Below are 50,709 nucleotides of genomic sequence, written 5' to 3' on the forward strand. Positions count from 1 at the left end.
TGCATTTCCTGGCCGTGGTATAGCCTGGACAAAGGAGTTTATCTCTCCTCTCTGTATTTTCCCAACTAATTGAAAAGGGAAATCAGTTTGGATTTTTTTATTTTGGTTTTGGTTTTGTTTTTTTTTTTTCTGGAGGCCTTGTATTTTCTGCAGTTTCATGAGCCACTTGTTTCCCCCAGTTTCTACCCATGGCCAAACTGCTGCCAGAAAAGAGGTCTGCTGGAGATGCCACCCACTGCCATAGGAAGCTGTGGCAGATGCTGCTCATGGCACGTGGCAGCTGCTGAGTGGATGTGGGGATGGCCCTGAGTCCTCCAGAAGCTTCTCTCCCATGAGCATCTCTGGAGTATCCCGGAGTGTCCCTGCCTGACTAAGCAGCAAGACCATCAGGAAGCACAAAAAGAGCTTCTTTTTCTCCTGGCACACAAGAGAACAGCCTTGCTGTCCTGTGGAATTTTATAATTAGCCTTTCTTATGTTGTGGCTGCTCCTTGAATAAGGCTGGCTGTGTTTTCTTTTCCTCAGAGCAGCGTAATCCCCCAGCCTGATACTGCCAAGCCACTCAAAGCACACACAGGAATGATGAGACATGGAAAAAGGCTGAGATGCTGCTCCACTGCCCAGAGAAATCCTGGATGGGGTGGAGAGCATCTCATCCCTGCATGTCCACATTATGGTCCTGGTCTGCAAAACCTGGATGTGGATTGATGCTGGAGCTGATGATTCCCAGTCCATGGGCCCTGGCAGACAGCCAGGACAGTGGGGAGTTTGTCAAAGTTTAGGCAAAACAGACTTAAAAGGCACCTTTGAAACTTGTGCTCATGATCTGGTTAATTAGAACTTTGCTGCTACTGGGAAATAAAACTGCCTAATTGCTAATTACTGAATCCCTGCAAGAAAGGAACAGCAGAAGCAGTTGGCAACAGTTGTAGCCAGAGCTGGCTTTGTGCAGAGTTAAAATACAAAACTCAGACTTTTTAGGGCATTTAGATGTCTGGACTTTGCATAGAAGCAAATGAAAAATCCAGCAGCAAGAGCCACAAGGCAAATTCTGCTTCCCATGAGAACAAGGGCAGGAATCCTGTGGCTCATAACATCAACTTGTTCAAAGCCAAAAGCACACCAGGTTCCTAAAATTGCTAGGGAACTTAAGAATTCATAAGGCTGGGAAACCCAATAGGTTTGGAGGTTCCTTTTCTGTGGTCTTCAAGGCTGCTGAGACCCAAGAGTCTCACATTATCTGGCTTTTACTTGCAAGTATGGCTAAAATGGTTTAAAGGCTGTAATGGTTAAAAATTATTAAATATACACAATTCTTTTTGAAATAAAGAGATGCCCTGGTCAGGAGCAGAAGAAGAAAACATGAATGTATAGAGCAGAAAGTGGTGGAGGTGGATGGGGAAGGTTTCCAGCCACAGGACATCCCTCACCACAGGCTGAGAACACAAGGATAGGTCAGGTTCCTCTAATGTCCTCAGCAGAGATGCCTTGAATGGTCAGACAGGAAAAATCCTGTGAAAAGGGACCTCTAAAGGTAATTTCTTGCCTAGGAACAGGCATGGAAGACCATGGTTTGCCCAAGGAACAGGTCTCCAAGGCCCCCAGGCAGGGAAGGAGGTCAGAACCATCCCCTCCTGCTGCATCCCAGTGCTGGCTCAGGCAGCATTTTCAGAGAAGCATTTTCAGCCAGATGGTTATTGCTGACTTCCTCCCCAGGTGGGCACTCAGACAGCTGAGGAGGGAGGTGGGAAGGAGCTGAAAAGCCCAAATCGTCTGAAAAAGCTTTTTCCTTCCCCTCGAGGCGTAACCCCGGGCTCTGCCAGCACCCAATTTAAGGATGTGTCCCTGCCTGCCTCCCTGAAACCCGAGCCATTCCCTGCCCACCATGTCTCCTTAGCGGTCTTCCCTCTCTTCTCCTCTTTCTGCTTCTTCTTCCTCCTCTTCTCCCTTCTCCTGCTCCCTCTCTTTCTCCTTTGCTTTGGGGATGATCTGTCCCAGGATGGGTTGCAGGGCTGCCATCCTGCTGTAACCCAGCAGCAGCAGCCCCAAAACTGGGAAGAGATGACAGGCTGGAGCTGTTCCGTTGATGGATGAGATCCATTTTCTCCCCCCTTTAAAAACTTTTTTTTAATTTACTAAGCAAGGTCTCACCTAAAGAAAAAAAAATCCTGCCTTATCCAATCCCATCTTACCAGGAATATTAATTTCAATCGTTATTTTTGAATGTTTTATAACTAACTAGCCAGCTCCTTTGTTTATTTCAAAAGAGGACGGATATTTCTGGGATTCGATACACCCATCTTTATACTGGAGAGAAAATACCAAACAGGTATGTGGATTTATGATGCTTTTTTTTAGGTCAGGATGGTAATTACAAATAATGATCTGGCAGGGTGGTGGCAGCTGAAAAACTGTGATTTCTCCTGAAGTTGTTTGAATAGTCAAAAAGTGGAAGTAATAATCAGAGAACTGGGATTCACTCCAGCTGTGGCCAAGGGGTACAAAGGGGACCAAAAAGGATGAAAGGACCTGTGGAGTCCTGTGTCCAGGTAGGAGGAGGGAGTTTTCACTGAGGGCAGAGGGCTGGCTGGGCACAGTGTGTCTGCTGTGGTGTGTTATTTGGGGTGAAAGCAGAGATTTTCTGTGCCCCACGTTAAAGCCCTGATCCTCCCCTGTGAGTTTTGTACCATCCCTGGTGGTCAGTGCTTGTGCAGGATGGGGGTGATGGAGGATTTGCTGCTTCTTCCATCGGGTCCATGTGGGGGGTGGCTTCACACAACACCTGTCAGCTTGAAAACCTTGGGATGAAGGCACTTCCATAAACCCACATTGAGCAACACTTTAAATCATAGAATCATCACAAAATCATAGGTTGGTTTGGGTTGGAAGGGACCTTAAACTGATCCCATTCCACCCCCTTGCCATGGGCAGGACATCTTCCACTATCCCAGGTTTCTCCAAACCGTGTCCAACCTGGCCTTGGACACTTCCAGGGATGGGGCAGCCACAGCTTCTCTGAGTGATGTTAAAAGGGATGCTGGGTTTTGCTACAGTGCCGTAATGACTAATTATGGCTTAAAAGCAGATTTTAATCTGTGGGGATTCTGAAAGAGACCAAACACTCCTGGGTTTAAGGAAGGGGGTTCAGTTTTCAGCTGAATCCTGAGCATTGGGGTGAGGACTGAGAAGAAGTTGGAGAAGAACAGACGGAGAAGGAAAGTTGGGTTTTCCCTCTTTGGGGTCAGCCGTGGCACAGCACCGCAGTGGTTAATGCCCGCTGCCACCCTGCGAGGGAGCAGGAACGCGCTGGCTCCGGCACAAAAGTGGCCGGCGATGACAACGTCCCTGCGAGCAGGACGCGATGCCGGGGTTTGGCCGGGACAGGGCGGCGGAGGGGCCATCTGTCAGCCCTGCCCCGCTGGAGAGAGGGGAGGGCCCGTGGGACAAAAGGCGACATTATTCGGTGCTTCAGGAGGGATGAATGGAGTATTGAAAGCCACCACCTCAGCGAGTAGATTGGTTTTCAGCCCCCATCACTGAGCTGTCTGTCCGCTGGTGAGTCTCCTCCAGAGGCTTGGTCAGGAGGAGTCGAGCAGAGACCAGGGAGATGTAACGGGGCTGTGTCCCATCCACACGGGCTCCTTCCCGCACCTCCATCACCTCTTGCTGGTGCACACAAAACCCTTTGGTCCACCCTCACCTTTCCCTAGTGAAGGCAACGGAGTCCAAGCTTTGGTCTGGAGGCTCTGGAGCCGCCCCAGCCCATGGTCTGGAGGGGCCTTGGCTGGTGGATAACAGCACACGGTCCTACCTGGGAGCTCTTCTCCTGCCACGCCTCCACATGGGAAATCCAGGAGCAGCAAAAGGCTGGATGAGGGGTTTCCATGGGAAGGAGGGGTTAGTCGCTGATACACTGGATTTCAATGACCTTTCCCAAGTTTCGGACCACCAGCAGCTGCCTGAAGCGGCAGCAGTTGTTGTGCATCCCTTCAGGAGTGGATGCGCTCCGTGCGGGCTGGAGGGACTAATTTTAGGGCTCCGCTGAGCTAAGCCTCGCAGCCCGGCTTTGCAGCCGGCGTGCGGGAGCATCCTCACGATGGCACTGCTCCCCCAGCGCACGCTGCCGCCAGGCTGGCTGCTGGCACCGCGGGGATGTGGGTCTGGGCTCCCAGAGGGATCCTGGCCAGCAGGACCAGCACCCATCCCCCTCCCAGAGAGCCTGGAAATCCACATCGGGAAATCCACCCCTTCGGCAGTGAGCAGTAAATGAGGGGGAAACATGTATCTATCGATACCTTAAGATATCTAATCTCTTCCTCATTTTCTGCTGACATTCCCTGTTGCTGAGTTTTATCTCGCTGGTAGGATATGGCCCTTCAGCTTCATCTTGCCACTCAAAAAAAATTGCTTGTTCTCAATGAATCCAGCTGGAATTACTTTTCATGTGTCTTCTGGTCACTGCTCCTGGAAATACTGAGGAGGGACATGTTCACAGGTCCTGCATGGCCCTTGGTGACCACAGGCTCTCCTGGCACCACCACTAACACTGCTGTCTGCATGTTTCAGGGAAGTGTCCTTTGGAAATTCACCTGCAGGAGGGCTGACAAGCAGCAATGACACTCAGTCCCTGTCCAGACACCCGGCACGGCACAAGGAGGCCGGACACCGAGGTGCTGCCTCTCTCCTTGATGCCAGCCACACTCCTTATCCTCCTCGTCCTCCTCAGCCCCACTGGTGAGCTCCTGCCTGGGGCAATGGGAGGGGTTTTAGGCACCCGTGATCCCTCTCCATCTCTCAAATTTGTGGGCAGATTTTCTCCAGGCACAGGATTATTGTGGTGTCTCCTACAGCGCTGAGTGTGCACAGGGATGGAGGGAGCAAGTTCAGCTCTTGTGTCCCCCTGTGACCTGGCTGTGATGGCAAGCCCAGCATGCAGGACAGACAGGGGAATGGGGCAGGCAGGGGAATGGGGCAGGCAGCTGCCAGTACTGGTGACAGAGCAGTTCTGGGCTCCCGTGGGAGCAGGCAGCACCCATGGGGAGATGCTGATGGCCAAGGGATGCTCCTGGAGTTGCTCCCCAGGACCTGTGAGACCAGTCCTGCCAAGGAAATGGGTGGAACGAGCACCCATCTCCTGAGAACAACAGTCTCTATGCACTCCTGGCAGGCACCGTTCCCACCAGGATGGGAAGCATTTCAATAGACCTGGGAAAAGCCATTCCCGCTCTGGAACGCGGGTCCACACGAGTGCTGTGGCAGCGTAGTTATCCCAGTGTGACTCTATCCGTGTAATTACAGCCGGGCGGTGGGGAACGCATTCCTGCCTCAACAAACCCGCGCCAAGGCACAGCCAGCCGGAAAACTGGGAATTCAGATGTAGTCAGACATCCTAATTGAGTTAAATCGGGTTTTACCTTCCCACCCCCTCAGCTGGTGCTTCCCTTCCCCCTCAGGATGCTGTGGCAGCATCTGCGCTCACACTCCGGGTGTGGGGACCCTGGGGGGACCCTGGTGGCTCTGTCGCGGTCCCCTGCATCGCCTGGCTCTCCTGGATCTCTTCCTTAATGGGCACAGATTAGTCGCTAACGAAGGGCCATTTGTCCTCTCATTTGGTGGTGTTGTTTAGCGGCGGTGTTCACCCGAGTAGTTTCCCTTTTTCTTTTGGCTTTGTGAAGCTGGATCAGAGAAACATGGAGGGCTCTATCTCTTCTCAAAAAGACAGTTCCTTATTATTGTAGACACACCAGGCATATTCTTTTCAGATCTCTTCTGACTTTGCTGGAGGATGCTCTTAAATGAATATTTCAGAGCTTTGATTTTGACTTAAAGGGAGATGAATATTTATCAATGTCCTTTTTAACCACTGGTTTGTTTTTTTTTTTTTTTGGCACTGGAGTGGACTAGGTGTTAAAAATCAATACAAGCCAGGATGAAACACTCTTCCTAGAAACCCTCGCGCTTCCCCTATTTTTGGTGCAGGGGTGAGCTGAATTACCTCTACCGTGTTGTCCAGCCCACGGGGCTGCTGTATCCTTCCCTGTCCTCTCCTGCAGAGCCTCTCTGCTCCCGTGGTCTCACCTGTTTAATCCCCAATTCTTGCTGGAACCAGAGCATCCCTTTCCATGCCTGGTCCAGCTGAGTAGGGCAGGAGCACTGACCACGGCGGAGCTCCCTGGCTGCTGATGTTCATTCCAGCATCCCTGCTAAGTCATGGATACAGCCACGCAGTTACCTTATTCTCCTTTCTCCTGGGGCTTCTAGGTCTTTCTTTGACAGCCCTGATTTCTGGCTGGCTTAATGGTCTCCCAGGCAACGTCCTAGCAAGGAAAAGGGAGGTGGGTTGATCTGCTCCTCTGTCCCCCCAGGCTCACGCCGCTTCTCACGGCGGTGACATCCGCCTCCGGAGCGGCTGGGATTGACCTTCACGTCACTGCTTGCAGGCTGGGCGTGAAGCAGGACGGGGCTGGTCCGAGGCAGTGGGAGGAAAAGAGGCCACAGAAGCAGCACAGGTGTTGATCAGCCCTTGGGTGCTGTAATTGGCATGGAGGCATCACAGAATCATGGAATGGTTTGGGTTGGAAAGCGACCTTGAAATTTATCTCATTCCAAACCCCCTGCCTTGAGCAGTGACACCTTCCACTAGGTTTGGAAGGATTTTGGAACGTGTCACCCACTGGAGAGGGTTGTGTAGCCAGAGGCTCAAGCCCAGGGGACCTCAGATGCCCAAGGAGATTGTGCTGGGCTCCAGCACTGGACAAGTGCTTGTGGACTGGGATGTCTACGAGGTCCAGGCTCCCATCCCCATCCACCATCCCCCAGGGCATCATGATCATGTTGCTGTCACCTCCTGGACAAGCTGGAGCCCACAGTGACCCGTGTTGGCAGCATTCCAGGGAGGATCCCACATCCCTTAGCAGAGGGATTTTGTGCTCAAATAATGCCCAGCAGTGAGAGGGGGTTTGAGAGATGAGGACATATCCTGCATCCTTCAAGTGTTCACCTCTCTCTGGAGGAGGTTTCCCTCCCTCTGGATGGGGTTCACCCCCTAAGGTGGCTGCACCCCATCAGCGGGTGTGTTGGTACTTGCATGTAATTATGGAGCTTCCAAAAAGTGGATTTTGTTGGGGAAATAAAAGAAAAAATCAATTAAAATGTACACAGGGTGCAGCATCTTCCATCAGGTGATCTCCAGTGGGTTTCTCAAGCTGGGCAGGATTGATTTTCCTGGTTCCCATCTCACCACCCAAGTTTTCCATGGGGGTGATGGTGCAGGAGGATGCAGGGGCTGCCCAGGGCCCACAGCAAGGCAGCAATGGAGCCAGGGATGGACAATAAGGTCCTCAAGACCTGGCCCAAGACAGGATCCACCTGGAGTGGCTTCTGCTAGCCATTGGGGTTATTAGGGTCACACATGTCACCTTGTGCTTCACAGTCCCACCAGAGTCACAGTCGCTCATATGCTGCCTCAGTTTCCCCACCTGTGAAGAAGATGAAGTGATGGCCTGGGGAAGGGTGTTCGTTTTTCCCCATACAAACTCCAGAACTTTGCAGGAAAGGGAAAGATCCAAGGGCTGCTGGGTGCTGCCCACCCCCATCCCATGCCTGCTGCCATCACTCCCCAAGCTGCACCTCCTCCTCTCTCAGGAGAGCTGATCCCTCCTCTTCTCCCTTGCAGGCACCACCTCTGAGCCCGAGATGTTGCCATTCCCAGGTGAGATTCTTCTCTGAAAGTCACTTTTCTCCAGGAAGTTTTCTAGTTGAAAAATGCATTTTTAGGTAAAAGAAAGAATATGGGGAATTTAAAAAAAGGAAAGATATTGGTTTGGAACAAAAAGCAGCAAGAAGAAGCTAAACTTCTTTTACAGAAATAAAATAAAGAGTCTTTATTATCCCTATTCCTCTAATTATTCTGAAAGGAGAATTTTGCCACCTCCTGCTGAGTCCCTGTCTCTGTGCCATGCATCACACACAAATAAATAATTCCCTTGATGTGGTAGACCCCGGGCACTTCCACTCCTGCTCCCCATTGCCAGCAGCCTGAGAGATCATCTCCATCCCACCAGCTCCCACGTGGGACCAGCTCTGGATGCATTCGTTGAGGCTAATAAGAATTTGCTAATTGCATCTTGTCACTTGTCACCTATTGTAAGCCAACATGTGGTGCCACGTGTCTGCTTTTCCCTTCACCCTTGGGTTTTTGCCTGTTAGCAGGTGAGATGATGGGAGCATCACAGAGCCACAGAATGGTTTGGGTTGGAAGGGACCTGAAAAACCATTTAATTCTACCCCTACACTCTACACTTCCACTAGACCAGGCTGTCCAAAGCCCCATCCAGCCTGGCCTTGGTGCTGGTGCATCTCATTCCTGGGTTGAGATGGGCTGTGTCTCCACAGCCACTGCTGCCAGCAGATGACGGGGAGCCGTGTCCCCCCAGCAGGTGGGCAGCACCAAGCCAACAACTGCGCTGTGCTACAGAGAAGGGGCAGGAATTTATCTGAGGAGCAGGAGTTTGACGGAGATTTGCTCCCCACGGCCCGTTGCCTGCTGAGGGACCTCTCTGTTCCCATCCTCCCAGAGATCCGTCTCGCCAACGGGCCCAGCCGGTGCCAGGGGCGAGTGGAGATCCTCTACAACGGCTCCTGGGGGACGGTCTGCGACGACGACTGGGACATCGTGGATGCCAACGTGGTGTGTCGCCAGCTGGGCTGCGGCCGTGCCATCACCCTCCCAGCCGCCATGACCTTCGGCCAAGGGAGTGGGCCCATCTTCCTGGACAACGTGGACTGCAAGGGCTCGGAGGCAGCCCTGAGCGAGTGCTGGAGCCATGGCTGGGGCATCCACAACTGCTACCACTACGAGGACGTGGCTGTTGTGTGCAACGGTAACGAGGTTGGGTTCCCTGGGGGCAAAGAGAGCATGCCACCACTCCTGTGGAGTGCAAGACTTGGGGGTTGCAGGGGCCTTGGTAGAGCCCAGGAGTCTTTTCTCAGAGCCTGGCTCTCTGACCTGGGTCAGCCAAACATCCTCTGCATCCTCCTCTCGCTCCTCTCCTCAATCCAGGTCACCTCCCAGCTCCACGGGCTGGTGCTCCATAAGGTGACCAGCCTGTTTTGTGTTCCTTGTCACTCCCAGATCAGGGACTTTGCGCCCTCTCCAGCATGATCCCTGGGGAAAGAGCACATGCCCACCCACGCTCCTGCCTCTGAGTCAGTTGCTGCCCAACTGATCTTTCCCCTTTTGACTTGTGTTTCTTTAAATTGCTGAGCTTTTCAGTAGGAGATGTTCCTAAAGGTGAGAAAAGCAGTGGAAAGTGTTTGAACTTGGCAAGTGAAAGTGGAACGGCTCTGTGACGGCCCTTATGTACCCCACACACGTTCCTCCCTCGCTGTGCAAGGTTTGCTCATCAGCCAGGCATCAGTGAGCTGTGAAAGTGAGGCTGTGCAGACCTGGAGCAGCTGTTCCATGAATCCCCACGTCCTGCAGAAGCAGGGCTTGGAAAAGGAGGGATGGAAAGGCAGGGATGCTGGGTTGGCTGGTACCAACAGCAACCAGAGAACAGGGGTTGTGGATTGAGCAGGAAACTAAATCTTGGCATTGTTGGAGAGGAGAGGTGGAAGGAGTGAGAAAGGAGGTGGGGAGCTGGGTCTGAGGGCAGAAGAGAAGCTGGAGACATTGGCAGAGAGCTCTGGTGCAGCTGCAAACCCCTCTATTTTCAGCTGGGGCTGGTTTGGTGCAGACCCTCCTGGAGCAGTGGGGAGGGAGGGATCCCTCTGGCTTTGAGGTGGAGCAGCAGCAAGTGCCACCTCTCCCCTTCCTTTTGCAGAGTTCTCACCCACGCAAGTCAGCGAAGGACCGACCACCAGGACCCTCACAGCCTCGGTACAGGATGGGGAAAGTAAGCTGCTCAGCCATCACTGCCTGAGGGCAGTGTCCCCTGCTGTCACCCGCTGTCCCTCTTGAAGCCTCTCAACCCTCCAGTCCTGAGGTGCAGACCCCCAAACCCCATCATTGGCCATGGCCACACCCTATCCCAGAAGTTCCCAGGGTTCCCAAGCCCCATTGCTCTAAAGCTTTAACCCTTCCTGCTCTTTCTCACTCATTTCCTTTGCCATCACGGGCACGGCAGGGTCTGGGCACGGTGGCATCGTTGTGCCACGTGCAGGGACACCACATCCTTCTCACCTCATGCTGCCACCCTCCAGGTGACGGCAGCATCCGCCTGGTGAGCGGCCCCGACACCTGCCAGGGCCGGGTGGAGATCTTCTACCGCGGGAACTGGGGCACCGTCTGCGACGACGACTGGGGCCTGAGCGATGCCAGCGTGGTCTGCAAGCAGCTGGGCTGTGGGCAAGCCCTGGATTACAAGAGCAATGCCTATTTTGGCTATGGAACAGGACGTATCCTCCTGGACAACGTCAACTGCGACGGCAGCGAGCCCTTCCTGTCCGCCTGCTACAGCCTCGGCTGGGGCATCCATAACTGCGGCCACCACGAGGATGCTGGGGTCATCTGCGCAGGTACCGAGCAGGGCACAGCCCTCGGGGTGGGGAAAAACCCAGGGACATCCTGTTCTCCAAGCAGAAATGGCCTCAGAGAGATGCTGAGATGCCCAAGGGCTGGGCTCTGCGCTGTGGGAGCATTCTTGTTCTTTATCCACCCTCATCCTGGTACTCTGGGGTAGCAACCCCACACCAAGAGCCCGGAGCACAGCCAGGGTGGTGATTTGCAGGGGAAATGCATCTGCCATCCTGCCACTTCCCTCTGCCATTTCCCTGCTCTGCTGGCTGGAAAACAAGCTGCCCGTGTCCGGAAGGAGGGAGCAGCTGCCAGGGGCCAGGCACCGTGCCAGGCCCAGCCTGCCTCCCCTTCCCCTCCTGAAATGATGTATTCCTGCCATTCTCCACTGATTACTGTTTATAATCTTAATAATCCCCCTGAATTCCCTCATTATCGTGGCTAATGACGGGAGCAGTAAGTGCCAGTGCTTTCCCTTTCCCACTATTAATGGACAAAGGGGATGATGTAGGACAAAAGGGACAATTTTTTCAGGCTGGTCCTTCCCTTCCTAAACATCCCCATCCCTTCTGGCACCTCCTCTGGGCGCAGAGTTGATGGCACCATCATGTCCAGACCTTGCTCAGAGGGTCAGAGGATAATGGACCATAAATGGTAATGAATCCTGATGATAAAGCTCCCAGGTGTCACCTCTATCCCTCTGTGTCACCACAGGACTGGACACATCCACCATCACATCATTCACCACCTCGGTGGCCCTGGACTCCGAGGAGACGCTCACAGCCACGGCCACAGGTAGGATGTTAGTAGTCACTCATCTTGGGGGGGAAGCTGTGCCCTCTGTGTCCTCTTGTGACCCAGCCTGGGCCACCCTGGGGTTCTGCCATGCGTGGGTGATGCTCGAGGGGTGACACTGCCCATGGCAGGGTCCTGCCAGGGGGCAGCCACGGTGCTGGTGGTCACTGGCACCGACTGGAACAGGGGCAGTGGGTGCTGGATCTGGACCCCTCAATGCCCACATGTCCCCATGCTTGTCCCAGCAGTGACAGACAGCAGGGACCAGCCCTCCCAGGCCACCGAGGTGGTCACCACCACACTCCTGACCATCGAGCAGGAAAGTAAGTGTGCAGCTGCTGCTAGTCCTGCAAGGGGCTCCACGTCCCTGGGGGAGTCACTCCACATCCCCAGTGCTCACCCCATGCCCCCAGGGCTCCTTCCATGTCCCCAAAGGTCACCCCATGTTCCATGTGCTCAATCCATGCCCCAGGAATTACCTCACATCCCCAGGGCTCACATCACATCGCTGGGATTTACTCCATGCTCACAGGGTGTTCACCCCATGACACTCAAGGGTTCATCCCACATCTCCAGGGATTGCTTCATGCTCACAGTGCTCACATCATGCTGTTTGGGAACCATCCCCTGTACCCAGTGTCACCCCACATCGCCAGGACTCACCCTGTGTCCCCAGGGGCTCAGCTGGCATCCCCACGGTCACCCCATGCTCTCCAGATGTTACCCCATAACCCAGAGACTCACCCCATGCCCAAAGGGGTTTGCCCCACATCCCCAGGGAGCTGCACCCATGTCCCCAGGGTTTATCCCAGAAACCGGGGGCTCACCCCACACCCTTGGAGGGAAGCAGGGGCCACCGGACCCCCTGCGCAGCCCTGGTCCCCCCGGCGTCGTGCCACGCAGGTGGCGGCTTGCGGCTGGCGAACGGGAACGGGAGCTGCCGCGGGCGGGTGGAGGTGCGGCACCGCGGCACCTGGGGCACCGTGTGCGACGACGACTGGGACTTCCCCGACGCCCAGGTGGTTTGCCGGCAGCTGGGCTGCGGCACCGCCCTCGCCGCCACCGTGCTCGGCTCCTTCGGCTACGGCAGCGGGCCCGTCCTGCTGGATAACGTGGGCTGCAGCGGCGGCGAGGCGCGCCTGGCCGACTGCTTCCACCTGGGCTGGGGACAGCACAACTGCGGCCACCACGAGGACGCCGGGGTCATCTGCCGAGGTGAGAGTGGGAGCTGCGAGAGGAGGGGTCTGCGGGTGTCCGGTGAAGCCCAGCTCAGTGGGAAAGTCAATCAGAGAACGGATGTAGGGAGGGTTTTGGCCACGCTCAGGCTGGCTGTGGGAAATGGGGTCCCCCAAATGGGGCTGGGGGTGAAGAATGAGCCCCCCACACCCCGGGGTTTTTCCTGCACATGGGGACAGCAGCAGCAGTCGGTGCCGTGGTGTGGGTGATGGCTGAAGCGTGGCACCCCCTGTGGTCCCCATTTGTGCACAGTGGCTGCACATCCCACCCCACATCCCTGCAGCTATCCCCAGCCATCCCACACCACTGCTGGGGGGCTCAGACCCGACTCCCTTGAGTCACTTTTCCCACCTCTCCTCCACTGCACCAGGTGCTGATGACACTGAAGACCATTTCCAAGAGGCCACTGCTACAACCACCACATTGGCCCCAACTCGTCCCAAGGAGGGTACGTACTGGGGTGTCACCTGGGGACACAGTGCCAGCCCTGGGGATGCTCCATGCTGGCACAGGGTGGAAAAAGAAGTGGCTCAAGCAGAGGCACAAGATCTGGCAGTGCCTGGAGCAGCCCACAGGAGGGGGAAAAACTGATGACACCGTTAAGTCACAGCCTCTCCTGGTGCCCCCAAGGCTAGTTCAGGCAGAGGTGATGGACCACTGAGTGATGGACCTCAGGGTGGGGAGAGGAGGTGATGGACCAAAGGTGCAGAGCTGGGAACAGAGGTGATTGTTCCTCCAACATAACATCCACCACGATGCTCTGAGGGTCTCCCCCAGCTCTGGCAGGTGGTCACCCCCCCACTCCTGACTGTGCAAAGGCACTGGGGGAGCTCTGGGCTGACCCCAGGGCAGGCAGGGAGAGTGGGACACAGCCCTGGGGTGGGCACAGGCAGGGGCTGCCTCACCCCCTTCCCTCCGCAGGGTCCCTGCGCCTGGTGAACGGCAGCCACCGGTGCGAGGGGCGCGTGGAGATGTTCTACCTGTCCCAGTGGGGCACGGTGTGCGACGACGCCTGGGACCTGCGGGACGCCAAGGTGGTGTGCAGGCAGCTGGGCTGTGGGCACGCCGTGGCAGCCTGGGGGGAGGCACGCTACGGCCCGGGCACCGGCTACATCTTCCTCGACAACCTCAAGTGCAAGGGCCACGAGCCCTCGCTGCTGCGCTGCTCCCACATCCGCTGGGACGTCCACAACTGCGACCACTCCGAGGATGCCGGTGCTGTCTGTGACATCCTATGACCCTCCCGCAGGTAAGGGGGGACAGGGATGCTGCAGGGAGCTGGTGGCAATGCCACAGAGAGGGGCTGAACCCTTGCTGCTGGTCTGGACACACTCCCTGCACCGCCCCTGTGGATGTTTGTGTTCTGAGGATGGGAGGAGTTGGGTGAGGACTGGGTTCTCCTCAGCTCCTGAAATAGTGGCTGAAGCTTCCCCCCCCCCAACCCCCCACCCCCAGACTGCTCCTTGGAAAAACAAAACTGCTTCTGGTGTGAAATCTGGTTGGTTTCAGCCATTTCTTTTAGGAGATGAGGAAAGAAAAATGGATTTTCTGCTGTGAAAATGATGCTAAATTATACTCAGAAAATGTAAAAAGGGGGTTGAAATCACACCAGGATGCTCCAGTGGCTCTGCAGTGAATTACTGTTGTTCTGCAATTTGCTTTGCAAGCCCTCCAGCAATCCCAATACCAGTTTTTTCTTCCCATTTTGGCATCAGAAATACCAATTCCTCCCACACTCCCATGCAGCAGAAATGCAGGCGTTGGATCTCACGCCATCTGCAATCCTTGTGCCTGTTTCACCTGTTCCTTCTGCAAACACTGTGGGGTTTAGGAGAGCTCAGATGAGATTTCCCTTCCTGGGGGGCTTCAGCACAGCCAGTCCATGCCCAAAAAATCTCCTGGGGAGTGGGAAAGGATGGGGATACCCTGCAGTCCCCCCATGCTTCTCCATCCTGTGCCATACAGACGTGCTGGCTCTGGCTGCTCTGTCCCAAAAGCTCCATGCTCCGAGGTGCCCAGGGCAGGCAGGGAGCTGGCAGACAGGACACAAGCAGATGGAAAACCATAGGGAAGACCCCAAATCCCTTCCCAGAGCAAAGAAAGGGACCCAGCAGCCTGCTCCTTCCCCAGCGCTCTGCCTTTGGGGTATAAAGGCTGTTTTCCTCCCAGCTCAGGTGGAAAGACCCAGCCTGCAGCACCAGTCACCTTCACCACCAAGTGTTTGATTCCTACTGGGACATTGGGAAAATGACTTCTGTGTTCTCATGGATGGGGTTCAAGGGTGGGGAAGGGCTCATACAGTGGCACAGAGCTCACTCTGCTGTTTGTGCAATTCTTTTGTGGATAAGAGACTGTGCATATTCCTGTGTTGGGTTTTTTCATTTTCCAGTTTTTTTTTTCTTATATGTGTGTGGGTTTGTTTTTGTGAATACATAAAAGCCCTTTGAAAGTGCTCTGAGAGCTGACTTGTTTTCCTGTCATCCCCTCAAATCTCTGGGTAAAAGCAAACACCTGGAGAAGAGCCCCAAACCTGGAGGAGAGAGCTCAGTTCTTGGTGCCAAAAATTGACCCAAATCCCTGGCTTAAAATGCTCAAGCAGCCTTTAATTCCCACCCAGCTGAGAGCTCAGCTTGGACCTTTCCCCACCCCAGCTCTGGGGTACAAGCCTGCAGCCCATCAGGCTCAGGGGTTGAGGTTGGATCCAGCTTTGGGTCTGTTCCCAGTGGGATTTGGCAGTCATGTGAGCTGTGGGGTGGCCCTGGCCCCAAGCTCAGGTTCCTGTTAGCTGCTTCTCTTCCACTTCCCATGGACAGAGCTTTCTCAGCACTTTGATCCCAGTCCAGATCTCTATCAGTGGGGAAACTGAGGCATGGAAGCATCTTCCAGGCAGGCTGTGGCAGCACAGCTGGACAAGGGCCTGCTGGGGCCCTGGGAGAGGGCAGGGAGGTGGTGTGGGAACAAAATCCTCCTTTCCCTGCGCTCCCAGGTCCTGCCCCCTCACTTCCCATCTCGCCTCCTGCCTGCAGGACAGCTGGGCAATGCCTGGGTCCCGCTGGGAGCAGGAGGGGGACAGAGCTGTCCCCAGCAGCTCCCAGGCCATCCCCACAGCCCACGCCAGCTGGGGATGGGTCAGAGGGTGCTGAGGGCTCCTCCAGCTTTGCCGTCTCCTCCCTGTGCCTATGGGAGATGGGAGAGGGGCTGGTGGCCAGGAGCTGCTCTGGAAGCTGCTGCCTCTTGGGGTGTCACAGGGAGGAAGATAAGAAAGGCTGGATGGGTTTTCCCTGTTTTTCTTGGGGAGTATGCCTTGAGCTGGCAAAGCTGGGCTGTGTTTTGGTGTTACTCCACACCCTGCTCTTCTTGCCTTTGAGCTGGGAAGAGCAGATCCTGGTATCCCAGAGTTTCTCCCTTTCACAGCCTACAGTCCGGCAAGCAAAGGGTTTCCAGCCAGGAAAGGCAGCAGCTGCCTCCCTTTCTTCCAGCCTTTTCTCCTGCAGCCAGCTTGGGATGGGCTGAGATCCACAGGGATCCCCCCAGCCGCTCCACAGCCAAGCTGGTCATCATCTCCCGTTTCTCTGGAAGCAGGGAATGGCAGGCAGGGTGGGAGCAGAGTACCGGCGAGAGGATGCCCTGGGGCAAGGAACATGGGCGTGGAGGACGCCCTGGCTCTGCAGCAGGGTGCAGCAGCACAGAGGATGCTCTGAGGCTCGGTAGCAGCACAGGGAATGCTCTGGAGCAGGGTGCCAGCGCGGGAGGTGCCAAGGGTGTGAGAACGTCCCACCACGGGACCACAGCCAGGCTGCAGCGGCTGCGTGGGAGCCGGGAAAAGCCGAGCTCCTGCCCAGCTCCCATCCTCTTGCCGACGTCAGCTGTTTCCCGGCGCCCAGAGCAGCTGCAGCTCCACACTGGTCGATGTCATCGATTAGTTCCTCTCCCCATCCCTGGAGAGGGGATGGTGTGGGGGGTAGCAGGGAGGAGAGAATAAATATTTCAGCAGGTCCAGGCAAAAGCTGGGGTTATTTTGAGGCTGGGATTTATGGGCTATTAGGAATAAGGAATGAGTCTGTGCTGGGAGAAGAGACCCATTAATCCAGGCTGAAGGAGCACAAATGAGCAAGGGGAAATGGAGGAGGCTTTAATTATTTTGCCACGTTCTGGAATAATAAGCTGGCCTCTGGCTGGGTGCTGGTGTGGGGCTCAGGAACTCTGCTGCCCGGGAACTGGGGCAGGCGAGGGGACACTCGTGATTAAATCCGCCCCCAGCTGTGCTGCGAGGGATGGGCGATCCATTCTGGGACCAGTATGAGACCAGCACAAGCAGTGCTTCTGGCTGGGACGTGGTGCAGGATGCCCTGCTCGTGGGGGGAGGCTGCGGACTGCCGGGATGGCAGGAGGGGCCCGTGGGTCAGTGCCCGGTCCCAGGGGTGCCCTTCCCGGGCTGGGCCAGCCCTGCCGCCGCCGTGCCCCGTTAAGGCAATCCCGTCTGTGCCTGTAACCGGAGGAGCTGGGCGCTATCCGGCGCGGGGTGAGTCAGTGCCGGGGGCAGCCCTGGGCCGGGAGCATCCCTGGCTCTGCTGCTCCCTGCACCACCTGGGTGACCTTGGGCTCTGCTCTGTTCCCCAGCTCACTGTGCCCCCGGCTCGCTGTGCCCTCCCCTGCCCTCCTTGCTGCCTCTGCATCTCCCCACGTGCCTCAGTTTCCCAGGGGGACACGGGCAGGGTGGTCCTGGCTCACCCCTTGACACCCTCGGGGAGCTGCAGGGACACACCTAGCCTGCCTGGAGGGGCATTCCTCACCCCGTGGGGGCACAGAGATTTGCCCTCCTCGGGGCAGCCTGCCCCAGCCCCTACAGCCAGAGGCCCTGGGAACGTGGACACCCACGCGGCAGAGCACGGGCAGCCTTGCACCACCTCCTCCTCCGACGGCACGAACGAGGACCTGAACTCCCTGCGGCATCCCTGCGGCACCGCAAGCCTCGTTCCCTCGCGAGCGTGGCCCCGGGTGCCAAGGTCACCCGGCGGCACCCGGCGGGCGCAGGAGCCGCTCGCCGCAGCCCGGAGCCGGCAGCGCCTCCTTGCCCGCGGGGCCGGGCCGGCCGCCGCGGCTCCCGCTGACGTCACCCGCCGGAGCAGCAGCTATTTTGGGAACTGCAAAGTCACTGGCGCAATTAGTCGGCTGGCAAAGGCAGCGGGGCGGCGGGGGGACCGCGGGGACGGCTGCTCCCCACGCTGTGCCGTGCCGTGCCGTGCCGCGCCGTGCCGGGGGCTGCGCCTGCACCGCCAGCTTCCCTGCGCCTGCAGGATCCCTCCGCCAGGACAAACGGCCGCGGCTGCAAATCCTCCCATCCATCATTTCCTTCTCTCTGCCTTTTTTCTTTCTTTTTTTTTTTTTTTTTTAATATATTTAATTTGATGTCGCTCCCCTGGCAGGAGCCTCCCCACGTGGGCTGCTGAGCCAGCTCGCTGCCACCGCTCGCGTTTGGAGAGAGGCAGGAGAGGGATTGTCTGCCAGCCTCGCTTCCCAGGGCGATGCCGCGGCCCAGGGGCTGCCCTGCGGGTGGGAGCGGGGTCCGGCTATTCCCGGGTGCTCTGCTGCCAGCTGGGCGCTTGGTTTAATCCGGTCTGCATCCTCCGGGACGCAGCCACCGCGGTGCCCCAGCTGCACGGCCGCAAATGCCCTGTTGGCCCCACGGCAGCGATGGGGGTGTGGATGGGCCGCTGTGACAGTGGAGGGACACCTGACCCCGCGGCACAGCACAAAGAGAGGTGGCGTTCTGCCACGCAGTGTCCTTGAGCCCGGGGATGTGGGGACAGTCAGAGGGGACAGCTGGGGTTCTCAGTCCCCCTGCCCAGCGCTGTTTGGTTTCTCTGCCCACCCTCCTCACCTCCCTGTAATGCCCAGGTCATGGCCAGAGGGGATGTGTACAGAAAGGCTGGGACAAACTGATCCTGGCTCCAAACACCCCAAAAGCGAGGCTCAAAATATCCTTTAAAAAAATCTCCAGACTGTTCTATGTGACCTGACATCTCTTTCAGTCCCATCCCCCAGGAAAAAAACACCCCAAATCCTTTCTCCCAATGCCTGGAGAGGTGCCATAGCAGGAGCTGGTGCTCAGCTCCCCTGACTCCATATGGGGCTTTGGGTGGGAAGGGCCAGATCCAGATGGATCCCTGGGCACAGCAGAGGCGATGGGCGCTTGCAGACAGACCCCACCCTGCTCTCCATCGCTCGGAGACCCCACTTGCCCCTGGAGGAGGGGTCCCTGCCTGTGCTGGGGCTGGAGGAGCCGCTGGTGGTCCCGGGGTGGGGACAGGCAGCGATGAGTGGGACCACGGGGTGGCTCTGGGGTGACAGGGGCTGTGGGAGGGCAGGGGGAAGGTGGGGAGCGTGTGTTCCCCCCGGGCTGGGGGAAGAGGCCGCGGCGGTGGGGCTGGGAGCGGTGAGGCTGTGCTGAGTCACGCTGCAGAGCCTGCGAGCAGGACTGCAGCAAGCGGCTCGCTGTGACAGCCCCGTCCCTCCGCCTCCGGCTCCTCGCCTCCTCCTGGGGGCCAGGATGCTGCTGGGGGCCTGATGTCCAGGTTGGGGGGTCCCGCTGCTCCCCTGCTCATGGCTATGTCGAAGTTTCCAACCCTCCTTGCCCCTACCCAGCCCCCTGCCCTTCAATAGGGATGGGGCTGCTCCAGGATGGGGGTCCTGGAGTTCCTGGGCAGGGAGAGGGGAGGACTGAGCTGCCCTTGGGGGACGAGTGTCCCCGACCCCAGTGCAGGAGGGGTGTCCCTGGGTAGCTGTGACACGGGGGACAGCAAGGCCGGGGGGGCACTCGCTGCCAGCGCAAACACAAAAGGGCACTTAGCAGCCACTAGAACACGGGGCAGCTTTCCCCCTGGCATGGGTGGAGTGGGGTGGTGAGTGGGCAGAGATCCCCCCAGCTCCTACCCGATGCCACCAACCCAGCACACGGAGCTGAGCATCCACCCCTGCTACTGCACAGGAGAAAGGTTGAGGCAGGTCCCTGCTGCGGAGGGAAACTGAGGCACAGGCTGTGCCCCAAGTATTGGCCCCAGATACTGCCACCTCTCAGGCTCAGAGTTGGGGACAGCCCTGACCCCACAGGATGCTGGTGCCCACCTTGCCTGGTGCTGCCTACCAGCCCCACAGAGCTCAGAGCTGCTTCTGGAGGGACAGAGACAGGCAGGGCTTTTTTTAGGAGCTCCGTAAGTGCCGTCTGGGCGGTATTTATATCGGCTCCTTAAATAAGAGCTGCCATCTGAGCCTGACGAGCCTGCTTAATTATTAATGCCCCGCAGGGAAGCAGCACGCCTGCCTGCTCCGGGTCCACCTTCCCGCTGGGATCCTTCATCCCGGCTCCCCACCAGCACCCAGGGCGAGTTGTGACAACCTGGACATCCCAGAGCACCCCGGCTTCCCATGGGAACATGTCTAAAGTGGGAGCATCTTCCCGAGGGCAGGGAAGAAGGCTGAGAGGGGATTTTCCAAGAGGAGGGTGCCATGGCATGGCCATTGCTGCAGTTCTTTGTGGGTGTTGGGAATAAGGGGAGAGTGGGAGGCACGGGGTGATGCTCTCCCATCCCATCTCGGTAGCTTGAGGTGGTTCCAGGGAAAATCATTCTGGGAAGCCCCGAGGGGTAGGGGCAGCCCTGCTTCGAGACAGAGCTTATGCTAAACAGCACGGGAGGGCAGCTGCTGCAGCAGAATTAATTTGAGCTTGGAAAGTGCTTTGAAAGGCTGAGATGAAAGGCCAGGGCTGGGTACAAAGCGCTGCAGCTCCACAGACAGGGGGAAGGACACTCCCAGCAAAGCACCCTCGGTCTGTCATCAGCCCCACCAGCCACGGCCCCTCCATCGCCTCCTGCCCCAGGTGAGGCACCTCTGGCTCTGGGACGTTTTGGGGAGGGTTGGTGAACCCCTGAGCTCACCCAGCTGTGGGTTGTGGGGTCCTACCTTGGTTGGGTGTGACCCCCCCCAGCTCTGGTTTGTGTCAGGGTGGAGGGGCCAAGGCTGCACCTTGGGGGCCTGGGGAGGTGCAGGGGAAGAGGGGACAGCCTTGTCCTGCTCCTGGGCTGTGTCCCTCGCTGTGTCACACAGCCAGCCTCAGGGCAGCACGGTGGGAAAGGGGCCAGGGTGCCACAGCATTGGGGTGGTGGGGACAGGCAGTCTGGCCCAGTAAGGGGTCAGGCAGGGAGGACATGAGGGCACCTGCAACCTCAGGGAAGGGGACACTGAAGCCAGAGGTTTCCTCAGCTTGTTTTTCCACCAACATAACTGCAAGGGTCACAGAAGTGCTCCCCTGGGCAGGCAGCAGCTCCTCAGGGCAATCCAAGCAGCAGCTGCCTGGGCAGCGGGACCTGGGCTGAGCACCCAGCCCTGGGGCTGTGCAGGAGCCTGGGCAGCATCCCGGGAATGGGACCCATCCCAGCCCACACACCAGCCCTGGGAAATGCCACCCTGTGTCCCCTGGCCTCCACCAGCTGAAGACACCAAGCAGTCACTGCTGGTGTGAGGTGTGCCAGGTGTGCTGGTGTACCTGTGGGGACAACCCCTGGTGTGGGGACAGGCTGGGACACCTGCACCACACATCTCCCATGCTGGGCATCCCCTTCCCTGGGCATCCCCTTCCCTGGGCATCCCCTTCCCTGGGCATCTCCCTGGCTCCAAGCAAGCAGACATGGAGGGAAAAGGCACAAGGGTAGGGGCACATGACCTGCAGGAAGCGAGGGGTGAGGATTTCTGGATCCATTTTCAGAGCAGTCAGCAGCTCACCCAAGCAAACTTCCAAGTCACGGAGAATTTCCTGCCTTCCCTCACAGTGTCACAAGGCATTGACAAGACGTAGCAGGGAAGGCAAGAAAATGCAAAGAGAAAGACTCTTCTTCCAGGCCACAGGAATTAACAAAGTGGCACATTTGAGCGCAGAGAGGTATTTTTAATCCCTCAGCCAGAATTGAGGTTATTAGGTTTTTCTGGGACATCTGCAGAACAGACCCACATCCTTTGGGTCATTGTGATTTCCCAACACAGCAGCTGCCCCAGCCTCTCTCCGAGGGGTGTCTGCAGGCACCAGAGGTGGGAAAAGGAGATTTAGTGATGTCCAGCCAGGTAACACCTCCAGCTGCCCATGCTGCCCACCAGAGCCTTCTAACTTGGACCATCCACCACCAAACCTTCACCCCACTGCTGCCCAGGCTGTGCAGCAGAGGAATTAGGTGTTGTGAGGGGTGTTGATTTATGCATCAGAGCTCAAAAAGGGGGCTGGATTCACTGCAGATAAATATTACAGCCAGATTGCTACTCTGAAGAATTTACAGCATCATGAATATCCTGTTCTGACCTGTGATGGGGAAGGAAATCATCTGCGTTGGGAAATGTATTTATGGCTCTGGTGCTCTGACAGAAATAAATCAGTATTTGCTCGTTTTGGGGCAAAAACAGGGTCACTGTAAATCAGCAGAGTTGGGCTGGCTGAGAATGTGCTAGGGTTTTGGAAAATACTAGGTAAGATTCCAAAGGTTTGTATGGAGAGGCAACAGTTTTTATTAGGACTGTTGATATATTTGGAGAAATCAGAAATTTTCCAGGTGCAAAAGTACTTCTTCAGGTCTGGGCTTGTGTTCAATATTGTCCATGAGAACCTAGGAATTGTACCCAAGGGATAATATTATTTATTTTCCAAGTTAGGGGATGCATATATCCGGCCCAAATGCAGTGGGATCGCTCAAAAGGGGATGAGGGGAGTCTGCTCTCATTCATTCACAGACATGAGCGTGCTTGGCTCGGGTGATGCCCCACAGATACCTCCAGATAATTGATAAGAAATGGCAGCAATAACTGAAAAAAAATAATTTGGGAACCAAACTCCTTTAATATTCTCTTGCACTCTGCACTTTTTTTACACAGACCCTCTCCCAAAACTGGCGCCAGGGTGAAAACAACCCAGAGCCCCACTGTGGGAGCTCCCCAGAGATGACAGCGAGCCCCCTCGGGAGGATGAATGAGCCTTTATCAGGGGAGAGGAATAAACTGCCCTTGTCTGTGGGATCTCTCCTCGGGATGGCCGGGCAGTAAACAAAGGCTGGGCACAAAGGCTGCTCTCACTCGGGAGCCACGTGCCCTGCGGGGTGTGAGGCCGGGGGTGCGAGGAGACAGCGTCAGATTTTTGTAGAGGAAATGGAGAGGATCTGGTTCTGTTTATTCAGAGCGGGGGGATTTCTTCTGCTCTCGGAAGCTGTAAATAAAGGAGGATTTTGTGCTACACGAATCCAGGCGATGCCTGGATATTTGCAGTGCTAAACCCACAATAAAGACGGAGATCTTGCCCCAGAAGGGTGTTGCTCACCACCATCAGCATTCCCTAACCAGTTTGTCCCCACCCACGTGGGTGAGACCGTGGCCAAGGGCTCTGGACAGCCACAGCGTTGCCCTGAGGACACCGGCAGGTCCCAGTGCCAGCCAGGGCTCCTGTGAGGCTTCAGAAGGAAACCACGGCACATGGACTGGCAGGCGGGATGGCTGAGTCCTCCGAGCTCATCCCCACACTTCCCAAAGCACCTGTGCGGGGACAGTGGCTTTGGGAAGGGACAGGGATATGTGGCACGTGAAGGACAGTGTTCATCTGTGCATCAGCACTGCCTGGCTCTCTCCAAGCAGGATAAAGTGCTTCCATCGGGATCACTCTGTTTGTTAGACCCCTTTCCTTTCTCCCAGTGCCACAGCATCCTCTCAGCACCGCTTTATCCAGAGGCTTTTGAGGAAAACAGGATCCATTAAACCCTTTCATTCCTCCCAGGGCTGTAACCTCCTCTCAGCATCACTTTATCCACAGATTTTTTAGGAAAGTGGGATGTCTTATGACTCCCAGTGGCTCTCCCCATGTAGAGCCCCACATGGCTGGAGCAGACAAGTTTTCATCTCACGGGTTATCCATGTGTGAGCGCACTGTGTGCCCTGGCTGTCATTATCCATTAGCCAGCGTTGGTCTCCAGTGGGAATGCTCTCCTCTGTGGATCAGGACCCTGGCCGTGGTGGGAAAAAGGGGGCAGGGGAAAGCAGGGCACAGGGGTTCACCCCAAGACTGTCACCATGGCCTGGCCCAGCACTGCCAGAGTGTCAGAGACCCCAGGCACAGCAACACTGGCAGGGTCTCCACGGGGGAACGGAGCACGGGCTGTGAGCGGGACCAGGACGGGAGCGGGTCGGGGTTTTGAGTGGATCAGGGTTTTCGGTGGGATCTGGTTGTGGGTGGGTTTGGACTGTGGGTGGGTTCAGGCTGTATGATCAGGATGTGCGTGGCTCTGGCCATGAGTGGGACCACGCTGCGTGTGGGTCCAGGCTCTGACACCGGCCCGTGGGCGGCTCCAAGCTGGGAGTGCCCGTGGGCTGAGTGGGCACGGGCTGTGCGCGGGCTCTGAGCGGGCCCGGGCTCCGACTGAGTGCACTCTGCGTGCGAGCCCAGCCTGCGGGTGTGCCCGGGCCGTGGGAGCGCCCGCGCCCTGCGCGCCTCCACGGCTCCGGGGCCACGAGCGGGACCGGGCTGCGGGTGTGCGTGGCCCGCGGCTGCGCTCCTGCCGCGCGCGGGCCGTGCCCGCCGCTGCCCCGCGGCTCCGTCCCGAGGGCCGCCCGACCCCCGGCGCCTCCCGCGGGTCCCCCCCCGCTCTCCCGGCGCCAGCCGCGCCCTCCGCGGCCCACCCGGGCCGGGCTCCGGTGAATCAGCACAGGCGGGGCCCAGGGGGGCGAGGGGGCGGTGCCTTGGCGCGCGGCACGACGGGAGATGTAGTCCCGAAGGGAGAGGCTGTGCCGCGTGAACTCAGCACGGCTCGCGCGCCTGAGGACTTCATCTCCCGTCGTGCCCCGCGGAGGAGGGGGGTGGGCGGGGCGGCGGGGGAGGGGCGGGGCGGGGCGGGGCGCGCGCAGGGGGGTTGTGGTGGCCCGCGGCGCGCGCACAGCACCGGGCGCAGCCGCCGCCGCCGCCTCAGCCGCAGCAGCGCCGAGACCGCCGCGCCCTCCTCGTCCTCCTCTTCCTCCTCCTTCCTCTTCCTCCTCCTCCTCCTTCCTCCTCCCGGAGCCCGCAGCCCGCAGCCTCCTCGCCCCTCTTCCCCCCCGGACCCCGCGAAGATGGTGGACCGCGAGCAGCTGGTGCAGAAGGCCCGGCTGGCCGAGCAAGCCGAGCGATACGACGACATGGCGGCCGCCATGAAGAACGTGAGTCCCGTCCCGCGGCCGTCGCGCTCCCCACATACACACATACACACTCTCCTCCTCCTCCTCCTCCTCCTCCTGCCCCGCTGGGGCCGCCCTCCCCTCGCCCTTCCCGCGGGCTCCCCGCGGTGGGCGGTGGGCTCGGCCGGGGGGGCCGCGGGGTGTGAGGGCCCCGGTCCCTCGCCCTCCGACACCTCCTGCTGAGTCCCGTTCCCGCCGCTTTCCCCGATCCAGGGTTACTTTGCTTTCTCCCGACCCCCGTCCCTGCCCTAGAGCCCCCCACGCATCCTTTTCCCTGCTCTGGGGCCCCCCCCACCCAGCCCCACACATCCTGCTCCTCTGCCCTAGAGCCCCCTCCCCGCATCTTTCGCCTGTTCTGGTGCTCGCATCCAGCCCCACACATCGCTCTCTCCTGCCCTAAACCCCCCCCCGCATCTTCTCCCTTATTCCGGGGCCCCCACCCAGTCGCACACATCCCCCCTCTCTGCCCCAGAGCCACCCCCATCCTCCCCCTGCTCTAAACCCCCGCGCTTTGCCCCCCCTGCCCTGCCGCCCCCACCCAGCCGCACGCATCCCCCTGCCCTAGAGCACCCCCACATCCTCTCCTCCGCCGTGGGGCACGTTGCCTCCGCAGCCCTGCAGCCCCCCACATCCCCTTCCAGCCGCATTTCTTCTCTCCCCCCGCCCCATGCCCCCTCCCCAGCGGGGCAGAGGAGCCAGGCGGGGGTGCGGCGCTGCCCGGGGGGGGTCACACCGGCTCGGGGCCCGTGGGGCGAGGCAGGGGGGGACCCGGTGTGGGGGGGGTTCCGTGCACATCTCTCCCCGCTGCCGAAATATCTCCCCGTGCATCCCTTCCCACGCGTGGTCGCCGGTGCTGGTGTGTGCCCCTGACCCCAAAGATCGGGAGCCCTTTCACTGTCAAAGCTCTTATTTTTATTGCTCTTGGTTGGAGATTTATGAATTGAGTCATGTTGTATTCATTTCACACTCTTAAAATAAAGACTCTGCATATAGCAGGCTGATCTGATTTGTGACACTGAACGCTCCCCTTCAATACTGACATTTTGACAATATAAGAAGGGAAAAAAAAACATATCTCTGATCTGATCTTGCAAACAAAGCAATCGTGGGAGGCAGGATCAAGTCATTCCAGAAGATTCTGCATTTGTCATATTGCAGAGAGGCTAGACTGGGTGGAGGGAGGGAGGGGGTGCTTTAAAGGGGAAAACTGTTCTTTATGTTTGTCTTCTTAGTCAGGTCTGAACCTTTGCTGGGAGCTGGGGTGTCCTCCCCGGCTGATGAAAAGTGAATGCCGATCTGGGAATGTCGCAGTCTGCCGTGGGTGCAGCTCTGTTTGCCCATATTGCACCATTTTGTCAATAACCTTGCATTTATCAAACAGACAAAACTGTCACAGCCCGAGCCCGGGGAGGGAGGAGATGTCTTATCAGGGAATGAAATACGGATAATCGGAACGAGATATTATCACATTAAACCAGTCGGGCTGTCCCTCTGCTGCACTGTGGCTTTTATACCGTTTTCTGATAGCGGCATCTATTCATTTTAAAGCAAAGCCTGCTGTGTGAGCAGATCCTACAGCTCATTTCCTACGGATAATACAGCCGCCGTGACAAAGCCAGCAGGGATATGCCCGGGACTCACAGCCGTGTTGCACTGTGAATTTCTCTTAGCCTGCTTCCCCGGGCTGGGTGCTCGAACCCCAGGTGCTGTGAAGAGCTCCTATGTGTGATTTTTCCTTACGGGCCCTGGTGAAACAGTAACCCGGGCTAACGCCTCTTATCAGCTGCCGGGTAGTTTGGCCGTAAGGAAACGATCCCCAGCGGGGAGCGCTGACGCCTCCCTTCACCAGCAAACAAAAGGCAGAGCTTTGTTCTTCCTTTCTGCACCGCTCTGCCCCAGCTCCGGCACGGCCGGTCCGGCGGCCACGGCCATGTCACAGCCGTGTCACAGCCGGTTATCCCCGTCCCCGTGCGCTGCCCAGCCCCCAGCCCCGGTTGTGCGGGAGGCTGATGACCTCGCACTCATTTCCGTAGCAACGCCTAGTGATGTCATATGCCATGGTCCAAGCTGCAATGCACCCAGGCGGTAGCAGAGAGCATGCGGGCTGCGCCTAGCGAAGGTGATGCAGAGCCATCCTGCCCTCCAAACCTAGCCCTCCCTAGCACCCTGCTGAGAAACGCTGGGTGCTTCTCCTTTCAAACCTGCCGTGGCAATGATGGGCATAAAAGAGGCTCGTTTTCCTGCAGCTCCATCTCACCGTTGCATTTTGGTGGCCGCCTCACGTGGGGCAGCTGGGTGGGTTGTTCAGCCTCAGCCCTGTCTGCTTGGGAGGCTGTGCTGAATGGCTGTGTTAGTGGTTTAAAATGGAATTGGTGTGCTGGGGTTCTTGCTGTCTGCTAATTCATCTAGTGGTGTCTGGGATTGCAATAGTTGCTCAAAAATATTATTTATATATAATAACTTCTACCTCCTTGCTTCTTGCAAGTGCTAGCTGCCAGTGCCCCTAATTGCTACCTGCAGTTGTGTTGCAGCTGCAGGAGCAGGATTGCTCCTTCAGCCTCCAAAAGGGGCAGGTTTACTGGGGGAGTCTCTGAAAACACAGCAGATGGTCCCCTCACCTACCAGAGGGAGCAGAAGGTGATGCCACACCCAGGAAGGGTGCAGGGCTGGGCCCATCGATCCAGGGCATGTCTTCATGACCTTGGTCATGTCCCTTGTCCCCTCAGTGCTGTCTGGGGCTACCATCAACCCTTTCAGGTGTTGGGGGACAGGAAAGCTCTCTGCTGGTCCCCAGTGTGGCCAGACATTGGCCTTGGGCTTGCTTGCTGGAGTTTCACTTCCCCACAGTGCTGGTGGTTGGAGCAAGATGCATTTTTGTCTGGTTCAGCTTCAGGAAGAGCTTTGCTGTCCGAGCCCACGCCAGGGCTGGGGATCGATGTCCATTAGCTGGGGAGAGCGGTGCTACTGGAGGCTTTCCGGAGGTGGGAGCCCTGCCAAGGCCCTGGCCAGCGCTGCCCAGGGAGCAGAGCACATGCCTCCCCACAGACCTTTATGTTGGGGGGACGTGCAGGTGAATGAACAAGATGTCGCAGTAACTTATGCGGGAAATAAGTAATCTTTTAAAAGTGTAGAGGGAGAATTATTGCACCGCACCTATGTATGGTGTAGGTGTGGGGCTGTCCCCTTTGAGGGGAACACCTGACTGCTCGAATTTGGGGGCCCAACTCTGCAGCAGGGCCGTGGCTGTGCTGTATGCAAGGACCACCAAGTGTGGGTGTGAAGGGGGGACTGTTGGAGATGTTGGAAAGCAGATGGCTGCTGCAAGCTTTAGGCAGCACATCTTGGTGCAGTAAATGGCCATTGTGGGTGGAGGAGGAGCATGAGGATGTGGAATTGCAGGCCTTCCCTGGCATGGGGTATGTGGGCCTCTCCCGTGATGGTCACCAGCTCCACATCCAGTGTATCAGTGCTGATAGCAAGGCTTCACACAGACAGCAGGCTCACCCTTGGAAAAAGGGGTAGTAACACAAATCCAGCCTATCTGGAGAGTCTCCAGGAAGCAGAGCAGGGATGATTAGCTGCTTTCTGCTCGCAGTGTACACAGACAAAAGGGTGGTGAAGGTGGAAAGGCTTCTCCAGGAGGAATGCTGGGCAGGCCATCTGTGATGGTGGGAGGGGACCAAGGAGTGCGAGCTGCTGTAGTAGCACTTCCCAGGGGGGCTGGGGAAGGCTTTGAAGAAACCATTCCCAGTGCTGAGGTGGATGGTGCAGTCATTAGCTGTTGGCATCTAATGGCAGCATTGATGCTCTTGTGCAGGCAGGTTGAATGCTGCCCAGGCTCACAGTGCCTCCAGACCACTGGTGGACTGCAGTGGTGCTAGGGATTGGAGACAGCCTGACTCATGAGCAGGGCTTCCTTCCTGGAGGTCCATGGGGTCAGGACAGGATGGTGGCTGTCAGGAGCTCCTGTCCTTCTGACCTTGTACAGGTTCACAGTGTGGGGTTGTCTCTGTGTGACAGCCTTGGGACCTCGTAGCAGTAGCCTGAGTCACATGTGCACCTAAGCCACAGATAGGTAGCAATGTGCCCTGTATGTGACTGCAGTCTCTTTGAGCTCCTGTGAGCTCTTATTTAGTCCATTTAGGAAGAGTCTCTGACTTACAAGACCATGCTGAGTTTCTTAGTTGGCCAAGTGTAGCAGCCAGGGTGGATTGGACTCGAAATGGCTCTTCTTGAACCAAACAAAAGTGATATTGAGACTGTGATGGAGAATATAGCAGTTGAATTAGACTGGGGGCATAGAAACAGTAAAACTTGGGCAAGGGCTTTCCATGAACCCCTGGATTATTTATTCAGTAGATCTATTGGATGATGTCTAACCATGAAAGTGCAACAAGACTGGTGGGAGTTGTCTTGATTTGTTACATTTTTTTTTCAACCACCTTTATTTGCTGCTTCTTGTGTAAAAAGATGGCTGGTTCACAGGAGATTCAGTTGTTTTATTACACCAAATAAGCTTCATAATGTCAGTGGATAAACCCTATCTGCTCCAGCTGTGTTCACCAGCTGATCCCAAAGTTGCTCTCTGGAATAAACTCCTTGGACACTGATGATGTGTGCTTGGCCTTGCTGGAATACTCAGGAACAGCAATTTAGGGACAACCACAGAACTTCAGCTCCAGAAATGTCTCCTGGGTTGAACACTCCAGCATCTAGGGGCGTATACACTGTTCTTGGTAACAGGATGATGTGTTTGGCATCCTCTTAGTGGTTCTCATGGATGTTCTGGATGGTGCTTTCAAGAGGGTTATCCATGTTCCAACTGTGGTGTATCCCTCTGCCTCCTGCAGCTGAGGTTTGGTTTCTGATCAGGGAGATGAAAAACATGGTTCTTCCTCAGCTTCTACAGCTGGTAGAATTAAGATTTTCCTTAATTTGAGGATCACCACCATACGTTTTTTCTCTTCTTCATGTGTATTCTTGTGCCTGGGCCAGTAGCATTAGTGCTTCTCAGGAGCATGCTCAGCTTGGCTTTCCAAGTAGGAATAAGCTGCCTCAGCTTTGCTGAGCTTAAGATCAGGGAGGTGGAGTGAAAGTGACCTGATGGACCCCATTAGCCTATAGGGGGGCCTGGGTTTTGTTCCCAGGCTGATGAGTGACCCCAAGGTCACAATCCTAAGGACACGGATTTTTCAAAGCCTGATATTTCTACTACCTCTGCAGGCTTGTAGCTGAGAATTGGATTTGCAGTTGTTGCTCTTGAGGACAGAAGGAGAAACATGGCTCAGAGTGCAGCTGATGGAGCAGGGGCTGGGGAGGAGAGTGGTAGCCATGACCTGACATCTGGAGAAAATTCCAGGGATGGTGACACATCTGGCAGGGCCTAATGCACCAACTCTGACTGAACTCTTGAGCTTCTATTTGGAGCTGCTTCATGCCAAGTAAACCATGCACAGAAGCTGTGTGCAAGCGTACATAATTAGGAAAAAAAGAATCCAAGCTTTTGTGTGTCCCAACTGCTAGTGCTGGAGTAACCAACTGCTTTTTGGGAGGTGGCTTTGTCTGAGCTCAGACGTGTCCTTGGATGTGGAGCACTGCTGAGCTTGTTGGTGCTGCTTTTTCCTTGGCAGAGGTGAGTGGTGTGTAGGGAGCTCAATTCCTGTCTGGCAGGGAAGAGCCATGAGGACTGTCAGACTAGTTCAGACCAGAGCTGGCTGCTCGGTGTCCCAGCCAAACACCAGGCTGTTCAAAGGCAGGTACAGGGAAGGGAGGCATTGGAAAATGCCTCCAATCTGACCTGAGGGAGCTTTTCCTCAGATGGGTCAATGCCTGGGGCATTTAAGACTCTGCCTTATGCTTTTCTGCCCTGTTCAGCCTCCTGAGCTGCCAGCAAAATGTGAATGCATATTAGAATAACTGCAGCACAAAGCACAGTGGAACAGGATTTGCCTGGCTTCCCAAGCGTTTCTCCATTGACAGTCTTGATAGGATCCAGGCATCATCTTCCACCTCACTGTGGCAAAGCTGTGATGCAGGACTGAGGTTGTCTCTGGGTAGCTGCTGCACCCTGGATGCTTCCAGGCGTTCTCCTACGCTTCAGTGCTCTGCAGCTCATGACAGATTTTTCCAAAGCTGATACTGTGAGGAGTGTTTCTGTGCTAACTGGTTTGGAGCCAGCTTAGACCTTCTTTCCTTCACTGGTCAAGTCTTTGTCTTTTCCTTCTGGAAAGCTGAAAGCCTTCAACAATTTCTGCTCTTTACTGGACAGGTAACTAACCCAACTGGTCCTTAGCTGAAGTCTTGCTCCCCAGTGTTAGATTCACGTGACTGCAGAGAAATGGCAACTGCCATTTTTGGAAAATGGCAACTGCCTTGTCTGGGAAGCAAAAACTGAGTGAAAACTTAAATATTGACTTGATTTGACTAGTGATGGTCACAGCTGGGCAGCAATAGCCTGGAAACCAGCTAAAACAAGGGGAAGTAGCAATGGATTGGTCACTGTGTTGGATTTTTGGTGGCTTTGTCTTTCAGCCCCTGAAACCTTTGGCTTGACTTGAAGAAGCAATCCAGATAAATGGTGGTGGCTGGTTTTATGCTGGTGGCATTGAGATAAAATGTTCTGCCATGGCTGCTGGCTGCCAGGCTCTGCCTGTGCTTCTGCCAGTGCAGCTTTTGGTCATTGAAGGTGGGGGAACTCTTCTTTCCTCATGCAAATGAAATGGCTTTGTGGGAATGTTTTTCCCCATGGCTGCTTGATCTAATGAGCAAAGTCCTTCCTCCCAGTCTAAAATTAAGGAAGATGGGGACAAAATTACTTTTATTCTGCTGTTTAAATTTATTTCTTTTCTTAAGCAAGAAGTCTGACTCTTTGCTCCACAATCCAGATGCCAAGATGTAGGATTCCCACCCGTGGCTCCGGGTGAGGAGCATGCCTGGGACAGGAGCTCAGCAGTGGGATGGCTTTGTCCATCTTCTCTGAGCACACAATGATAGTGAGGCTGAGCTGCTGCATCTTTCTGGTCCCTCTTGTGGGCTGGAAGCTGCTGGGGCTGGTAAATCATAAGGGTTGATCTTCACCTTGGAGTTTCATGCTGGTTGCACTGCTGGTTATCTTGGTATAGTCTGGAAAAGCTCAGAAATGGTGAAGTCTGGAAAATGGAGCTGAAATTATGAGGCAGCAATTCTTGTGCTGCAGGAAACACTGACAAAACTCTCTCTCAAAAGCAAAGCCTTCGTGTAGCTGGTGAAACAAAAGCCTTTGTCTGCCTATTTAAGGGCAAACTTCCCCCAGTCTGAGGTTTTTCTGTGCTAACCCAGATTTAGTCACATCTCTGACATGACCCAGTACATGCTCAATTAGATATTAAACAAACCTGCTTTTTGGCCCCAAGCTAGTGATCTAGTGACCAGGGGCAGTGCATTAGTTAATTGCAGTAGGAGAGTAACTAGAGAACATGTCACTGATGATGGCGTGAGATTCCCTTAAAGTGATCCCCAGATTAGGGATTAGAGTACTTAATGTTTTTCTTCTGTGAAGGAGATGTTGGAATTGAGTCCGTGTATGGGTGTTTGAGGCAGCTGTGCTTGGACGAGCGCAAGTCTGCAGGGATTCCAAGTGCAAACCATTCCTTAATTGTTTGCAAATTCCCTCTGATCTCGCTAGATGGGTTGGCTTGCTTGGGATGTGTCTTTGCTTACGTACCAAGCAAAGCTACTTGGCATGTCAGTGTGCTTCTGACTCCTCTCTAAGATGGTTTCAGCAAGGCTCTAGAAAAACACCAGTGAGAAGTCTCAGCCTCAGTGCTAACGAGGCTGCTGATGGACGCGTTGTTTGGACAGTTGTGGTGCTCAGCAGCATCAAGTTTATTAATAGTAGGTGGAGAAGCTGTTGCTGTGCCATGTGCTAACAGACACGCTCAACAATTGCTGTAGGAGATCTCTACTTGTAAAAGGCTAATGCTTAGTATTCAGCAGTGAATGAGAACTTGGGGGAGATTAACAGCCTTTGATTTACACCCAGCTGGGGCAGGCGTTGGAGCTTTGCCTGTTAATGCTGTTGGGCTTTGTTACATGGGGTGAATATTTCATTACCTAGAATTTGGGAGCTTGGCTTCTTGTGTTTGGTGGTGTCAAGGTGACGTCAGCACCTGAGGGGTTCTGTCACCTGTGATGAACTGAGATCAAATCTTTGGTGGGAGCCCCTTGGGCTTCAGAAGAGGCTGGGAGGGGATGGCCGGAGCCAGGCAAGGGGAGTTAAACAGTTGGATCTAAGATAATAAAGTGACCCTCCTTGTAATTTAAAATTGGTTGAAGTGCTCCAGAAAGCTGCCAGAGCAAAAACTTGACTTTCTTCTTTTCTGTAAGTTCATTTAAGAAATTAAATAAAATTGTCTTTGCTGGAGGTGTGTAAGATCAAGCCTGAAATCCCCGAAGCAATGGGAGGGTAAAGTACATCTGGAGGGATAATCACCTTACTCACTGTTGCAGAAATTAAACCTAGCATGGAGCTGGCATGCAGGAATCCGCCTGGGTGTTCTGGGAAGTCTTTTGCTTAATCTGGTAAAACATGTTTGAGACACCAAGGAACTGCTGGATCTGCAGACCAAGACACCTAGAGCAAAAATCTTGTGTGGTGCTTGTTTTTAATATTTCCAGAATCTTACCTGGATGTGCAACAAGCAGGTGTTCTCAAAGTGTTTGGAGGAGTGACATGGAGCAGCCAAAATCGTGCATGCTCACTGCAGGGAGTTTTGCATGGCTGCAGCTTCTCCCATTTCACCCTTTGGAGCAGCAGCTTGCAGCTGCCATGGCAGCAGTGGCTCTGTGGTGCCAAAGGAAGCCATGCCAGCAGACAGGAATTGCCCAGATCATCCTGCTCCAGCAGACCTGGAAACAGGCTCTCCCAGCAACCAGAACCTGCTCTCAGCCTTGGGGTGGCCTGCCCATGGCACATCATGTCTTCTCTTTCCACTTGGCTCAGCCAGGTAGAGGTCATGGGCACAGGCATTTTTGGAGCCCCTGATTAAGGACAAGGCCTGGCACTTGATGCTCTGGGGAGGATTTGATGATCTGGTGGCAGGATTCTTACTGCCTGGCAGTGGGGCTGGAGGTGAGCAGGAAAGCACTAAGGTCTGAGCCAGATTAGTACCCTTGGAAGCTGTGAGGTAAATCTTTAAGTAGCTAATGCTCCCAGCAGCACTAAACACCCTCCCCAAATGAAACTTGGTGCATTTATCTGGAGTCCCTCAAATCTGTCTAGCTTGGGTTTGTTTTACCATGAATTGGAAAGAAAAAAAACCATCTTCATCTGCGTGGACCAAGTCTTAAGACTCTAGAAATGTCCAGTAGCCATCCTGTGAATGTCTGCTTCAGCTCAAAGGGCTGTGAGTAGATGGAATCTTCTGAGGAATAATGCCTAAACAGAAATTTTAAAACCCCAGGTCTTTAAACTTGTACGGAAATGCTTCTGAGGAAAGACTGCAGTTACTCTTGAAGAGCTCTTGAGCTCTCACCTGGAAAAGCTTAAAGCAGCCCAGAAGAGCCTATGGCAACCATGAATTGTCATTCTGCTTCCAAAAGGATCAACGGATCAGCTCTGAGCTCCTGAAAATTGCTGTGAGCTCCAGGGCTACGTCTGAGCTCTCACAGCAGCGGCACGCTGTGGCACTGGTCTTCCACGTGCTTAGCAGAGAGCTTGGAAAACAGGCCTGTCAGCAGGGGACAGAGCAGATAATCCGAGGCAGGAGAGCTCCCCGAGCTGTTGGGTGATGGAGAAGGCTGGTGGTGATCCTGTGCTGCTGCTGAGGCACTCACAGAACACAGCAGTGGGCAGATGATGCTGCCAGCCTGCCATATCCCAGGGAAGGAAGAGCTTGGCATCCCTTCTGTTGCTTTGTAGTTAGCAGGCAAAGGTGCTGGTATCCCATCTGCCAGGGATGGTGTGATGAGCCCTGAGTGACAATCCCCTGAAATGCTGGGACTGATGTGGTTGGACTTGCTGCTCTCTCCATCTGGTGGCTGGAAGGCACTAGGCCAACAGAGGTCAATCATTTTCACTGAGAGTTTTTAATAAATACAAGGCAGGTAGTGGCAGCAAGATGCTGAAACAAGTTGTCCTACGGCCAGTTTTCATCTTCTTTAATAGCCTGTCAGTAAGGCTGATGGGAATCAGGGTGTTAATAAGGAAAACAAGAAAATTTGAGCATAATTCCTTCCTGGCTCAGAAAGCACACGCTGACTCGAGGAGCAGCTCCCTGCGACAGGACTGTGCAATGCTAACTCAGAAATGGTTTGTAGCTCCTTGAACATTTGTTTGTAGAACACTTGAACATGCACAAAACTGGGAGGTTGGGGTATTCCTTCCAGTTGGTTACTGGGATGTGTCTGGTCTGCTCTCTGTCCCCAATAGCCATGGCAGGCAAATGCTCCCTCGTGTTTGCCTTATCTCAAGCTGCAGAAGAAGTCAGGGACACAAATCAATGGCACCAGGTGTTCTGTAGTGGGAAGAAACCCAGAGTCGTTAGACCAAGTGCTGGGACTGCAGTGCTGCAGATAAGGGCTGGTACACAAAATGCTGCTGCCAGACACTGAATGGAGCAGCTCAGAGCTCTGCTGCTCTTACTGATGTTCTCACCTTGTCTCCCTTCGACTTCTCATGTGCAAGAATGACCCAAGCAGCTGAAATTTGCTTTTTCTCTAATTGAAATCCATGATGGCCACACTGAAACTGGAGCAGGAGGCCTGCAGGCTCCAAGGACTGATCAAACCTGAATGCAGTGCAATCACATGTAGTTATTAAGCTACAGAGGCCAATAAAATAAATGAGCTCTTGGTTTCCACATCTCCCAGTTTTGAAGACTTTGTCTTGGGAGGTTCAAAGTCGCCTTAAGTAATAAAGGCTGCAGAGTGGGATGAAAGCTGTTGTTAAGTGTAGGAAGAACATGCAGAAATCCTAATTGGTGTCTGGAGTGCCTGAGTAGCCTCTGAGATGCAGTTGGGCTACAAGCAATAAACAGTTCTCTGCAGACACCGATCCTTGAGGCACTGGGAGCAATTTGAAATGTAATGGCAGAACCATCCCATGTGCCCTCAGCCGCTGTCCTGTGACGTGAACTGGCCCTGCCAGCTTAGAAAACGGGAACTAGGACATGATTATTCATAGTGAAACAGGCAGAGGAGAAGGCAGTGGGGAACTTGTGTCTGCCCACAGCCTGCACGTGCTTTTTTTTGGTCTTGTCTGGGATGAGAGGAAGGGTTTGACCTACAGCCCAAACCCCTCCTGGCCACACTGAGTTAAAACATGAGCAGAGGACAGCGGAAGGGGGGGTCAGCAAGGAGAGAAGCAGTTATGGTGTGACTTCCACTTTGGAAGTGTGACGTGGGGGCGAAGGCAAGGCAACGGGGAAAAGAACCCAAACCAATCTGGTAACATTTTAGATTTAGGTCTGGTTTAACACACGCCTACTTCGCCAAAGTAGGACAGTGCTTAAGAAAAGCATCTTCCTGACTGCTGTGATGGAGTTGTAGGACAGCTCGCTCTGGTGCTTGGGGAGAAGCTGCTCTTGGTGAGGTTGAGTGACATCAAGTCGTGACTCTCACCAGGCTGCTGGGTAATGGTGACAATTTCATGTGCTTGAGGGTAGCCATTTCTTCAAGTTAGGGCGAGCTGGGGACAGGAAAAAACAGGCAGTCTGGCAGTCATGGCCTTCCAAATTGACAGCACTTGGGCTGCTGAAGGTGGTTTTGTCACAGAATCATTAAGGTTGGAAAAGACCTCCAAGGTTACAGAGTCCAACCTTTAACCTGTCACCACCTCATCAACCAGACCAGAGCACTTAGTGCCATGTCCACTCATTTCTTGAATACTTCCAGGGATGGGGACTCCACAAATCCCTGGGCAGCCCCTTCTGATGCCTGACAACCCTTTCTGTGAAGAATTTCTTCCTGATGTCCAGCCTGAACCTTCCCTGGCACAGCCTGAGGCCATGTTCTCTTGTCCCTGCTCATGGGTGGTGGGCAGCATGAGACAGCAGCTGGAGATGGGGGGGGAGGTGACATGTCTGTAGGTATTGTGACCTTTTTGAGCCTGGAGGGGTTTTGTGCTGGTGCTCCCCGTGCCAGTGGCTACAGACCAAGAAGGAATTTCAGTGGTTGGATTTGGTCAGAACATTGTTTCAAAAGCACATTTGCCTTTCAAAAAATGAAACGCAGAAGGGGACCTGCAGGCCAGAGCTCAGACTAACGAGCTGCATGTGAAGGAAAACAAGGCACTTGCTAGGGTTTGTGTGGAGAGATAACGAATTTAATTACATGGTGCAGGAGCTGTAGATAGAACAGGAAGCACGAGTGCTGAAGGGAAGATGGATGTTGTGTATCCTGGTGGGAGAGGACCTCTGATGATCTTTATAAGCTTTTCTCAGTGAACAGTTTGAAGTTCTCATGTGTGTCTCTGTCTCTCCAGGAAAGCTTCACTCTTTTGTAGCTGTCTGATGTCCTGAAGGACTCGAATTCTCTTCTATGCAATAAGAACAGCAAGTGTTGGGTTAAACTGTCAGGGGTTAAACTGTCAGATGTTGATGGTATTCCCCAGGGAAGGATCTCTGGGTCCTGTCAGCTTGCCAGTGCTGTCTGCTTTAAGATAAGACATCAAAGCCAGGCAGAAGCTGTAAATGGGTGGGCACTTAATTATCAAACTAAGTGAAAAGTGTGCAAGAATAAACAGGTAGAACTAAGTCCTGTGATGAATCTTCACTGCAGTCACTGAGGGGACCTCAAAAACAGTCATTTCCTGATGTTTACTCAGACCTACTCATGCAAGGTGAGAAGTGGAGGATGGGAGTCCTGGAATAAGCCCCTAACCAACCTAACTTGCTGTTCTCTGGGAGCAAACCTTCCCTGTGGGTCTCACCAAATCAGGATACTTCCAGAAACAAGGTTCTGTAGAACCAACCCTTGGGCTTTTGCAGTTTACATTGACATTAGGGACAGGTAAAGTTTTGTTTGTTCCCTGGCCTCTCCTCAAGAGGCTGAACCTTGCCTGGCTGCAATATGATCCTCGGGCATGCCGGGAGCCTGCCAGGTTTATGGCAGGATGCTGAGTCAGAGCTCCAGCTGTAGTGGAGAAATCAGGAAAACCTTCTCAGAGATGGTGCTGCCTCTGCAGTGCTTTGCTGCAAATCAGAGGGCTTGAATTTGTACAAGTCTCTGGTCTTCCAAGCAGTATAAACCCTAAACTTCCAGTAATTTTTGTCCAATGGGAAGTCAAGGAGTTTCCCCGTGGCTTAAGGGCACTTGAGTCTTGGTGGTGCAGACACTGTGCCATCAGAGAACTGGTGAGACTGGAACTGGTGGTGTCCTCCAGCTTGGTGATGGAACATGCCTCCCAGCCAGAGCCTGGCAGCATGGACTGCTCCATGCCAAGCTCCCTGCACTCCCTGCCTGGGTGTCCTTGTGCAGTCTGCTCCTGGCAGGTGTGTTCTCTCTCTCTTTTTTTTTTTTTTTTTCCAGAATAGCTGAAAGACTTTCCTTTAACAAGTTTCCACCATGTGGATCAGCTCCTTGTCCTTGGCTGTTTATGCCATATCCAGGACATGATATTGGCTCATGCATCTCCTGCCCCTCTCCCTAGTCTCCATGAGCACAAGAGTGAGATGAGACTGGACAGTTACTGAGATTTGCAGAGCAAATTGTGCTGTTCTCTGCTGGCAGCCAGGGAAGTAAAACTCCAAACTGACTGAGCTTCCCAAAGAGCAGGTAGACTCCAGCTGGGGGCTGATGGCTTTGTGCTCCTGCCAAGCCCTCCTAATGCCAAATTAGGATTTTCCTTTGGCTGTTTGAAGTCTCTGACTCCATGTAACAGTGCTGGAAATGGCATCAGGGGACCTGATCTGGGTACTGCCCATCTTTGGGGAGGTGAGACTCCTTCAGGGTCTGAGTTAAGAAGGGGGATGGTTCCCCCCTTCCATAATGTGACTGCTGCAGTGTGATCCAGGCCTGATGCAGGATATTGCCTTATTTGATGTTATAGCAGAAGCATTCAGTGCAATGCTACAGACTCAGTATATCAGAACCTGCTGTTTAGCCAATGGCTTGGTTGAACTCACTTTGTTTCGGTATCCTGCAGTGTAAAAAAAAAAAAACAGCATTTGTTTGGCCAGCACAGGCTGCAGAGAAGGCACAGCCCCACATGCATGTGAGAGGCTGGTGCAGAGGTGTTGGAGTGGTTTCTGCTGGAGATGGGCACTGGTGCAGTGCTGTGGGAAGAGCAGAGTGACAGTGACTGCACAGTCTGCAGTGTGGAGGGGGCTGTGGCAGGAAATGCCAGCACAGGCAAGCGGGCTGCAGGCAGCTCGGGGCAGACCAAGGGCAGAGATGTCCTCAAAGGCAGCTGAGCCTGGGATACATCTTTTCTGCCTTTTTCTGACTCTGATAAGGCAGCTCAGTGTATCCTGCTGTCTGATACCTTGTGTCCTGGGCATCTTGCATTTTCTTCCTGCTGGGAATGGAAGAGCCAGATGGTTTTCTGTTCTTCCTCCCTCAGCTCAATTGTGAACTGAAATGTGTGGGACTACAGCCTCTTCCCTCTCCTGGTGCTGAGGGCCGTGGTCCTTGTCCCCACCCATGTGACATCTTGGCCATGTCTCTGCAGTGCTCCTTCCTGGGAGTCTGGGTCCTGCTAGAAAGCAATGACATGGTTAACAAGGCTCCCTTCCTGCTTTTACAAGTTCCCTGTGAGCTCCCCAGGGGAATCTGCTGTCTCCACAGGTGTACCTTCCATCTGTCAGCCAGTTTGTTGAAAGGATTTTGACAGGCAACTTTCCTCCGTAATCCTTAATAGCTTCGAATTTAAAATGTTTATGGCAAAGCTAATCCCACGAAACTCCCTGTAGTTTTAATAAATCTGTCCTCCAGCAAGACTCTTCTGGTGAGAGGAGGTAAATCTACTTCTTCCTGCAGTGATAAGTATCTGCAGACGTGGCTGTGGGGCACCTGCTTGTTCCTCACTTCAAAACTGGTGTCTCTTCTCAGGGAGCACCTTGCTAAAAGCAAAATTTCATCTGGTGATCAATCTCCTCAACCCCTGTCAGGACAGAAAACTCTTGGAATCACTGAGTCTCTTGTCTGGCTGTTGGTGTTGGACACTCCATTTACAGCTGGGAGAGAATAACTCAGGCTGGGATTTCTGGATGTTTCTATTTCCAAATCCCTCACTCAAAACAGGGCAGCTTAGGTGGGATAAGCCCCCAGGTAACCTGATGGAGTCTTTGGTATCTCTGAGGACAGACAACCCATAAGCTCTGGGGCAGGGGGACATCTTGGTTGTGCTTCCAAAGACGTTTTAACTCACAGAATCATTACTGTGGTTTGTGCAGGTGTCACTGAGAGGGAAGAATATAGGGAGACGTTTTGTAAAGCTGCAGAGTAGAGACCTCAGCACAGCAGGCAGGCTGGAGGCAGCGTGCGAGTGTCTCACCACGGGGATTTGGGCACCTTGTGGTTGGGCCCTGCTGCAGGAAGCAGGATATCACAGGGATGCCAGGGCCCTGTGGTTAAACAGTCACTGTTGTCTTGGCTAGGAGAAGGGTGTGAGGGTTGGCCTGGCACCGGGAGCTGTGGGATGGCCCGGGCATCGCTGCCCTGCTTACCTTGGGCGGGAGCACTGGGAGCTGCCCTGGCATCCTGCTCTGTGCTCTTTGTCCTGCTCCCTCGCTGTCTCTTACCCTGGAGCAGAAGCAGTTGTGCTGGTTTGCATAGGAAGACCCCTGTGGAAAAGGGGTGTCTGCTGTTCCTCTGCCAGGCTCTAGAGCATCCTGTGGAGCAGCACAGATCCACACAGCAGCAGGGGTGGGAGTGGAGGGTCTGCTTGCTGCCTCTGCCTTGAGGGAAAGGGCTAGAGGAGGTCTGATCAAAGACTCTGCTTGTTGTGGGGGAAACAGGCTTAGCTGTAGCCTGGTTTTGGGAGGAGACATTAGCCAGAGCATGCAGGAGGAGTGGATGTTCTGGAATGTGCAGGTGTGAGCAATATGGTGTGAGTAACTGTGAGTCATTCCAGGCCATTCAAATGAGCCTGGGCTGGGCCTTTGGCCTCCTGATCCCCACCATAAATGTGGTTATCTGGGCCCAGAGCAAACCTTGCCCTTACAGATCCTTGTGAAAGTGACTCAGTGTTTGCAGAAGCCTTTCGCATCCAAACCATTACCTAATCCTTTACTGCCGTGAGGTGGCTCACAGGTTCCTGCTTTGGTGGCCTGATTCCCAGGTGGCTGTGCCAGGGTGTGGATGTGGGGTGGGGGTGTGTCCTGGGGGAAAGGGGACAGTGGCCATGCCCGGGCTCAAAGTGGCACTTGGCAGCTGTAACCGCCCCAGGGGAGCAGCTGTGTGCAGCTGCCACGTGGTGTCCTGTCTGCTGCGAGGGCTCCTCCTGCTCCTGGGAGTGGGAGGCTGGTGCAGTCTTGGCCAAAGGTGCTGCCTGGGTGGCTCCAGCCAGTGATGGTGTTGTGGGAGCTGGAATGGGATTATTGTGATACCAACTGATGCTTCCCAAGTTACTGAGGGAGCTCTGTGCTCGTCATCTCCGTAATCCCTTTGTGTATTTTGTGGTGCATGAGGCAGGTAACACTGTTAACCTCAGTGAGGAAAATCCAGTGTGAGAGATTTCCCCTTCACCATGTGAGCTTTTAAGTCCTCATTTGTGCAGGTGCCTGAGGCAGTTGTAATTGTGTAATCTCATCTCAGAGATTCTTTGGGTGTCTCTGAAGCCTGCCCCATGCTTGTGGGAAGCAGAAAAGATGAACACCCTGTAGCTCTGGTGGTGTTAATCCATGCAGGTAGCTCATAACCCTGGACCATTTCCTCCCTCTTGCTTTGACTGGCCCTCTCCCCTGCATCACCAAGCCCAACTCTCATCCTACAGGTGAAAGGCATCTCTTTCCTAGAAGATTTTTCTCATTCTGGAAGATGCTGATCTCTCAAATAAAACCCAACGTCCGCTCCTTTTCTTGTGGGTCTGGACCACAGCATGATTTCCCAGCTGGCTCCTGCTGGGATGGAGGCAGAGACAGAGCTGGATGACAGAGCAGGACTTTGCGAGCCGACTGCCTCCTCCTGACTCTCTCTAGAGATGCACAGAACACCCAAAGGTGTGATGGGAGTGTCAGAAGGCTGGCGCTTAACCCAAATACCTCTTTTCTCTCCCCCTCTCTCCACGCAGGTGACGGAGCTGAACGAGCCCCTGTCCAATGAAGAGAGGAACCTGCTGTCCGTCGCCTACAAGAACGTGGTGGGGGCGCGGCGCTCGTCCTGGCGAGTGATCAGCAGCATCGAGCAGAAGACCTCTGCAGATGGGAACGAGAAGAAGATCGAGATGGTCCGTGCCTACCGCGAGAAGATCGAGAAGGAGTTGGAGGCGGTGTGCCAGGATGTGCTGAGCCTGCTGGACAACTACCTGATCAAGAACTGCAGCGAGACGCAGTACGAGAGCAAAGTCTTCTACCTGAAGATGAAAGGGGACTATTACCGCTACCTGGCCGAGGTGGCCACCGGGGAGAAGAGGGCGACCGTGGTGGAGTCTTCGGAGAAGGCCTATAGCGAAGCCCATGAGATCAGCAAGGAGCACATGCAGCCCACCCACCCCATCCGGCTCGGGCTGGCGCTTAACTACTCGGTTTTCTACTACGAGATCCAGAACGCGCCGGAGCAGGCCTGCCACCTGGCCAAGACAGCCTTCGACGACGCCATTGCCGAGCTGGACACCCTCAACGAGGACTCCTACAAGGACTCAACGCTCATCATGCAGCTCCTCCGCGACAACCTAACGCTCTGGACGAGCGATCAGCAAGACGACGACGGCGGAGAAGGCAACAACTAGACCCCCCCGATGGACTGGCAGCCGCACGCTGATGCTAACTACTGCAGTCTTTATTTTTTTCCCACGAGTGGGGGGGGGTCCGGGGTGGGGGAGGGAAAGGGAGGGGACACCTTCCCAGGGAGGCCCCCCACAACCTGTCTTTGATTGCCTCGTTGACATTTTTGCCAAAACACCACTAGTGGAAGTCAGGCTGGCTGTGCTGGTATGGAATAGCAGCCTCACTGGCATATGGACTGTTCTGTAGATTATTAATACAAGTGGAGCTGTCTTTAATTTAACTTTATTGCTAGAAATAAAAAAAGGGTTTTAAGACGAATTTGCGTGGATGGAATGGCCCTCATTTTTAAGGAAAGCAACGCAAAAACATTTGAAAAAAAAAAAAAAAAAGGGAGTTCTGTGGTTCCAGTAAGGCTTTGAGCGTTTGTTTCCGCAGCCCAGGTGCCGTGTGCCCACACCACGTCGCGGGGCCTCTCTCTGCAGCGCTCTGCCTGCCAGGGCGCAGCTGCAAATCCCCAAATTGAGAAGGAATTAAAAATAAAACCAACAAAACTAAAGAATTTGGGGCTTGCAAAGCCCTGGGATTTAGGCCATCCAATATTTTTTCCTTTTTTTTTTTTTCTTTTTTTTTTTCTTTTTTTTTTTTTTGGTTGAGATATTTATTAGGGTGTAGCTTACAGTATTAACACTAAATTGCAGTTTACAGTATTTCTACATTACAGCCATATGACATCAAGCCTTTGATTGTCTGTTTTTCTTTCTTTTGCTAGTTCTTTTGGCTTGCCTTCCTGAGCAGTCCTCGCCTGTGGACTGGCTTTAGCTATTCTGTGTCGCCCAAGGCAAGAAGACCGCCCGCCCGAGGAACATCAAAGCTGCTCTAGTTTTTTGGTCAACAGCTTAACAGGTGCTTGGCTAGCGGCTGTTTCAACTATTTTAAGTCCACAGCAAAAGGTTTAAGAACTTAATTAGACAAAGGGGGAAGTGTTTAAACTTAAAAATGCCACTTAAATAAAAAAACAATAAAAAAATATTTAAAAAAAGAGCATTCAGGTCTGTATGTCATGTACTGTGTTTGGTATTTCAAAAGACCATCCTGATTTAAGGTGCCACAGCTGCTTCCTCAGGGATTGCACTGCCATTTCACTCTGCCTGACTTTCTCCCACTGTACCATGAGGTTTGTCAGCAGATCTCCAGCACCCAGGGCTCCCTTGTTTGTCACCAGGGAAGCCGGGTGTGTTTTCTTTTCTCCTGGGGAAGCTTGTGGTGTAATGAGTGAACTTCAGGAGCTTAGACGCTAATTTGGTAGAGAAATTCCTCAAGGGAAGAGCTACAATCATAGACATTTCTGTCCACCATCGGGAGCCCAGAACTTAGTTCTCTTCTTAGCAAAATCTTTTCTGAGTCTGTCTGATCCGGCCGGGGGTGGGAGTTGGGGCATCTGAATTGCTTAGCAGGTACTACTTACCCCATTTTGAGTAACTTTAGCTTTAATTTTGATTTTTTCCATGGTTGTTGGAGGTTCACTGCTGTTCTCTGGCTCGCGGAGTGCTGCGCCCTGCAGCGCTTCCCGCAGCGCAGTGAGGAGAAACCGCGCTCGTGCTTTAATTCCTTATCGTGATTCTGAGGCTGATTTTGGAACCAGGCTTTCCCTGTCCCTTGCGAGAGCCAGCCCGACACGGCGCGTTGTGGTGAGGCACACACGGCACCGCCGCTCCCGCTGCCGGGGCCCGGGGGGACGGACACGGCTCCGGCCCCTCCCGCCGGCCCCGAGCCGCTGCCCGGGAGCGCCTCAGCCCCGGCCCTGCCCGGCACGGCTTTCTTTAGGCCGGGTTTCCCCGGCACGGCTTTCTTTAGGCCGGGTTTTCCTGCTCCGAGTGTCCCCCAGGGAATTCGGGGCGCAGCATCCCGCGGCCAGGGGTGTGCGGTGCCGGGACCGGGAGATGCTTTAGGCTTCTGACCTCCCTCTCATCGACCCCCGTGTCCCGTGAGCAGTGTTGTCCCAGCTGTGTAATTGGAAGTGATTTACTGGAATTACAAAACCTATCTTTTTTTTTTTTTTTTTCTTTTTCTCCAAATAATTACTACTCTTTTTGGCTTTTTGCTCTGGCTGCTTTAGGAAACTTATGCAGGAGAGATGGCACAAGAGGGCTAAAAACGGAGTGGGGGTCAGGGACTTGATTTTTAAGCAGCTTGAATGGTTTCTTTAATTTTTTAAGAGATGCACTTGCCTATGATACTGTCTCTCCAGTGAAATGATTACTGCTCCATTACTCTATTGATACAATATTGTGCATGCTAGTGTCGTATTTCTATACAGTAGCTTGAAATTTATTAACTTATACTGTAGATGTTATGTATTCCTATGACAAAATAGTCTTCAAAAATTTTTTAAAGTTTTTTAATTTATTTTTCTTTCCTTTTTTTTTTTTCGGGGGTAAAGTTTGCTCTACCAAATAGTGATCGTAACAAACTGATCTGTTATGGATGTTGCTATAGTGACATGCAATTATATATGATTTTGTTTTTAAAAAGGAAAAAAAAAAAAAGCAAAAGAAAACACCAGTGTTAGCTTAATCTTAATGTCTGGTGTTCGTCATGGTGAAATTATAACTATTACAGTGTAGGAGAACAATGACTGTGTTCTTTGAATGAGCCTTTGTTTGTGCTTTTTGTCATGTTATGCAGTGAACTATTTTTAAGGTCTAATCAGTGATTATTTTTCCAACTCCGTGTTTCTGTAAGGAATTATTTCACACACGGACCATTCTTAGCAGTTTTTCCTCAGTGATGGAATATCATGAATGTGAGTCATTATGTAGCCGTCGTACATTGAGCAAATAAACTTACAGATCTGACGTCAGCGCTGCTTAATTGTTATCGCCTGTCTCGACTTTCTGGGGGGCTCCGTGGGACGAGGGGGCTCGGGAACGGCCTGGGTTCTGCTCCTGGGCCACCTCCCTTGCGCTGCTGCCGAGGATCCGCATCCCTGCGGGTTGAGGCTTCGCCGGGCTCCTCCCCGGGGCGGGGGCCGGTGCCCTGCGGGGCGGTGGGAGCCGCGGGGAGGGTCCCGTGGGTTCAGGAGTGGCTGGGTGGGTGTTTCCCCACCTCCGTCCTTCCCCACCTCCGTCCCTTCCCGACGGTTTTCCGCTCGCAGCCACACGCGCGGTGACTCACGCTGTAAAAATACTCCCCTCCCGCGAACCTATAAACAGAAAACGCGCCTTGACTCACGCGGCCTGCGAGGGATCCGGGGCTGCAGCACCGACACCCCCGGCAAGGGGCCGGGCACAGCCCCCGGGCCGTGCAAGGAGGGGCTGGGGGCTCACCGAGCACCCCCACACAGAAAGGGACACCCCGAGCCCACCCCAGCGCCGTGGTACTGCCGCAGCCCCCACCCCCGGCTCGGGGGACGCTTCTTTGGGGAAGCAAAAGTCACCGTGGTGTGGCCACAGGAGAGGGGAGGGGGCCGGGGATGCTACTCGGGGGCTTCTTCCCCTGGGGTCACGCTGGGGCTGGAAAAGCCTCCCAGCCGGACTCACACACACGGGAACCCCCCCAAGCACAGGCGTGACCCCCGGCAGCAGGAATCGATCGCCGGGATCGGGAATTGATCCCCAGGATCTGCCTGAGACCTGCCAAACTCATCACAGCCGAGACTGCTGGGCAGAGGGGTGGGGGACAGGGGCTCGGGGGGCTCGTGGAGCCCCCAGAGCTCGGAGAGGGGCCTCGCAGCTGCAGGATTCCTCCCAGGTCACCGTGTGCCAGCGGGATGACTCAGGGGGGATTAGTGGGATTTGACAGAGCAGGGAACATCGGGGGACATGGAAGCCACGGGCCTGACCTCGGCCATGTAGGGCCAGTCCTGCCCAGAGACCCGGGGGCATGGAGGGCACAGGGGACACGGGGCCAGCCGGGGCCAAATGGCACTGGGACCACCACCCACCCCCTCTTCAGCCCCGCAGGGAGGCTGCGGCCCCTGAGCTGAACCCGCAAGCAGCCCCTCAGACAAGGGGGTGGAAGGAAGTGGAAGCACTGCGGGGCAGGGCTGGGGCTCAAGGGGCTGCACTGCTGGGGTGGGTTCTTGCCCATGAAGCCCCTATTTGCCCTCTGACCCAAAGGGGGTGTTTGTGTACTTGTTTTTCAGGGATGCAGCGTCCCGGAATGGTGACACTGGGATGTGGAAAACCCAGATATTCTCTGATAGGGCATGTGGAGACCCTGAGTGTGAGAGAGCAGGGATGAGGAGACTCACTGTGCTGAGATCTGGGACTGGAGACACCTGGGATGCAGGAGACCCAGATTGTGGAAAACTGGGATGCTGAGGCAGGAATGCTGGAGACCTTGCATGTGAACGCCAGAGATGTTGGAGATCTGGGATGTAAAGCCCCCAGAATGCTGGAGGTGGATATGGAGAGCTGAGATGGAGGAGACCCAGGTGTGGGATATCCAGGGTGGGGAGACTCAGGGTCTGAAAGTCTGGGACATCGACCCCAGGATGCTGAGCCCAGGTTGTGAAGACTTGGGATGAGAACACCTGGGATGTGGAGCCCTGGGTTACAGACCCCAAGAGCTGGGCAGGGCTCAGGGACCCTCCTGCTGGCCCCTCTGGCCCCAGGCAGCCCCGTCCCGGTGCTCTGGTCCCGGTGCAGCTCCCAGCAGGAACGGCACAGCCGAGGTGCCGGGGGGCAGACACACAAGGACAGGTTTCTTTCACCAGCTTTTATTCCGGCTGATTCTCTCGGTTCCTTCACATTTATTCAAGGCACTCAGTGGCAGGGCGAGTACAAAATCAACAGTAAAAAGGGGGTGGGCGTGAGGGAGCAGCTGGGGGCGGGGGGCAGCAGAGGCTTCTCCTCTTCCTCCTCCTCCTCGGTGCCGCCTACTTCTTGGCCGGCTCCTTGGCCTGGCTCTCCACGGTGACGGGGATGGTGATTTCGGCAGACTGGATGGCAGGTTTGGGCAGGGGAGCCTCCACCGTCAGCATTCCATCAGGAGACAGCGAGGACCGCACGGCCGTGGCTTCGACGCCAGGGGGAAGGCTGGGAGGGGAGGGAAGAGGAGGGGAGGTAACGGCTGCAGCACCAACCCAGGGGATGCAATGCTCAGCCCCAAACTGCTGCCTCTCCCACTCCCAGTTTGGCTGAGCAGCATTCCCAGTTTGGCCAGTGTGCTTTGGAGGCCATGGGTGGGTGGGAAAACGCCCCCAAAGACACTGGGGGCTGCATCAGGTGTCTCCCCTCCTCCCTGGTACTTACGTGTATTTTCGGGTGAAGCACCTGGAGATGAAGCCGTGTTCATCCTGCTTCTCCTCGTGTTTGCCTGGAAGGAAACAAAAACCTCTTAATGTTTGGAAGGGACTGGTTGGGTGGGAACCTTCCTTCCCCACCCCAACACTTGTGAGGGGCTGATTCTGCCCATCCTGGGGCTTTTGCCATAATCTCAGCCTGGAGCAACTTGGAGGGATCCTCTTCAGGGCCACTCTGGGTGCATCCCCCAGATTTAAGCAGAGGAAAGTGCAGTGCCAGGAGCTGGGGGTGGCCAAAGGGGCCCAACAGTGGCCAGCTAGCCCCACAGCTTGGCAGGGCTGGAGACTGAGCAATCCCCTCTGCCTGGGGCTGCACCCTGAATTCATCTGGCTGGGGAATTGCCCCCATTCTTGCAGACCCCCCCTCACCCAGCAGGAAGCACATCCTTGCCTCATGCCACAGATCTGGGTTTTGTCACAGCATCCAGTCTGCTGTGGGGGAGCACAGGGGCTGCAGGGCTCATGGCACCCCACGTCACCCCTGGGGTCCTCTGTGGCTCCAGCCAGAGTTCCCTCCCTGTATCCTTCCAGAACAGCATCAAGGGGTCAATGTATGGGGCTGGGGGGGGTCTCTGCACCTGAGTGCACCCTGAGACTGAGCTGTAATGCTGGGCCTTCCTCTGTGCCTCGATTTTCTCTTTCCTCCTCTCCTCTCCTCTCCTCTCCTCTCCTCTCCTCTCCTCTCCTCTCCTCTCCTCTCCTCTCCTCTCCTCTCCTCTCCTCTCCTCTCCTCTCCTCTCCTCTCCTCTCCTCTCCTCTCCTCTCCTCTCCTCTCCTCTCCTCTCCTCTCCTCTCCTCTCCTCTCCTCTCCTCTCCTCTCCTCTCCTCTCCTCTCCTCTCCTCTCCTCTCCTCTCCTCTCCTCTCCTCTCCTCTCCTCTCCTCTCCTCTCCTCTCCTCTCCTCTCCTCTCCTCTCCTTTTCCTTCCCTCCCCTTATTCCCATCCCTTATTCCATCCTTTTTCCCCAGCGAGCTCCAGGGCGGCAGCTGCCCCATGCCCGGAGACCCCGCAGAGCCCCACCCCAGCACCCACCGGTTATCTCCACGATGTTATCCTTGGTCTTGACCACCAGCTCCTCGGGTGCGAAGTGGTTGACGTCCAAGGTGACCTTCCAGCTGTCGGCGGTCTGGCGGATCTCGGAGATGCCGCTGCTGAGCTGCCGGCTCAGCGCCTGCCCGAGGGGCGAGCCGGGCGCCGGCATCAGGGCGCTCTCCCGGGGCAGCAGGCGGAAATACCCGGGCCAGGCGCTGCCGCTGGGCCACTTGTACCAGTCCTCGGGGATGTGGGGCATCCCGAAGGACTGGTCGAAGAGGCGGCTGCCATGGTACCAGTCGCGGAAGGGGTCCCAGCTGGGGCTGCGCAGGAAGGTGAAGGGGACGCGGCGCTCGGCCATGGCGTGTGGGGCTGCCGGGGGGGGCGGCCGGCGGGGCCTTATGAAGAGGGCCCGGGGTTATTTTTAGCCTGCTGGGCTGCTCAGCTGGCTATTAATGGAAATTGCGGCAGCCCCGGGGAAGGGACGAGAAACTTGCCCGGGCTTGGGGCGGCCGCACGCAGCCGCAGTGGGTGGGTGTGCGGGGAGGGGGCTGGCAGCCTCCAGGGCCCCCCCTGCCAGGGACATGTCCATCCTCATTTCATCGGGACGGGCTTCGCTGCTTGGGAGTGATGGATGGCCCTTGGAGCGGCTCCCGGCCTCTCCCGCCTGCCTGCCCGGAAAACAATCCCCAGGATGCGGCCCCGTGGCAGCGTGAGAAGGGGGCTGGGGCTGGGCCAGCCTCGGGAATGGCCGGATGAGTCAGGGAGGAGGCCGTGAGTGGCCCTGTGCTGCGTCACCGCCTGCCAGAAGGTTCCAGAGCCCCCAGCTCCTGGTCACTCAGAAGGTTCCAGAGCCCCCAGCTCCTGGTCACCGAGAAGGTTCCAGAGCCCCCAGCTCCTGGTCACCCAGAAGGTTCCAGAGCCCCCAGCTCCTGGTCACTCAGAAGGTTCCAGAGCCCCCAGCTCCTGGTCACCCAGAAGGTTCCAGAGCCCCCCAGCCCTCTGGCACTCCAGTGGCTCCAGTGCTCAGCACCGTGGTAGGAGCACCAAGCTGGGCTGCTCCAGTCCCCATCAGTGAGGGTTCCTGAGGCCCCTTGGGGTTGCTGAGGGTCTGGGGGCCAACGGGACCTGTAGGGGTTGGTGGGGGTTTACAGGACCTGATGGGAGCCAGTGGGGACTGGGGGCTGATTGTGATAATGGGGTTAGGGGGGCTCTAGGGGGGTAGAGGGACTAGAGGGGACTGGGGGAGCTGGAAGGGGATTCTCTCATCCAAGTCTCTCCACACACCTGGCAGCCAGGAAGGGATTCCCATCTGGGGCCAGAGCCCAAGCTCCCATCCTGGGGAAGGGCTGTTTTCCAGCCCAGCAAGCCTAGCAGCTCTGGGAGCCCATCACCTCTGCCCAGTTCTCCTCTGGCCCCAGATTTGTCCTGGAGAAGATGGGGGTGGGTGACACCTGAGCCCTGACACACCCAGTGCGTGAATTATTGACCTCCAGGAGTGGGGGGGGGGGGAATGCAGCAGCAGGAAATTTGGGGGTATCCTTTGCCTGGGGCAGAGCCCAGAGCTGCTCTGGAATGGCAGTGAGGGGGAAGGGGCTGTGGGGAGCTGAGCCATGTGGGGCTGGGGGCTGCATCCCCTGGGGGCTGTGGCCGGCTGGGGAGGGGGGAACCAGGGGAAGATGGGGCACTGCAGAGGGGAGGGAGTGGGAGGGATGCGAGGAAACTAGAGGGA

The 50,709-nt window shown here is 55.2% G+C and overlaps 3 protein-coding genes across 3 annotated transcripts; 2 read left to right on the forward strand and 1 right to left on the reverse strand.

Annotated features, from left to right (window-relative positions):
- The first annotated feature begins 4,612 nt into the window (after positions 1 to 4,612).
- SSC4D (scavenger receptor cysteine rich family member with 4 domains) lies at positions 4,613 to 14,905 on the forward strand. Its single transcript, XM_053961459.1, has 11 exons — positions 4,613 to 4,733; positions 7,675 to 7,710; positions 8,576 to 8,881; positions 9,824 to 9,895; positions 10,203 to 10,517; positions 11,230 to 11,310; positions 11,556 to 11,633; positions 12,214 to 12,525; positions 12,917 to 12,994; positions 13,468 to 13,795; positions 14,716 to 14,905. The coding sequence occupies exons 1-10, from the start codon at positions 4,613 to 4,615 to the stop codon at positions 13,782 to 13,784; spliced, it is 1,716 nt and encodes a 571-aa protein (XP_053817434.1). The 3' UTR covers positions 13,785 to 13,795; positions 14,716 to 14,905.
- Positions 14,906 to 24,484: 9,579 nt separating this feature from the next.
- YWHAG (tyrosine 3-monooxygenase/tryptophan 5-monooxygenase activation protein gamma) lies at positions 24,485 to 45,501 on the forward strand. Its single transcript, XM_053961331.1, has 2 exons — positions 24,485 to 24,759; positions 41,987 to 45,501. The coding sequence occupies exons 1-2, from the start codon at positions 24,673 to 24,675 to the stop codon at positions 42,641 to 42,643; spliced, it is 744 nt and encodes a 247-aa protein (XP_053817306.1). The 5' UTR covers positions 24,485 to 24,672; the 3' UTR covers positions 42,644 to 45,501.
- Positions 45,502 to 47,345: 1,844 nt separating this feature from the next.
- HSPB1 (heat shock protein family B (small) member 1) lies at positions 47,346 to 49,749 on the reverse strand. Its single transcript, XM_053961347.1, has 3 exons — positions 48,978 to 49,749; positions 47,897 to 47,960; positions 47,346 to 47,680 (listed from the first exon to the last, which is right to left on the reverse strand). Exons 1-3 carry the CDS (start codon positions 49,336 to 49,338, stop codon positions 47,521 to 47,523), a joined length of 585 nt encoding a protein of 194 aa, XP_053817322.1. The 5' UTR covers positions 49,339 to 49,749; the 3' UTR covers positions 47,346 to 47,520.
- Between the last annotated feature and the right edge of the window lie 960 nt (positions 49,750 to 50,709).

Source organism: Vidua chalybeata, chromosome 20 (assembly GCF_026979565.1).
Source record: "Vidua chalybeata isolate OUT-0048 chromosome 20, bVidCha1 merged haplotype, whole genome shotgun sequence".
NCBI lineage: Eukaryota > Metazoa > Chordata > Aves > Passeriformes > Viduidae > Vidua > Vidua chalybeata.

Coding starts and splice junctions, on each gene's coding strand:
- SSC4D (XM_053961459.1), top strand. CDS start 4,613: ATGACACTCAGTCCCTGTCCAGACACCCGGCACGGCACAAGGAGGCCG. Junction 7,711..8,575: donor CGAGATGTTGCCATTCCCAG/GTGAGATTCTTC, acceptor CCATCCTCCCAG/AGATCCGTCTCGCCAACGGG. Junction 11,634..12,213: donor CCTGACCATCGAGCAGGAAA/GTAAGTGTGCAG, acceptor CGTGCCACGCAG/GTGGCGGCTTGCGGCTGGCG.
- YWHAG (XM_053961331.1), top strand. CDS start 24,673: ATGGTGGACCGCGAGCAGCTGGTGCAGAAGGCCCGGCTGGCCGAGCAA. Junction 24,760..41,986: donor TGGCGGCCGCCATGAAGAAC/GTGAGTCCCGTC, acceptor CTCTCCACGCAG/GTGACGGAGCTGAACGAGCC.
- HSPB1 (XM_053961347.1), bottom strand. CDS start 49,338: ATGGCCGAGCGCCGCGTCCCCTTCACCTTCCTGCGCAGCCCCAGCTGG. Junction 47,961..48,977: donor TAACATCGTGGAGATAACCG/GTGGGTGCTGGG, acceptor GTTTCCTTCCAG/GCAAACACGAGGAGAAGCAG. Junction 47,681..47,896: donor TGCTTCACCCGAAAATACAC/GTAAGTACCAGG, acceptor CTCCCCTCCCAG/CCTTCCCCCTGGCGTCGAAG.